This window comes from Chaetodon trifascialis, chromosome 24, assembly GCF_039877785.1.
Source record: "Chaetodon trifascialis isolate fChaTrf1 chromosome 24, fChaTrf1.hap1, whole genome shotgun sequence".
NCBI classification, from domain to species: domain Eukaryota; kingdom Metazoa; phylum Chordata; class Actinopteri; order Chaetodontiformes; family Chaetodontidae; genus Chaetodon; species Chaetodon trifascialis.
This window is the reverse complement of record NC_092079.1, coordinates 11634454-11705814: the sequence shown is the minus strand read 5'-3', so window position 1 is coordinate 11705814 and position 71361 is coordinate 11634454. Positions and strand designations below refer to the sequence as shown.

Genomic DNA, 71361 nt, shown 5'->3' with positions numbered 1-71361 from the left:
CCAGTAAAACTTTGCGTCTGGCTCATTTCTGCCATCGGTTTGCACTGGCACAGATGCTCCAGCCACCCTCAGATATTTCTTTAATTTATACATTCAGGTCTTATACTTTTGGTTCCCAGTGGCATCAGAAACATCCTAAAACATAATCCATCATTGCACTAATGGGGCAAAGGAAGAATGAATCAAAATTACTTAATTTCGCTAACATTGTTACACTAATGCACATTGTTCATGCAGCACTTGCTGCAGAGCATCAATATAAAATGCTGGTGGCTGAGAGCAGGAAAACAAAGATTATAAAATAGAAAAACAGGAACAAGTAATTGCTTGATATCCTTTCTTTTAACAATGATGGATTGAGCTCACAAAGTTATTTCAGAGTGTGATAAATGTCGAAATGCTGGTGGTAACTACACCCGATCAAGGACCTTCATGCAGTGTAATGGTCATGCAAGACGGTAGGCAGTCTTCATGCTGGTTTTTAAGGTGGGAAAAATGGTGTTGCAGAGGTGTAAAGCTACAAATGACTCAGACCATCAAAGGTCTCTATCATTAAAATCAAAAGAAAGCTGGTTCTTGTGTTGCTGGAGTGCACTCAGTGCTGCCACCAGTGGTCAGACAGCGATACTGCACTCCAGGAACAGCTCGAGCAGTGATCTTGTGTCATTTACATCGACTTCAGCGGTAAAGACCTTTCTTAGCCAGAGTACATCATGACCTGCTGCTGTTTGTTCCCACCTTTTCACTCACTAAGAAGACTGTGCACCATCCAGTGAGTTTGTATTTTCAAGATTATCCCTGTCACAGAGTTTAGGAGCTGAAAGGAGACTGAAATGTCAAATTGAGACTAATTGCACAAAAAATATGTGCAGCTACAATTAGCCTACAAGCTATGTAAAGATGACAGAGGCCACATTAACTAGACTTACCCCAACCTGCCGTATCTTGCGAGTACAAACCATGCTAGCTATGAACCAAAAGCAAAAAGTCACTGGTGCTAACCTTAAAAGGAGATTACTCTGTCTGTCAGTAAATGTACAGTTACCTTTACATACATATTATGCAAACAGAGTTTGTCTGCACTGTACAGTTTGTGTCTAATCCATTGTATACACACAGAAAACAATGATATTGAATAAAGGATTTATAGAAAGGAAACATGACTGGACTGATTGATTCACTGTTTTACTGCTCATCCACTTATTTTTATCCTAACTGATCCTTAATAGATGCCTCCCCTGGATTTATTCATGCATTCAGCAGTGTGCCCTGTAGGTGTACAATGCCCACTTACTGGTATCACACACACGCCTGATGGTCCCTTCAATAAAGTCACTTCATCCTTTGTGTTGACCGAAGGGCAGCCTGTATTATCAGCCATTCAGCAGCAGAAAATGTGCTGTAAGTAACTGACTTTGCTTTGCAAACGGACAGCAGACTCTTCAGAGTAACTCTCAAAGTAACCGCCACCGAGTGAGTAGCTTTGTGTTGTTCCCAGAAACGAAGCCGTGTGGTGGGACAGGTGTCCTGCGTCCTGCTGATTTGATTAACTGCGCAACCAAGTGTGAGATGAAACTTTGCACTTTTTAAACTTGTCAGCGGTCTGAATTATTTTATTTCACTGGATTCGTGCATCGTTAGAGGGGTGGAACCGGTCACAACTCACAAAAACACAGATTCCACTTTCTAAGTTTCATGTGAAGGAAAAAAAAAAGGACTGAACTACCTGCTGGATTTAGTGTGAATGACTCATTTTAACCTCATGTTGAAATACCTTCAGCACAAATTCATATTTAATAAAATGACACACAATAAACCACCTGCGACCACATGAAACTGACTTTGCTGGGCTGGTAATCCAGCCTTGAAGATGGACACACACAGAGAAATACCAGTATGATGTGAGCACTATTAAACAGTATCAGGCACGTATGTGTGGAGAGAGCTGAGGAGACACATTCAGACAGTTTGACAGGCAGGAAGAAACATCACACACACACACACACACACACACACACACACACACACACACACACACACGCACACACGTTGCATCGCTTGGCCTCCTTTAAATGACAGATGAACCAGCAAATACTGTAATTAGGTGGATGTAATTAAAATTTGCATATGTAAATGTAATGTAAATTAGGTGTACTTTGAAGAGCAACATGGTGTTTAATTAGCAAGTAAGGGGGTTCTGAAAATCTGTAATTTTAATTCTGTCTGCAATGCTGCACGCTTCATATCTCATTCATACTGATCGCTCTAACGCTACCTACAGTCTCTCTTTTTTCTGCATCGGGCCTCACTTACTGCCCCGTAATACGTCTCTCTCCTGTCATCCTGCCTCACGACTTGTTCTGTCGTCACCGTGACGTTTTGTAGATTCACTGAGATCAGAGGCCTCCCGTTTTCACTCTCATGCCGTTGTAGCGCGCTTGTGTGATTCATCATTCTGCAGGCAAATTCAATTAGACCACTTTAATGTTGAGAATCGCCACAGCCGCTCATTCGTAGTCCTTCCACGTGCACGTATCCGATACAGTTTATACGCAGCGTCGGTCTTCGTGGAGCGACTGCGACTTGCTTTCTCTTTCTGTGTAAACATCCATCATATACTCATACATCATGTGCAGATGGTGTAATTGATCATGGATGAAGCCAATGACAAGGTCTCATCCGTCTGTCAGTTGAGTCTTTTGTCTGCTAACCCTTTAACTCTGAGGTGGCTGTGTGGACGCTGCACCTCAAAACGTGCTTCTGTACAAAGCAGTAAATTACCTTGATGCAAGATAATAATTTGTGTGCACATTCTGAGAGAATTAGGGTTCATTTCTGACCCTGGAAACAAACATATCACACAGTCTGGATGAAGACCATGTGATACGATCAAAAGCTCCACAACGGGCTGGAAAGGGCTGGATTATTAATTGGTCTCACACAATAAGTGTCAATTTTTGGCACTTCTGGGGCTCCGTACTGCAAAATCAGTGGTAAGAATGAACTGAAGAAGAAGCCTCTGGCGCTCTGATGGTCAAATTTGGACTCGTGACCTTGTTATTTTTTTTCCCATCCTGGCTGCAGCCCTGTTTGGCTCCATTAAGCGTGGCTTGACTCAACCAATGAGATCACCAGCTAAACTCAAGCTCCATTATGCACGGAGCAAAATGGCTGAACAGTAATCTTTTATTAAAAAGCAGCCAATTATAGCCGCAAAGCAAAATGACATTTCGTTATCACACGGCGCAAAATGTTTCGATTTCCTGTCTTTTTGATTAATTTCATTAAAACAGCATCGAGTTGGGATTTTTGGTCTCTTATCTGCCACAAACGCACACACGCACACCCACACAGACACACACACACACAGATAATATGCCCATGCCGGAGCAATGTGTTTGAGGTGGCATTGAGAGCTCACTTGAGAGCCTGGTTCTGTCTGCCTCATTATCATCAAAGACAACAGGCGCTCCAGTACATGTACACACACACACACACACACACACACACACACACACACACCCTTGTATGCACATGCACACAAAGGCATGCGTCATAGATGGTTTTCATAGTAATCATGGCCACTTCAAGCCGCAGTGTCCCTCACTGTGGCTGTCATGCAAAAACCTTGTATCTCCAAACTGCCAACAACTGTGAGTCTAAAAAAAACAACAAAAAAAACAAGGCCGTGCAGCGTCGAGCGTGACCCCGATGTTTTTTACAGTTAATCCAACGCGCTTCCTAAACGGTCTCATGAACTAACGGGCGGTAAGAATTTCCTCGGTCGTTAGAGGAGCGCGATCCTTTAATTGAAGCTGAGAGATGGAAATCGGCAACAACATGAGGCTTTTTATACAACAATGGCATTATGTAAGGCCGTCTGCAGTTTCATTATATTCCCATGGCAACAAGACTGCTGTCAATCACCCTGAAAGGTTAAGATCAACCCCCCACTCTTTTGTAATTACTGCAGCTATGTCTCACTATTGTTATTGGATTTATGTAAGAGATGATGATCACAGCAGTGAATAATATAACGTATTGATGAGTATTTGGATGAAATTTTATCCAATGATCACTTCAAAATCAGGATTTGACTGACAGCTTGAATGTCCTCTGACTACACAGTGTGGATGAAGGTCAGAGGTCAGAGTCATCAGGGTGACGCGTCACACTGCCGCTGTCACTCTTTCCCTTTCTCTTCTCCTCTTCCTGTCGCCGTCCGCTCTTCCTCTGCTCCTCCCGTTAATACCTTACCTCCATTCATCACTCCTCCTCCTCCTCCTCCTCCTCTTCATCTCCACAACAACGGGAAAGGGAAGAAAGGGCTGATGAGGAAAGAGAAACATGAAGGCAGGAGGAGGGAGAGGAATGATTTATCTCTCAGGTGATAAGTGACATTTGATGGACGCACACACACACACACACACACACACACACACGCACACACACACATGCACACACACGCAGAGTAGGGCAGAGCAGCACCCAGCCAAGCAAAGATGCGGTCTGAATACTGATTAACCAATCAGAGCCCATTTCTGCCTGGCACCAGAGATACTTGTTGGCTGCCATGGCGACCAAGAAAGCATCATAGCTGAAAGGAGAAGGTGCGTGCGTGCGTGTGTGTGTGCCCGCTGATGTCAAATTGAGAGGAAACAAATCTATCTCCTCTATTGAAGAGAGGAAAATTACAAAACTGACTATATCTCTTAGTTCTGCGCTGGCTGCTGTTTGCTGGTGTTTGGCAGCCATCTTTTGTGCTTTAAATCCTTCGAGTGTGTCGAGCTTAAAGCTGCGCTCATTAATGTTTTCATGCTAACAGCGGATCACATGACTGTGCGTAATGCAAAATCTGTCACTAATAGTAAGAAACCCACAGATAATGATCAGCCACAGCTCTGTGGAGCATTTTACTGTCTTTCAGCTGATGTTTTGGGGTTTACAGCCTGCAGCTTTAATGCTTTAATCTGTTGTACTCTCCCTGCCCAGCTAGTCAGCCAGCTCCTTCAACTTTAGCAATACTGCTGGTGATCTCTTATTTGAACTCGTGTTTTCATCCACCTGATGAATGTCCAGTATTCCCTCTCAGGCCCAAATGCTTTGCAGGGCTGCACAGTTGCAAAACGTAGTAATTTCATGCAGTGCTGCAAGAACAGTCAATTGATGCAACTTTTAATAGCACGGTGCTTTCACGTGACGTTGTTTGGTGACTGCAATCAGGCCTGTCGCTGGTTTTATTCTGGACAGGGCTTCGGCGAGAGTTTTTCTGACACACTTTGATGACTGTGTATTATCTGAGGGGCACTGGAAGAGAGAAAAGAGAACAAAATTAAAGACAGGGAGAGCCTTTGTCTTGCTGCTTTGGCAATATTGTTCTCAACTGTCATGCAAATGAGGAGCAGTGGACTGAGAAATACAGGGAGAGATGGGTAGAACAGGAAGAGATAGTCGAGGAGAATCTCGCCTTATTATTCCATGCCAACAGCAAGAAGCGTGCTTTAAATTCAATCTAAATTAAATCTAAACTTCCTGAATTAAATCGGAAAGATGTATCATGCATCCACATTTCGTCCATTGCAAAACAATATTTGACTTTAAGCCACTGCGGCGAAAGTGATTAAAAATGTGACATTTTCTTTACGTCGAGTCTCCACATTGAGAGTATATTATAGCAGAGAGCTGCTGCGTGTCACCACACAAACAGTTTTGAGTATTTACTCATCCAATCCCCAAGATTTAGGTTTCAGCACGCTCCCCGGCCATGCTGTCGATGCCACGCACACACACACATGCACACCATGAGTCATGGGCCGGTTTTCACTGTAATCACGTCCACTTCAAACTGCTGCGTCACATCTCGTCTCTGTGGAGCGGTGTCGTGTTTAGCTTGACCACCAGCCCGTTCACTTTGTTCTAAAAGTGGCAGAGCGTGGTCATGTGCTGATGGCACACAGTCAGTCTCCCTCTCAAAACAGTCATTTTATTTAAAACCAGCAAGACTGCACATTTGCACGCTTATCTGGCGCCTCTCGTGTTAAATTGTGGTCAAGCTTAGCCAAGTTCGTCACCAGATGACCTTCTGCTTTTAAGCGTGGGCCTCGACTTTTAATCGCATACATGTCAACAGCAGGAAAACTGAGGAAAGGTTCCTTTAAAGCGCTAATCTGTGTGAGTGCGCATCGGCTTTGTGTCTCTGTATTAGTAATATTATTAGACGGAGATGAGGAGAACAGAGGAAAGGAGGAGTTGATTATTACAAGGTTTTGAAGGGCACCTCGGCAGCTTTAATATTGAAGACAGAAGGAAGCCTTCAATATCAGAATTCATAAATATTGCATTTCATATGAATATGACTTCCCTCACTGGCTCTCATCTGACAAACACACACCGATATCCCATTATAATTTGGGGTTTTCCAGTCTTCTATTATTAAGCTGCCTCATCAGCTCTTAAATCACTCATAAGAGGCTTAAACAATTGGAATCAGAGGGTTGGGGTTTGTTTAGTCTGCAGTGCATCTCAGTCACAGTGTGCTTAATTTCCACCTTTATAACAGGAACTTTTTATTTGCATGTATGTTTTGGAGTTTTGGGCTTTAAATGTTCAATTTCAGACTGAAGTTACCACCTTCTGGTCCAGTGAAAGCCTGCTTTCTGGTGAAACATCTGGCCACAGTTCATGTTTTGTATCGGCTGAAAATCGAAGACCACGGGTGTGAATGTAAGGGAGGAAGAATGAGCCAGAGCCGAGTCAAAAGAAGCGGCTTTTTAGGCCTAACAGGTAACACAGCGTGTTGGATCATTCACAAAACAACCCCACTATGCCGGGCAGGAGCCGTATGGTGTGTTTTTTTATCCCCCCATTTTTAGAGAGTGGCTTTGAAGTCACAGCTCGACAGTCTGAGAGAGAAAAGGAGCACTTCCTTTGGAGATTTCTGAGAATAGGCCGCTTTATTTCCGTCTACCTCTTCGCAGGTACGAAAGGGGAAAAATGGACTGGAGCAGAGAGAGAAGAGAGTCAGCCAGACAGAGAGATCAATGCCTGACTGCAGCACAAAGAGCAAGAAAAAATAAAGTGTTTTTCTTTGCTTTTTGGCAGCTGGAGGTGTGCAGGTTTGGTGACCTTGGCAACTGGCAATGGAGCAGAACATTTGATTGGTGTGTGTGTGTGTGTGTGTGTGTGTGTGTGTGTGTGTGTGTGTGTGTGTGTGTGTGAGCGTGTGTGTCGCATGCAGGGGAGGTCACGGTGTTCAAATGGAAAATCAATGCGTTTTCTACTTACAGATCTAGAAAAGGCAGATTTCTTTCACAATAAAAGCATTTTTGTCCTCCTTTTGAGCACAATAAAGCTTTTTTGAGGGAAAGCTTTTTAGCTTGACGAGTCTGAATTTTGTCAGCTGATCATAGCGTGAGACACGTCTGGCCCTCCAGCAATTTCACCTGTGGGTGCTGCCTCCAGTCAGCCAATGCAGTCATTTCGGCATTCGCGGCGGGTAATTGTCCAGGTGTGTACCGGCAGTTGTTATGGCAATTGCTCCAAATTGTAGGCGAAAATAGAAATAAACTTTGTTAACCTGCTCTGGTTGACGTGTTTTTAACCTCTCCGTGAAGCCGTTAGGGCGTGTCAGTCCACTGGCCTGATGGGAGGTCATGAATCAGCAGGGAATGCTTTAACGATTAGTTTTACCTGAAAGAGCATTTTGACATCAGTCAGGTCATACATGGCTGCACCTCGTGGGGAAAGGTAACTGACTTCATAGTTTCTGGGCCTCTTAAGTGTTTCTGCCTTCAGTTTTCCTGGGAATTGAAACCTCTCCATTGGAGGAATATTGATAAACTGGAAAGTTTTCTAGAATAATGGGACACTTTACAGCCTCTGTGCCTTTCTGATTTTCGGTTGTTTTCCCACATTTCCCGCTCTATGATAATTAATGTCTGCTGTGCAAAATAAACATAAGGCTGAACACTTTTCTGAGTAAAAAGAAAAGAAAGAGACAAATCCATACAGTGTGCTTATTCCCAGTGGACCTCGCAGAAAGAGATCATTTTTAAAAATGACAATATGCACAGAACATTTCAAGATCTTTGTTTTTCATAGTGTAATCTACATATAAACAACCTTTGACTGGATAGTAGGAGAACAATGACGGCATTGTGTCTCGTTTTCATTAGCTAAAATCTGCAGTAAACATTAATAACACAAACTAGCATCAACAAACAAACCCACCCTGCTCCCTCCCACGTCCCTCTGTCTGTCGATCTGGCTCTCTCTCTGTTTTTGCTGTCTGTCAATAGAGGAGACGGTGGCATTTCCAGCCTGCAGACAGCTTCTCCCATCAGGCCTCATGACTGACGGCGGAACTCTTGTGCATGCGCATGAATACAAGTGTGCTAATAAACTATTCTCTGGCCGTCCTTTAATGTGTCCATCAATCCATTTGACCATCTAAGCTGAATAAATATCTTTAAAGCAGCCCCAGCTAACTGAAATCACACTGTCTTAGCAGCTGGTGATGGAGATCAGCTGTTCAGCAGCCACTTTACTAGACTGCCATGAAGATTGGTGTGGATACCTACTGTCGAACGGGAGATTTGGTGACCCCTGACCTCTCCTTTTGTGCCAGTCAGGTATTAGAATGTCCATGAAAGTTACTGTGGGTATTCATGGTCCCCAGAGGCTCAACACCTCCCATTTTGGACCCTCCACAACCTTTCTTGATGCACCACCCTCAGGCAGAAGTGTCAGCTTTGCACACATGCTAGCTAAGGATCCTCTCATAATCTAACAGGCCCATTAAAAAGGAATCTGCTGAGCATGGCCAGTTTCAATTCGAGCTGCTGTCGCATGTTCAGTGAATTATCCAGATTTCACTCATCAGAGTTACTCTTGGAACAGCTGCTGGTGCTTGTTTGGTGATTAGGAGACGTTCTGAGGCTGAATTTGCAGAAAAGGAGACCGACACTCTCCCCCCTCCCCCGGCCGTCTTCGTGACCTTTTTGAAGGTATTACACCTGGAGAGTTCAGAAGATGATTTGTCTCATGCACTTTACTTTGGAATATTTAAACAGGGAAACTGCGTCAACTCCCATATGAGCACTTGCACGAGGTTGATGAAGCATGGGCAGGAAAAGGGCAGCTATGGGGGCAACCGCAGGGAAAATGTCACACGATGCTCCTCCTGAAGTCAGGCGGTACGGCTCGAGCAGAGGAGGAGGAGGAGGAGGAGGATTTGGAGGGAATGAAGCACGTGATAATGTGAACACAGATCTTTGACGATGTAGACAGAGTGCATGTTTTCTCAAAGGCTTTTTCAGTGTGAAATTCGTAAATTGAGAACATTTCTACCCATTTAAAAGCGATTACAAATTAGCATTTAATTATGGATTTTGAAAACCCAATAAAAAGATCATTATATTTGCAAATAAGTAACTATATTTCCTGATAAGGCTTCTGTGTTGTGCTTATTGGCGACACCTCTTGTTCATTTAAAGCTGTGTGCGAACACGCAGCAGCAACAGGAGCTCTGATTGGCCAGCTGTTGAGCTCTGACCCCGCCGTCTGCCGTGCAAAGGAACAGGTGGCAGCCAGCGCACATTATGAGTGCTGTTTAACATCCATTCATGATCACAATTCAACACTGAAAAGGCCGACAATCACTCCAGTGGCAACCTTTTGACTCCATAACTCAGATCTTAAAGTGTCATAAAAACACGTGTTGATGCTGCAGTTCATGTGTGCGCAGCGTCACAAAGCACATCTGAAGCCTGACGAAATGGCTTCGGTTTCATCTTCACCGGATTTCACATCATAACAGAGACCAAAGGCAAACAGAACACATTTGAGCTCCTTAACAACTCCAGCTTTAAAAGAGTGCTTACATCAGGGGGATGAGGGGAGGGGAGGCGCGGGGGGCTGTCAAAGCTTTGTAATGCAGAACAAACTGTCTGTTTTTCCACTACTGTGGCTTGTTTTTCACCAGTAACAGAAGAAGAAAAAGAGGAGGGGGCTGCCGGATTTTAAAAACACAGAGTCCACGTTACCCCAAGAAAGTTTCAACTAACCACAACAAAATCAATACAGTTCACAGTGTATTTATGCAACATCCCAACTCCTTGGACATTAAATCCATTGAATTAATTTATTCTTTTGCTTAAAAACATTTTACACATTAGAAAAATTCTAGAATCAACACTAAGAACCTGAACATGTCGTGTTTTTAATCGTAGGACGTGAACTCCTTCTGACACGGTGTGGTCTGATTCTGGCTTTAGAAAACGAGCTGCTGACAGATGAGCTAGCAGATGCATTCGTTACTAAAAAGAGGCCTTTCTGCTCTATTTCCTTATCTTCTGATCATATGGCGTCCAGCCTTGCACATACAGTGCACTGCAGCCGTGAGCTTAACAAGAGACAACCTCCAGCGCTGCCATGTCTCTCTGCAGCATGCTGACGGGCAGCTCTGCTGTCCTCTGGACACTGAGGAGCTGCTGCACCATCCACGACTAAAAAGCATTTGATTAGAGTGATGGCAGCTCAGCCGGAACTGTCGACATGTCTGTCCCTGGTGCTGAATGCTCCCTCCTGTCTGCTGCAGCTGACCGCCTGCAGAGGTGGCCTGATCCGCTCAGAGTGCTGACTTTGACACATAGAGCAGAACTTGAGGAGGCAGACGCCATTAAAAAGGAAACCTTGAAACTGTGAGGAAGAGGATGATGGGTTTGAATAGTTTAAAAGTCAAGCTGGCACCAATTGGTGTCCAGGTTTTCCACCCAAATCTGTTTCTCTAGTGCTAAATTAACACAATGTTCTTTTTTGGTGAATACATCAGGAACGAGACAAGGCTTCATCCAAGTGACAGAGGAGTGGCTGAGACAGCTGAGGCGTCTCAAAGAAGCCGGGAGTGCCAGTGGATGGTACGGGCGTGAGACTCGCTTAAAATTCAAAATAGGGAACTACAGAGCGAAGCTGTCAGGATGTGGATGTGCGGAGGAGTCAGGTAAAGCAGAGGAGAAGAGCAGAGAGGAGCCTGAAAGGGAAGAAGTAACCCTGCTGCAACATCAAGAAATCCAGCTGAGCTGCAGTGAGCTCCACCTGCCCAGGTTTCTGAAGGTGGAGCACAGCTGAGGCGAGAAGGAGTGGAAGAAGACGAAGAGGTGGAGACTTGTTTAAGAGCGGACCCTCTCGTTGTGACTGTGAGCCGTCTCCTTTTTAGCCCATTCTCGTCTGTGCTTTTGTTCCGTCTTGAGTCAACCTTTCATTCTTTCTCTTTGAATCTCACTGGTTCCCATCAAGGAGTTTTTAAGTTAAATATAGTATTTGAAAAGCTTGATGGAAACAGCAAAATTCCCCCAAAAAACTTTCAAAAATGCACTACACGGGAGATGGAAGAAGAAGCTGTCGTGGTCCTCCTGGATATTCCCATAATGGATAAAAACATGGCGGGTAGTACCAACAACAGGTACATGAAAACATGGCCAGTACCAGCTGACATGAAAGACCAATTATAACTTACCCAAATTAAAGAAACTCAAACCACCCAGTACCTCAAACTCTTCTTCATTTTAGGCTTCAACAGTCATCTGAACATGTTGGATGTTTCCTCTGTTCTACTTTAGGAGCAGCAAACCACAAAAACTGAGGAAGAACAGGAAGGCGCTCCCAGAGCCTTCAGAATTCATTGGATGGTCACAATTAGTGAGACTCTAACCTGGGAAACCGCTTCAAAAGGTGAAGGTTTTGGGCCGGATGAGGGACAATTATCCACAGCTGAGAGCTGTTTTTACACCTTGTTCAGCATCCGGGCTAAACAATCAGACTTAACAACGATCTGCTGGCCTAATTAGCCTCATTAAAATCCCACAAATGCAAATGTCCAATTAACGCCGCGCATCTATCCTCAAGACTCTTGTTAAGAGAAACTGTGAACAAAGGAGGTGGAGGTCCTGGACACAATGCGAGATGTCTCCAACTGCAGCCTTCAAAGAGCAGAAATGTGAAGCGCGGCTCTCTTGTCGCCGTGCATGTCGCGCTGTTTCTGTGTTAGCTTTCCTCATTGTGCTCCTCTGCAGCAAATTGTGGGTCCAGCTGGCGCTCGACGGAGAGACAAGAGGGTGACAAGAAGTAACAAGAATTCATCCTTTTGATAAGATTCTCTCGAACACACCGGCTGCCAGAAATGCCATTAAATGTCAGCTGTCTGTTCCTGGCTTGACAACACACACACACTCACACACACACTCACACACACATTTTCTTTGTCCGCCTCACCTTAAAACACTGTTGGAAGGTCGCGCAAAAGAGGATCAGGGCTTGAGTCAGTCGCAAGTAAATGAAGCAGCTTTTCCTTTAATGGCATTCACAGAGAATATAATGGGGAACAGTGAGGGGACAGAACGGCTGGCGGACCATTCTTCAGCTCGCATTCATGCGTCTGCAGCATGGCTAATGCATGATGGGATATGACAGTTGTTGCTTTGTCTCAGCGGGTCAAGCAGAGATGAATGCGGTCTGCTGCCGTGGAAATGAGGCATGTGTCATCCTCATGGCTCTCCACATTGAACCTGCTTTCATTTAACGACCCTTGACTTCTCGGACGTGAAAACGTAGAATATTAGGAAGCAGAAAATTGACATTTTGGGATTTATTTTGTTGCTGAAAGTTAGATGAGAAGATTGATGCTGCTCTCATGTAAGCTTGAGGAGGTTTCTTGTCTTTATGCTAAAGCTAAGCTAACCACCCTCTGGCTGAGATCCATCTTCTCATCTGACCCGTGGTAAGAAAACAGGTGAGCGTATTACCTGGAATGTTAAACTGTGTCTGTAATCAGCATTAAGGGGGCCTTAAGCACTTTAAGAGAATGAATTTCACATCATTGATTTGACAGCAAATGAACAAATAAGTGACAAACAAACAAACAACACATCCTCTTCATGTTTTCTAGATTATTCATGTCCCCATTTCCCCTTTAACTGAATCAAGATCCCATATTTCTATCTAGATATTAACTAAGAAATAAGTAAAACAGACTTAATTTACCAGCATAAAGTCTGACTAATAGACTCTTCAAATTCAAATATACTGGATCTGAAATTAGCCTACACGATGTTTTTTACTGTAGAATGTAAACTCGAAGGCTGCTTACAAACATATGACCTCAGTGCCCTCAGTGTTAGCTTTGGTCAGTGCAGGAAGTCCTCGCCGTCACCTCTGCTGACCACGAGCCCCGAGGCTGGTGGAAGTGCAGATGTGGCTGCTCGGGGCAGCTGGACGTGTTTCTCAGGTATTAATGAAGGTTCACTGCACAAGGCCACAGAGAGCGAGGACAGAGCGCTCACACACACACACACACACACACACACACACACACACACACACACACACACACACACACACACACATCATGAGATGACTTATGTTCATGCAGTCAGCTTGTTTGATAAGAGTCTGATAAGTCCAGCAATGAGAGTAATCACAGTGTTTTTTCATCTTGCTGCTGTGAGAGTCCGCAGGCTGCAGAGAGCAAGTGTTGTTCAACGCTGTCAGACACTCACTGACACATGTGGAATGAACTGATGCCAGATCAGTTTGTCAGGGAGGTGCTGCTCAATATAAAGGTCAGCAGCGTGAAGCTATTTCTGTTGAGAAAAATGACACGAGGGGTTTTGGGAATACTGGGAATAAAATGCCTAGAGTGATCAGAAACCATGTGGGTGTCACAGACCAACGCGCTGACACTTCTGTACGGTCGGATACATCGCATGCACAGTACAGAAAGGAAGGAAGGAAGAGGAAAAGGAAAAAGGAAGAGCCGGTAGTCTGTCTGTTCCAGCTCAGCAATCAGGACTCTCAGCCTCGCGGTACTCCCGCTTTCCAAATTGACAATTTTCTCAAAGTGTTATCCACAAAGGCGAGAGGCTGATATATATATAGGCCTGAGGAGACGGCTCTCTGGACAAATAAACAGGTATTTACACGCACACACAGCGTGCACATTTGCACAAACAGCATAGAACCAAACAACCGGCTGAGCCACTGAAAGAATTGGTTTTTGAGACGTAAATGAGGGCAGACGGAAGAGATTTCTCCAGGAAAAAGAGGCCATGGTGATGCTGTGTGTGTGTGTGGAGGACCTCCACGCTTCGTCCTTCCTGCCTCGTGTGTGAACAAGAGCAACGTCTTTTCACCATCTGAACTACAGAGGCTCCACAGGGTAGTTAAACACCGTTACGTCTTCCTACCAAAGAATCCAAAGCCGGCATGATGTGTGTGAGAGAGAGACGGGAAAACTGAGGGTGGAGAGGAAGGGAGGTAAAAAAGAGATGCTGTTGCTCCCTCTAGTGGTTCAACTCTTGCATAGTTCAGTCTGAAGTGTATACGTGATTGATTACACTGATTCAAATCCCGCTGGGAGGAAAATGTGCATTTATATTAGCTGAAAACTGATCTAACTCTCTTAAATTCAGCACTCTTCCAGGTCACATGATCACAACTGAATGAGCCACATTTGCTGCAGACGTGCACGATGCGTTTGAGAGCACCTCGCTCGTCAAGGATGAACTTAAGATGTAAAAACCATCAGTCATTCTCTCATATTTAAGAAAAACCCAACTATACTCAGTTAATGAAATGATGTAATTTGATCCGTTGGGGTTTAATGACACACTGGTTTTTTAATTTGTCATGTTTTGTGAGAAATATTTATTTTTATTGCTCTTTTATTGCCCTTTCACACAGCAGCGTCAGACTGCTGCTGGCTGTGATGTCTTTTGTAGCTCTGGTGATGTCATCAGGGTCATATTATGTTATATTACCCCTTTAATGACTTTTAAAAGCCTTAATTTTGTAATAAAGTGACGAGAAGCTCGGGAGCAAACCTTTCCAGCTCAGACGAGGTGACAGATCGTGTAAGGCCTGCTCAGATTATGAGATTGCGCAGCAGAAGGACTGTGAAATAATCCAACATTATCTTGGATGTCTCGTCTGTAGGTGGCAGTAAGTTCAACCAAATTCAGCCCAGAGGCAGAGCTGCTCGGCACCACCAGCACTGACGGCAGCAGTAAGTCCATCACACTAGAACACACATTAAGACTACAATTACCACCAGCCAGTTCCAGTTTCCACCATGTCTCCAGACTCGTAATAGACATAATGACTGTCACAGAGGCATAAAAACATTTTATTAAAGAAGACGTAGGATGGTCTGTTTCCCTATACTCTATACAGTACGTGCTATACAATGAGGACATACAGAGACAGACGGTGCAGGAGTGCTGACCCAGGTTCAGTTTGGTATTTCATTTCAATTTTATTTATTTTTTAGCACATATGCATGAAAGTATTCGTTGTAAGAAAGCAGTGAACTGGTCCAGCGACCATACGCAGCACCCATTTGTTTCACAGATGATAAAAACAAAAGAATCAAACCTGGAACATCGCTCCACGCGCTCATGTCCATCGTTACAGGTCCATCACTCACACTTCACATACTTCTGCGTTTTTAGAGTTAAATGTGGGTTCGGGGGAGCCTGACCGATCAGATTAAGACAGTGAAGGTGTTAAAGCGGGTAACTGATGCAGGTTTACTGTGTGATGTTCACATGGAGAGGATCGTACGACTTGATGACTTTTCAATCTCATCAAACGTTTTAGTCGAAAGCTTGTAACTGTACACTACAAAGGGAATCCAGCAAACAGCCACATCCTACCCGGAAATCAAGACTTTGATGATTATCCATTTTTGAGCTGAAGTGAAAGGTTTCCTTCAATGTTCGGGTTTGGGACTGATTGTACGTTTATAATGAAGTAATTCAGGGCTGCCAGCGTGGACTCAGACTGACGTGAGCTCGGCTTGATATTTTCAGCTTCAGGTCAGGTCGACTTCTTTTCAGCCTGCGATCGCAGAGAGCTGCAACATTAGGAAAAACAGTCCCGATGTTTTTATCATCCTCAGCAGACAATCTGAGTGATCTAGCCAATGAATGAATGAATGCCGCTCCACTGAACCACTTCCACCTGGATACTGTCAGCATCCTCCTATGCACATAGAGCAAACCTCACCGAAGAACACGACTTATAATGCTTCAGAAAATAGACGGCCACGTTCAAATAACCATTGAATTCAGCCACTGAGAAGTATTTACATTTTGTAAAGAAACATCTGAACATTTATAGTTGCTATTGTTTATGCAATGACAAGAAGTGAGGTTGTTGTGGTTGTTGAGAGGAGTGTTTCTTGGACGCGTCGCATCTCTGATACAGACAAGAGGGAAAACACACGTAATGCAAACAAAATCCTCAGTAACATTCTTTGCATCAGTCGGCTCTGAATCAAGGTGAAGACAGATGCTCTTTTGTTTCCTGTTTCTCAGCAATTAATGTCAAACAGCAGATAAAAAGGGCGGATATTAAGATGAGGTGTAGACAAAGTGGGCAACAAAGGGACAAAGTTCATCACGCTGCTGGAAGCAGAATCGCCTGCATGATTGTGATTGGACAGCTGACCTGACGCACTAAAAAACCCTGGATTTTAAGGAGAGAGTGGAGAACTAGGGTTAGACCGATACACCGGTGCACCAATACTGAGCAGAAATATTAAATATTTGATACGCTGAAGACCGTCTGTCCACGCACACCTTAACGAGAGCAAGCCTCCAGCAGAAACACTGCCTCGTAAGGAAGAACTGTACTAAAAATGGTCAGATTTGAACTGTTTTAATAAGTGCTACAAATACAAAAATTGAAAAAATAGCAATATCGGACCCATATCGGTTGAACCCTAGTGAGAGGACGCGAAGCCACAGGTGCTGATGTGAAAAGATGCTTCTGTACACACACATACATTCTTGCATAAACTCTATGTACATACATTATGTGGGTTGGGACTAGATTTGGCAACCAAGCTGAGAAAAAAGGTTTTGTTTGTTTCTCCTCATTAATAAGGCATGCCATGTAAGGTGGCCCTGCGTGCCTCCAGTCTGACAGCAGCTTTTATTTATCTCTTCACGCTCGGATGGATTTAGTTTTCCCAAATTGAACTCGTGTTTCGCAGACTTCTTGCTGGATTGTCTGTTTAGGGTGTTTACGCTGCATGTCACGACAAGCTCTGAAGGTTTGACTGACTGGATTTTGTTCCTTCGTGATCCTGCGCGGCTGACTTCACTGGAGCTGCCTGCTGTGATGTCATCACCGGGCGACCGCAGCCGCCGCGACGCCGGAGTGTTCAGGACAGCGCTGGATCGCTCCTCAGAGGCATGACATCATCTCGACATGAAGCGCATCAAGTCTGCTGGCCGGCCCTGTCTCTGTGATGTCACAACTGCCCACCGTGATGTCATACCCCGTGCTCCAATCACCGGAAGCCTCGTCCGACGACGCCCGCGTCATCGTGTCAGATATTCGACAGTCGTCGCCCGCGGGTGGCGCCGAGTGAGGCCCTCAGCCTCGGCTCTCGGGCTCTGTAGGCCAATTGGTGAGAAAACAGTCAATTACACTTCAGGTCTCTTCAGCACACTTGAACCGCGGCTCCTCCGGCAGAGCAGTTCATAACAAAAGCATTTCACAAACGCAATTTCTGGCGCCATCTCTCCAGTTCGCATTCATGATACTCACACTCTGACAGGTCGCTGGATACTGAGCTGTGTCTATAATACTGTCTGGCTGCACAGCTCACAGTATGAACATTATGCTACTCAAAGGGTGCTTCAGAGTGACTGAAAGCGAGCCACAGCAATCCATCACTGCTTTACTGACAAAAAGCCTTCATCTGTAATTAAATCCAGCATAAATCTGATCATCTAAAAGTAAAAAACGTAACATCATGAAACAACTGCAGCCTGGAGATTATTTCTAAAGCAAACCTGTAGTGTTCGTTGAAGTCCAGTCTGAAGCTGAGGAAGCGCAGACTCTCGTCCGAACTGGTCATCAGCAGCACCAGGAACTGCTGGACGATGCTCTGAAAGCAGAGGGAGGCGTGAAAACAGCTGATTGCATTTCAGGATGCGCCAAATGAGCGAGGGCAGCTCCTGGAGGAGGCGCAGGCTGGTACCTGGTAGAAGTGGGTGAGGATGCGGAGCTGGGAGCGCATCTTTGGTATGGTTTCCTGGAACTCCTGAATCCTCTTCTTCTCCTCTGCTTCCTGTTCGGCCGTCACTCCCCACTGACCCTGAATCAGACGTACAGCATTTAGACAGTAGAGTACAGCTACGTTCCCATCGCCCCACTCCTTTTCTCTCTGCACTCAGCTCATCCCTCTTCCTCCCTACCTCCTCCTCCCTCTGCTTCTTCTTCTCCTCATACTGCAGTCGGAGGGCGAGCTCCTCCAGAGCAGAGCGGTACAGGGAGTCCTGGGCGCTCTGGAACTCGATGATCTGGTCAAATATGGCTCTCAGCTGGTTCAAAAGGGACTGGACGGACGAAGAGAAACAGAGCTCAAGGAAGCGTGAGGAAAACAAATGTTTCCTTTGAGATTATCATCGTGTGTGTGTTTGAGAGTGTGTGTTACCCTGCTGTTGTTGTCCAGCAGGCATCTGGAGATGATGGTGTCGAGGAAGACGTCGTGTGCAGCTATGATGTGGTCCAGATCCTGAGCCTGCTGTACTTTGTTCCACAGCTCGTCCCAGGAGCACTCCAGCACCTGCACACGCAGACACACACACTTCATCAAAGGCATGCGGGAATGACATTGTCCTTTTATTGAAAATCAGATATCATGGTGGTGCCTCCCGGTCCACGGTCAATATGTTTTTCTTCTAATTATTTTATTAGATGTCTGAGCAGAGAATCTTTCATTTACTGACTTTACTCAGCAGTAAAACCTGCAGTTAAATCTGCTATCCCATCTAAAACAACTCCATTAGTCTCACTTTCACCGGTTTGGACTTGAACCAGCTCTTCTAAAATGGAGTTAACCTCACGAACATCAAGGCTGCTGTTGATCCTGTAAATCAGAGTCATGCCACGCTGCATTGAAGTGACACAGCACACCTCCTCCAGCTGTAATTACTGCTTTTTTACTGATGTTTTACAGCCTGCGATAGCAGCGGCACTGCTAATGGTCTGACCTCGAAGGTGATGTAGTACTGCATTTGGTGGATGAAGTGGACCATCTCGGAGGCCAGGATGTGACACTGATGCAGCACGCCGGACAGCTCTGGAGGGTGAAAGTACAGCGGCAGGTAAAGTTACAACAGGCAGCAGGTTACGTCCTTCAAAGAGTGGACAAAAAGGACGATTTTGCCCTTTAAAGACACAGAAATGACAACTAAGAGTGCCATGTCTGTCCAGGCTCATAATACATGTATCGAACAATTTGAAGGAATTTAATAAAAGGTTTTAAGTTCTTTTTTTGGGTGAAATGACTTATATACAAAACGTGTGTGTGTGTGTGTGTGTGTGTGTGTGTGTGTGTGTGTTTGTGTACCAGGCATGGTTTTGAGCAGCTTGGCGTTACACATCTGTCCCTTCCAGATATCAGTCAGTGTGTACTCCATCCTCTTGGCTCTCCACAGGAAATTAAACACTCGCAGGTAGTGGCCCATACACTCCCTTGTAAACACCTGAAACACACACACATTCATATATGATAACAGCAGGAAGTCTCTGCAGAGACAGAAGCAGACACGATGTGTTCAGAAGTGTACTGAAAGTGTGTGTGTGATACCGTAGCAATGGGTCCATCCACATGGTAGTCCAGACTGAAAACATCCCAGCCTGTGTCACCAGGAGACACCTGGGGCAAGGAGAAGACACGTCAGAAGGTGAGGACATGCTGACGTTAGACCTGCAACACACACACACACACACACACACACACACACACACACACACACACACACACACACACACACACACACACACACACACACACACACACACACACACACACACACACACACACACACACACACACACACACACACACACACACACACACACACACACACACACACACACGCGCGCGCGCTGTACCTCGAGCAGGCGCACATCCAGCCTCTTGAGGATCTCTGCGCTGTCAAACTGGGCGTTTGTGGCTCTGACTGCCGTCTCTAAGATGCCAGTCAGGTTGTGCTGGTACAGAGTGGTGGCAGGGCGCACTAACTCGGGCCTGGGACAGAATAAACAGGACACCGTGAGATGAAACTTATTGTGCCACACGAGGAGATAAACTCAAAGTGTGCGTCGCTAACTTGAGCAGGTCCATGAGGTGTCTGATGAAGTCGCCCTGGCCCAGCAGCAGGTATCTCCTCATGGCCTGCAGATGCTCCAGCAGCAGGTAGTTGCGGTTGAGAACGTTCAGCAGGTATTTGCTGGTGTCGAAGTAGGCTGCGTCGATCTTCTCCTGAAACGCCCCCTCCAGGTCTGACAGCAGCTCCGCAGCTACGAGAGAGGCCGAGACGAGACGGGCATCTCTTAGATTTGTTGAAATTTGATCCTAACAGCGATCGATTAATCAGATGGTAAAAATGTGACTGGGGTCTGGCTCCACCACGCCAAAAGTCCAAGTCCAAAGAGACCTCTGCTGCTGGACAACAAGGGGGAAGAGAGCGCGATGCCCTTCAGCAGATACCGTAAAGGCCACAGATCAAACTGGTCGGATGAAAAGTGCAGACTCAATCAATAGAATATGGCTAAGTATACCTCTTTCCTCTTCATCGTCAAGGAGAGGAGGACGAGGCCAGTGAGCGGTAAGAGCATCGATCACTGCCAGTCCACTGGGCTACGTCAACATAATATCAATATGCTGCAAACAGGGGGCTTCTTATTGGCCCATGATGTCATTAGTACTGAAAAAACAGCACTGAAAAAGACAAAAACTAAAGTACCAACAAACTTTTACACGATCAGCATATTGTCGTTTTCCGTTGCTGCTTCTCATCATTTGTACTTTGGGCTGATATTTGTCTAAAGATGACCCGTCCCATCCTAATTCTGCCCACAGAAACAGATGGACGGCGCCTACCGTCTTTGGGCGTGTCCGCAGACTTGGAGGCTGCCGTGATTTTGCCCGGCGGAGTTCTGTCATGACACACCTGATGCAGGAAGTTGATGGATTTACCGATCAGCAGCACCTGGAGGGGAGAGACCTGAGGTAAGCAGCAGCAGCCTGGAGGTGATGGTCGGCTATAACCATTCCATAAAAAGTTGTGTGTGTGGATAAAGTGTGTGTGTGTACCTTGCGAGCCTGGTCCATGGTGATGAACGCGGGGATCATTGACTTCCTCAGGGAGTACTTGTCGTGCCACAGACGATCTGTCTTCACGTTGGGATCTGATGCTACAAAGAACTACACACATATACACACAGTTACACACACAATGGGAAGTAAATAAAAAGAATTGATTACACTTTTCGGCTGAATGAATTCCAATGAAACTTTTGACAAGTAGAGCCGAGTCAAACGCTGAATAGAGAGCTCTGTGGAGCCGGCGTGCAGTCCATTAGAGCTTTTCATCCTGTGTCACGTTCACTTAGATGGTGCGTTTACTTCAGAGGCTGCTGCAGTGGCTTTGACTTCTTTCTAATGGACCTGCGCTCTCTCTGTATGCTGACACATTTCTGAACCTCCTCCAGCTGTCACTGTGACACGGTCTCTAACAAGCACTTTCCAACAAGCCAATATCTGAAATAAGAGACTGCAAAGAATTTTCCTCCAGACACCACGAGGCTGAGTCTAAGACGCACATCAGTGTCTTACTCCATAATTACAGGGGGTGTTTATTCTGTGCGTCTGGTAGACATCTCTGGGGTAATTTCCTTCCTGAAAGGCGCAATAACTTTGTCTCTGTGTTCTTAAACACAGCACTTAAGACGGGAGTCCGGTGATGACTAACGGTTAATGCTGGACACATAAATAGCGAGTGTGTGCGAGAGAAACTGAAAGGGAGGAAGGGCAGGGAGAGGCAAAGGAGAAACATCCATCACCGCGCTCTCCATTACACTCCTCTCATCGCTCCTCATTTAAGAAGCTGTCCTGCCTCTCTCCCTCCCTCCTCCTCTCTGTAATGTTCTTTCTCATTGGGGTCAAACGTCAGAGCAGTCGCACAGAACAATGTTCCAGAGACGACCAATAAATTCCTGCTGGACGTCTGGGAAGCAGGACGCGTCTCTCTCGTTATGCTTCAGACACGCGACGCCATCTTTGGGGCTGATTGCAACCACAGATTTTCTCATTGACGAGGAAGCGTGCGTGTACCTCGTGGTAGGTGTCTTCCAGCTCTCCGTCGTAGATCCACCTGTACAGGAAGTTGAGGATGGGGTGTGACACCAGGCTGAGGATGTGATGAACCAGCGCTCTCATCTGAGGATCCCCTGTTTTCCCGTACGAGTGGACGGCCGAGGCAAGCTCGCCTCCTTTCCGACCTGACACACAAGCAGAATGAAAGAACGTCTTGAGCATAGTGTGTTAGCCCACCTGTCCAAACCCAAACACAGCACACACACACACCCGTACCTTGGCAGAAGTCGACAAGGGCGGCCAGCGTTTTGAGTCGGACTTTAGGGTCGTACATCCAGACCAGAAGCCTCCTGAGAGTCAGACTGCTCTCTGTGCACACGTTCACGCCCTGCTCGTCCTCCACCTGCAACTACAACACATATGGAAAGCACGTTATTTCTTTCTTTCTGCACTCTATTGAAACCAGAGGCAGTCTGTCCAGCGCTGCGTACCTGGGAGTGGAGGACGGACAGCAGCCTGTAGTACTCCTTCAGCTCCTGGTGGAGCGAGGCGCAGAAGCTCTGAGTGGTGGAGACAGAGGGGACAGACGGAGAGGGAGAGTGTTTGTGGAGGATTCGATACAGAAACAGCGTGTCCTCAGATGATAACACGTTAAACGCACCTGTCCCACCAGACCGAAGGCTCGGTCCAGGCTCCTGGCGTCCGTGTACTTCCTGACTTTGTTGTGGAGCCAGCCGAGCTCGGCCAGCCTGCTGCTGGTGTCCCTCAGAGACTTGCACAGCACCACCTGGTGAAGCACGGCACTCATTACAACACGTACAAGCACATCAGCTGTGTTTGTTTATTCATTTTCTGATAAACATGGAGTGTATAAATGTAATGACACACACAGGAAATGATGCTGCCTGATGCGAGTACTTTAATATTTGTTATCTGTTCATACAGAGGCCACCGAGCCCGACCTTGGAGGCTTATTATGTCCAAACACAAGGACCTGATAATGGTTTATTAATTAAAAATGTAACTATATTTAAAGCGAGCGTCATCTGTCATTTTGAAAGCTCTGGCAGAGCTGCTTCATGCAGCAACAGATGTGTTTTCCAGCTGGGGAGGAGTTCACATTAACAACGCATTAAATTTTCATCTGTTTAACAAAACCTTTTATCCAGAGAGCTTTTCACAGAGACGTTAAGACCAGTCCAAAATATCTCCATCCCCTACACTCAGTTATCTGTGCTCTCAGCGGCCGCTTCTCCATCAGGACGGTGACAGCAGATTGACCACAAGTCTATGTTTAGCAGCACTGGGAGAACGAGGGACAGGTTTCATCTGAGGCCTTCCTATCGATAATACCAGAGAGGAAGAGGAGGAGGAGGGAGGAGTAAAAGGAATTGACAGGACAGAGAAAAGAGAAAACAGAGGTCGATGTGGCTCGGAGCCAAAGAGCTTCATATTGATTTGTTGAATCTTTCTTTTAAAGTCCAATCAACAACAACAGCCTTGATATCAGATCATCTGCTCTGGATATGCGGTGGCCGTTACTTCAGCTCTGCCTGAAAAGAAAAACTGCAAGTTCTCCCCAAGAGAAGCAAGTTTTAATGTTGGATATGCTCCCCTTTGGAAAAATCATGATGGAATCACCTGTTTTCATTGTATTAACTGTGTTTTTTCTTGATTTATGAAATTTGAAAACTGATAAAAAATGTGGAAAAAGGCACCTGCCAGCACTTCAGTAGAAGTAATGCTGAAAGAAGAGGTGAAGCACACACACAGCTGTGGTAATGTGTGCTGCACTGGCTGGTCTATTAAAAGCTGTGCAGGGTTAGATGCAGTTTCAGGTACCTTGCTGTCTATTTTGTAGCAGTTGTCCTGGGTGCTCATCTTGATGAACTTGCCATCGATTCCCTGGAAGACGTAGAGGATGTCCCGCACCAGCGCCGCCTCGCTCACCTCCCCTGTGTCGACAGGGGACGAGAGGACAGAGAATTTACCGTCCATCAGGGACACACTCAGAAGTGAAAACACTGGAGTCACAGTGGAAGTTCAGGCTGTGATAATGTTTTGCTCTGAATTCCCATTCAGGCAAACCGCAACACATGAATGATGCTCTGCATGCAGGCATGAAGCCATCCTGGGTTCACACGTCACTCACCGTCTCGGCGAGGACGGACCACTCTGGAGGGAGCCGGGGGTCCGAGGGGCGCTCGAGTGGCGGGCAGGGCCAGAGTGGAGGACGGAGAGCAGCTAGCAGGAAGAGTCCAGGCCAGCCGAGAGCCCAGAGGCTGAGCGGCCCCTGCTGCAGACTGAGGGGGTTGACTGAGACACACACACACACACACACACACACACACACACACACACACACACACACACACACACACACACACACACAGATTAACTACTGCTTAACATTCATATTGCTGACCAGTCTGAGCAAAGGATAGTTCACTGTACTTCTGAAATGATTCTGCCAGATGTGATTCGTCATCAAAGACAATGCAGATGTGCTAATGAACAACACAGAAGCATTTAGCCAACATTACTGGCTCCCTGTTGGATGATGCACTCAGGACAACAAACAGACTCAATAAGAAACAAGCCCAGCGCCCTTTGATGACTAAAAGGTGAGCCCAGCAGCTCACTGGTCATTTGTATCTGAAGGACTCCTGCATTATTAATAAGGATAAGTGGAATTAAATGGCCTTCTGATGCCTCATAAAACAGATTTAGAAGAGGTCAGGATGAGAGGCAAGTTCTGGTGCTAATTGATGCTTCCTTTATCTGGCTCTGAGCGTTTTTACAAGACGAGAATCAGATAAATTACCCTCTTCTCCCCAGAGCCTAAAACTGCTTAAACACAGCTGACAGGTGCTTATGAAGATATAAGTGTTGTCTTCACCATTAATGTGTCAACTCATAACTATACAGACTACATTACTAACAGTTTGTGGTGCTACAGTATTGACGTTACACTGTAGGGTGAATATTATATGTTATGTAATATCTGTCTGTGTGGAGTCTCATCTGAAAATGCTCACCCGGCTAGCAGGGACTGCGGCGTTGGCGTGGGGCCGTTCAGCGTGTAGACGCCCAGGCTGGAGATGCCGCTGGTCCCCACGCTGGCTGACAGGCCCGCGCTCCTCTCGCCGTAGCCCAGGGCCAGGCTCTGAGGCCGGGTGCAGTAGAACGGGGTGGAGTGGGCGTCCCTGGGGAGGGCCTGGGCAAAGAGCGCTCCATAGTTTCCAACCTGGGAAGGACAGGGACATGATGAGGAGGAGAGGGGGACCAATCAGTATCACCAACATACTTTATTATTCTTTTTTTTATATGAAAGTACTTAAAGCAACCCTAAAACGCCATAGTGTGTGTGTGTGTGTGTGTGTGTGTGTGTGTGTGTGTGTGTGTGTGTGTTTGAGTGTGTGGTCCTCACCCTGCTGGATGGTTTGCGGGGGTCTTCAGAGAGGCTGAGCAGCAGGTAGAGAACAGACCAGCGATGCTTCAGAACACTCTGTCAAACAGGAAACACAACGTCAGCGAAGAATCATCAGTAAAATCCTAAATTCATACTGCATGTAACATCTAATCAACATAGAAAACATGTGTGTCCACGCCTCAGCCCTGCTTTATGAGATACTGTCGCACATATAAACATGCGGTATCCTGAATTCTGTAATCCTGAAACACCAACCTGCGTCTGAAGCTTTCTGTGCAGCTCTGAGAACAGAGCAGCGTCTGCTTCTCTCCTCTGCTTCAGCACTGCAACAGCACCAAGACAACATCTGTCAGCTGGGATGTTTGAATGTCAAGCACAAATAACTCATCTAACAGACGAACATGCACCAAGGCTGGAAAACTCCCGCGTGCAGGTTACGTTAGTGTAAGTGGTTTACGGCCAATTTAAATAACAAACTAATGAAAGCCTATTTGGGATTTGAACATGGTAAACTGCAGAGTAAAACAAAAGAAAGAAGGAAATGAATTGCTGAGGAACACAAGGTCCACCTGTGCTTAGAAAAGCAGACAGGATGCAGGCTGCACGGTTGGCTTTGTTCTGCAGCACAAAGAAAGCTGCCCTTAGCCTGTGAGTAGAAGAGGATCTCTAGTTCCTGCATTCAGGAGACCTTCATCATTTTGATGTCTTAAATGGTTATATTTTAAAAGCTTTTCAGATGTGAACAACTGCAGGAATCCCTGTCTAGCTCTGCTATGACATGCCACAGTTGGAAAGTGGTATTTCTGTAGCATCAGGAATCAACACAATAAATCCAGTCAACACATGCATGTTTCATGGCAGCAAGTCCATGACCATAAGTCCACCTGAAGCCCGCAGATAAATGCACAAACTGTACAGTAAGTGCTGCACTAATGTTGTTTTATTTTCTCCATCACATCTCCGATCGATGTTTTCCCACTAATGGTGCTACTTTGCTACTATGGGAGCCCACTGGGATTCGCTATTTATGGTGTCATAAAGATTTTGGACTTTTTTGTGGAGTGTCTCCAACATAAAAGGCAAAGTGCACACATGGAGCCGATATACAAAACCACCTGACAGGAACAGGTGGGCAGATTTGGCAGGTGGATTGAGGACAATGCCACAGAGACTAATTAGTAGCGTAAGTTATGGTGGTAGTTGTCCAGAAGCCTATAGTATGAATGTGTTGTTGTTGTTGGGGGATATCTGTCCAAAAGGCACTTACATTCTTTCTTGATCTTCTCTGTCACCAGGAACTCGTCCCGTTCAATGGTGGGGGCGTAGTTGCTGCCAATGACCCGCACTGCATATTGAAACTGGTGGGCGACTTCAGCTAGAAAAGGAAATAACAAGCAAAGACTAAAGATCAGGGTACAGGAGTAAAACTTTGAAGTCATGTAGAAATAACCGACAGCTGTGAACTGAAGTTTTTTTCCAATGCTATTAGCTCACATTTTCCCCATTCACCTCAGAGAGTTGTAAGTGCACAGTATAACCCTGCAAACTTAGATAATGGCTATTGCTTTGAAACAAGGTTGTAAATAATGGAACAACATACTGTGGCTAACACTTTGGCTTTGGATTAAAAATTACAGCTGACATGTTTGTCAGCATCAAAGTGACTGAAAAACACCGGATCATGTTAACATTATCTTCCCTACCTCTGACCAGACATGCTAACCTTCCTCTGAGATGTCTGCATCCAGCAGGGGCCTGCAGCTAGCAAGACACAAGCGCATCCCATAACCATGCAAACACTGTGTTGGCCAATATGTGAGCTAGCTGGCTAGCAAGCTCACGGATAGCTTAAGTGAACGGCTGACCACTTTATCAAACCAAAGCTAACGGTGTATTAACGTTACAGAGACCGCTGGATGTACCATGAAGCTGTTAACCGGGATGTGCAGAATCTAGCCGAGTCCATTGGCTGACATCTATGTTACGCGGACCTAGCCCCGCTATGTGCCGTTAACCAACAGAGCGTAAGTAATACAAAACTCAGTTTTATCTCTACTTTAAATAATTCTACAAATCAAATGCGTGATTGTTTACTTGTCAGGTCGTTACGAAATAAATAATAAGTTATCTTCAATTCGGCATATGTCCAAAAGACCAAGCAGCTTTAATTTCAGTTAAATTTCAAGTTTTCCTGCAACCTTCCATCACAAAAACACACCAGGTTCCGGCGGCGCAAGGATTGTAAAAAGTTTGATTTTCATCAAAATTTGTGCTACCTGGTTTGGAAATGATAAGCCGAATTCACCAATAGACGATAAAGATTCAGACGATGACTTTATGTCGTGTGTAAAATATGTATGATTAGCAATGGAAAGAGCAACGACAAAGTGCCGATTTTTCCAAAGACGTTCCCTTTGACGTTTCCCAAACACTCGAGTATTACTGGTATTTGTACTAGCTCGGAGCATGCTAGCGCTAATTGATGTAGCTACCTTCGCTTTTCCCCGTGATCCTGCAGCAGAGGCTCTGGAGAAGCACATTGGGTGATTTCTGATCCAGGGTCGCCATACTCTCGTGGCTAACGTTGCTTATATTGCCCAATGACTCAATAAATACGACTGTATAACATGAACTAACTCCAGTCTCCCACTACGAAGAACGCCATTTTGACAAGCGGAGTCAAGCTAGCATGACGCAGGAAGAATACGACCGTAACGAGCACTATATTTCCTTCAAAGTAAGAACATATAATTTCTCACTCGTTACGTAAACGCCTGCGTGACTATCAGAAAGGATGTATGAGTGAAGGTAAAACATCAAGATAAAGTGGAAGTACTAGACCAATGTAGAAATAATTAATTGTGTAGGACAAGGTAGATCACTGTCTTTTCACAATGTCTTTTAAAAAGGGATGAAGGTTTTGTGAGCAGAAAAATACACTCCCGTCTTTACATATTTGGTCTGTTTGCTTTGACAGTACCCGTATTGATCAGAATTAAGCTTATGAGTATAAGTCTCCTTGGCAAAGATGAAATTGTAAATAGAAATGTAGTCAGTAATAACAAGTCAAAAATGCTAAAGTAGGACAAACCTAAACTACATACAAATCATTTTTGCTAATGTTACAATGAGACTTTGCCAATTTAAAATACTCTTGATGTTCTAATAAATAACAGCATTTTTTATCAACTCTAAATGACTTTAAGGGGCATGTGGGTTCTTAACAATACCTTTAAAGAAATGTTTAACTTCTCTTGAGTAAGGGCTTTATTATGAAGGTTCTAACCGGATACGATGGTTGTTACTGTATTACGCTTGGCGCTGGTGTTTCAAAAGAACCCGCCGAAAAGCGTCTCCAGGAAACAGCGGATGGATAAATGAATGAAAACATTTCCCTCCGGAAACATAGCACCAAGAATTGTAGTTCTGACCCTTCTGACCTCGCCAGACAGCCAGCATTGACAAACTGAGGGCTTCATGATGCAATTATTATTCTTATTTAATTCTTGCAGCAATAATTTATCAAATATCTTTAGAATGAAGAAGATTATTTTAACAGTACTAATTTGCTTTCACGTGTCAATATGAATTTGATATTATAATTTTCTTTTAGTCATGCGGAGAAAAGAGAGATTTGTGAGTTGTTTTTTTTTTAAATGATTTCAGCACTTTTTGTGTGGACAGCACCATTGGGGTGTCCCAACACACACACACACACACACACACACACACACACACACACACACACACACACACACACACACACACACACACACACACACACCTTGACCCAAGAGGTCTTTGGTAGCCAATGAAAGTAGTCTATGACACATCATATCCATGTAATGCACTGTCCTCTGGTGGGTATCATTAGAGTTACTGGTGACTTTGCCGTCGGTGCACCATCATGCCCCGAACAAACAAATCAATCTCCTAATTAACTGAAACGTCCAATCAATTACGCACCGAAAACACCAGAGTGCGCATGCGCTCACCTCCAGCCACAGCCCCCACCTGGCTCCTCGTGACGTACATGAGAGAAAAGCTCCTTTTGGCACGGCGCAACACAAGGAGATTACCAGCACACGCGCAAAGGGGGAGAAGGAGCGCGAGAGAGCGGCGGAGGGACTCGCTCGTAGTTTCGTGCCTGAGTCTCAGGAGGAGCGCCACACTTGTCTGTGCCTGCATGAACTGTCCTAACTCTGAAGGGAGAGCCGCGCAGACAGACACTCCTCCTGCCGCTCGTCTCCTGTAGGTGAGAGCAGGTTTACTGTTGTCGAGAGCAGTTTTTTTTAGTTCGGGAAGAGAAGAGGAGCGAAAGTCATGGACAAAGGAGGAGAATGTAGAAGAAGTTAGCGCCTCCAGTAGAAAACAAGCTTTGGAAAACCGCCAGAGAAAGAAGAAGTGAGGAAAGAGGAACAGGATGGGGATGGATTTCAGCACTCTGCGGACCCTCATCAGCAGATATGTAAGTTTTTACAGCGCGCACCTCCTCCGTGTGTACTCTCCGCTTGGCTTATCCTCAGCTGACCACAGCCTCTTCACAGTTTCCCGAGATAAACAGAAAACGTGTGAGCGTTTATCACCGCTGGTGTCAAATTCCGCCGAAGCGGCTACTCATCCGGATTAAGTTTCACTCACGAAAGGGAGTGGAAAGAAGCGCATTGGGAACTGACTGACGCTAGAAAAACACTATCAGCTATGACTCCTCTGATAGGAAGTCATGAAATGGGTTTTCCACATAATTTCCACATGAAACAATGACGGCTTGAAGTTAACAAGAGTGTATGAAATCACACAAACCCGTCCAATTCGTTAATTTTTAGTCTTAAAACGCATCCGTATGGGCTGTAAACTTTGTTAAAAAAACACTTTATTATAGATATTTCCGTTCAGTTAACTCGACTTTTGGACTTGACTCGAGAGAAGTTCAGTATTTGCTGATAACCAAGGATGTCTTTAAACGTGGGATTTTTGAATGAGGTTTGGCGCATGTTAAATGATCATTTGGCGACATTGTTTCCCAAATGGCACATTTCGTTGGAGCGCAGCATCCTTGAGTCAGCAGCTCGAACTGAGCTTTAAGAAGTGAAAGGTGGAGTCAGCCATCGTTATCACCGGTTGTAATGCAGTATGCTGGAGGGCAGGCTACATACCCAGTCATGACACAACATGCCAGGAGGCGCACACAGCTCAACCTGCTCACAGGCCATGCGCTCCAAATGAGTGAAATCCTATTCATTTGTAAAAGTGAAATCATCTGACATAGTTTTAACTCGTTTCACATCAGATAAAATAACTTTTATGTAGAATTATTGAACTCCTAATGCTCCTTCTCCCAGTCGGACAAGAGTGCAAGTGGAGCAGTCAGTCACATGAATTATGTAATCCAGTCAGATCGATGGGCAGCAGCGCAGCAGCCGGCCTGTATGGCTGTGAGTTGCATTAGGCTCCACAGTAATGTGTTTGACAATAATCCAGACAGAGCGAGCCCTGCTCACATGAGAGCCAGTGAGGTTTATACCCCGGCTCCATGCTCAGCTGAGGCTTAGACGGGGCCTCCCAAATGGCTGATTAAATAAAATCCCCGCTGCGTGGAGGCTGAAATGGAGCTGTGTAGTAAGAAACATGCAGAGACAAGCTGGTGGCTGGTCGGATGTGGGATGCTGATGAGGTCTGCTGCTGTAAATGATCTGGATAACTGCTTCAGACAAATGGGATAAGTTGAATTGATTGTATTGCTGCTGCAAAAACTCGGATGCAAAAAGGCTGCTTGAATGCTTCAGATTAGGGTTAGGGACATTTATCTGCTTGCCAATAGCTTCATTATGTATTAGTCAATACCGGGAGTCAGCGGGATGATGATGGATTCTCCCTCTGACCACATCTGCAAAGTGAAACTAATTATAAATTCACTCTTTATTTAAAAGCCTAATATATCCATTTGCTGTGCTCTAATGCACCTCATGTGAAATGTCAGTGATTTCTAGCTTCTTCTTTTTAAAAGAGGGGAAGATGAAAGGAAAAAGCATTTAATTTTTCAGCATGTGACAAGAGTTTGTTTCATGAGGCCAATTAAAAAGAGTTTTCATGGAAATTTTCAACGCACCTTTGTTGTTTTAGTCTTTACTTTCCCCCCATTTGTTACCTTTATAACTGTATAATAAGAAAATGTTAAAAGACAGGGAATAAAAGCAAATAAAAGCCATTATTTTGTTTAGTTTAACATGATTTCCGCTTTATAATAGATTTGTAAACCTAAACAGAAGCTTTGAAAAGTCTTTCTAAGGCAGTATCTTCCTCAGGATTTCTCCTTATTCAGACGCTTTGTGTTAGATCATTATTCATTTGTGCTTTTATCCAGAAACCAGTCCACATTATGGGCTGTTAGCCACTATGCTCTGGGTATGGTGAGATTTGATATAACTATAACTTCCTGAACACCTTAAAATATAATGAAACACACATCTGGTTAGAATCAGGCCTAGAAATAATCAAAAGACACATTCTGAGTTTATCCACCTTAAAAATAAATGAACGCTTCTCTGCAAACGCTGATGCATCATATTAATTGGTTATTACCTACAGTCAGTTTGTGGTATGCATGTAGTAGTACAATATGAAACTTAGGCTCACTGTACTGCGTGGGTACCCGCTGTACTACCACAGGTTTACTCGCTCCTCAGAGTCCGTCTCTCCAGTTGCTGCCATCTCTGATGACACGCAAAGGCCGAGGATGTTATGCAAGCCTTTAGCTCTCTTTTCAAGTGTAACATGTAGAGTTGTAATCTCGCTGGCTGTCGCTCCTGTCCGGGCTCAATGAGGACAAAAAGTAATCACAGTGACATGCAGGAGGACGGAGACCCAGTGTACTCGTACTGTATTCACCCTGATGGCTTGCTTCCCGTCCTTTGTTCTCTTCCCGGGGTGCTTTTAGGCTCTGAAGTTTTACAAGTACCGTTTATTGTTCTAAATTATAGACTCTCTGCAGGCCTCAGTGCAATACTGCATTGCCCAAATTAGTGTTGCTCATTTCACGATGTAACGGTCTTCCTTCTTGTTGCACATTCTTCTTCTGCGTCCTGTTTGCTTTACTAAACACAGTTTGACTTCACAGGCCGGTAAAAGTTCATCTGCTGCTGTCTTTTTTTTTGTATTTAGCTCATCGATCAATCAAAAGAAATGCTTTTCTCATCTGTCTTATCTCATTCATTTACCTTTCATGCATATTTAATTTTTGCTATTTGATTATTTCGCTGAAAATGAAATCTCTTTTCCCACTTCATTTTAATATCTCATCCTCTGATTCTCTGGCTTTTCTTAGTGGCACAACGCTGATTTGAAACTTTATTGTAATGTTAAATATTCTTCACCTTAATGTGAATAAATAATGACATGCATAATAAACAGAGTCAGCACTGGCTCGCTGCTGTGCATGACACAGACTGGAGATATCCTGTCTGTGTTGAGGTGTGTTGAAAGCAGCTGGGCAGCATTCCTCTGCTGCTGACTAATCTGGATCGCAGGACAGGAAGTGCCTCACCTCTCTCCCTGTCTGGCTTCCTGCCTTCACATAGTGGATTAAGGGGTTACTGGTGTTCACTATACCTTCTCCCACTTAATCCATTTTACAGCTATACTTTCAAATCTAAGCCCATCACTGATCTCCTACTGCTTGTTCTCCACCTGCTGTAGTCTAATTGGTGCATATGTTTTCCTTCATCCGTACAGGAAGCAGGTTAAATGATCTGTGCATGTGAGGCAAGAATAAGTGTGGGTGAAGAGCGGCTGCTGATCGTGTTGTTGTGTCTGCGGTGTTACGGTTCCTTCATGCAGGCCAGTAAGTGGGGAGGTGGAATTCAGTCGTAGCAGGTGACGCAGAGGGCAGAGGATCGCATGAACTCCTTGGCTCTGTCTAGCTGTCAATAATTTATAAGCAGACTGGCTGACAGTGTGGACTGACGTTTGTGGGGCTTGTCATGAAGTCTTCAACAGCAGGGCAGCTCAGCGTGGGGTCCAGGATGCTTGAGGGGGATCCCACGGGGACCCCAGCGACGTGAGGACAGATAAGTGTCCTCAACATGTGCTTATGTTGAGCTGATCTCCCAAAACAGACAACAAGTGTGTGAACCCCAGGCACTTTGATCCAGAAAGCATCTTTTTTGAATTATTTGTCTCACCTGGCTTTTCAGATCCACCTGCCCTGCAAACATTAACCACAAGACTGCACAACGTCAGCTGTCATACATCATGTTGAAGGTGATTAACGATCTCCCCGTCAGCAGTTCATTATAAGGCAATTATAGTGATATTTAAACATTTTCCTGAGGAATGAAGTCACACACCTCAGGGTATCCCAAGACTGCCGTGACCCTGTTGAGAGGGAAATAGGACAAATCGACCATGACAGACACAAGAACGACCTTCATGAGATTAGAACAACTCTTAGTTGTTTTGATCACTGTTTAAAGGCCCTATTAATTGTTCCTCACATTGATGAAGCACAGCAGGAACACATGCACACACATTACTGAATCAGGATACTTTTGAGGTCGGCTTTTAATTTGAAGGGCAGCCATGTTGTTGTGAAACTGCATAGAGGCTTTGGAGGGGCGCTCATGTGTATGCCAACAGCAGCAGGTTTCCTCTCAGCCTCATGCTAATCATTTAACACCCGCTCGTCCATATTGTCCACAATCCACAAAGTGCACCAGGGTTAACCGCTTTACCTGAAGGATTTACGGGCTCTCGCTAAGCCGTGCTTGACTGGCTGCTGCTTCACTTTTCAGCCACACTGTCGCACATTGTGTGTATAGACTCAACTGGTCGATTAAAACAGAATTAATCAGCAATAATTTTGATGATAGATTAAGTGATGCTTTAAGTGATTTTGAGTTGTTTTCCAAGCAGATGGCCAAACACTGCTTCCAGCTTATCGGCATCTGTTTTTAAGCAGTTGTGAAGTTGTCAGGCTTTTGGGTAAAGAAGGAAGTGACGCTCGTCGTTCTGTGAGGAACTGTGATCTGATTTTATGCTGCACGCGGCATGTGTCGGCAGGTAGCAGGGCACAGTAAAAGTGAAAGGAGTTTGTTACCTCGCTGGGACGTTCGCGGCCCGTCACCTGCAGCTCTTCATCGAGCAGCTCGCTGCGGCTGCTCCGGTGCTCCCTGCAATATTTCAAACAGATCCGCTGTCAAAAAATGGTGAAAATGACCGTTGTTGTGTTTTGTAGATGCATTTTTGATGTGCAAAGGTCACAGACAAAAACACTGCGTTTCCCGTGAGCATATAATAAAAAAACCTCTTGTTTCACCAAATAAACATTATTGGGTATTGGCAGGGATGCAGTGTCTTAAAGTATGTTACGCAGGATGTTCCTGCTTTTTAAAGGTTTGCTTTGCCTTTTTTAATTGTCTTCTCTGCAGATACACAAAAGGCATAAAAGCCCTGTATCATGACTTTTTAAAAAGTTAATCTTCTCCTCACATTGTGCAGACAGTACCTGCTGAGGAGTGCGCGCTCCATTAAGAGCTTGTATCAGCGTCGTCGCAGTAACATTAACAGTGTATTACAGCCCATTGAGCAGGGAGACAGATGATGGATGGCCCGGGGTTAATGGTGCATAGAGGCCTCTATCCAAAGAGAGAGACCGATACGAGAGAGACAAAGAGGGATGTTGTTTGAACTTGGGTCATCATAATAACATTGCTCCAGGGTGCCACTGAAAGTGCTGAGGGGCGCAGGTACACCTTAATGTTCTCCCTATCTGATGGAATGATGGCTGCTCCGCTCGCCGCTGGAACACTCCATTCCCCACGGTCCTCATGTCAGGAAGAGGCGAGAGGAAGAAAAGTGAAGAGAGAGAGCTCACCCCCTCTTCCTCCACGTAAATGCTGACACTGCACTCTGCAGATATTGCCCCCTCTACTCCTTTAGCCCAAACATTTCCTCCTTTTTCCCTTTGCTTTGTCTGTCTGAGACATTAGCAGGACGTCTTATAGAACTATTGATTATTTGAATTAGTGGTTTGTGCTTTAGGAAAGGAAGCCATTTTCTTTCTGTAAACACATCCGAGGAGAAATTCGGAGGCTTTGTCGCTGATGGCTGTTTGCTTCGGTGAAAACTTCTGCTACATGTTGAACAATGTTACCTTCAGCAGAGGCCGTTATGCTCCAGTTGCTGCAGCCTAGAATGAAGCTGTCTCCATCTTGTGATGTTTTCGTCCTTTTCCATGACTTTGCATGCGCCCTCTCTCAGTTTGTGTGTGTTCATCCTGAATCAAGGGAAGTGAAGAGATGACTGTGTACCTGTAAAACCACAGCGTGCTGTGGCCACGTCAGCTCGCATTAATCATAAAGCTTAGAAATATGTTATTCAGGCAGGTGTTTGGGAGCCACTGTTACTCCCTCTGGAGAGTCCAGCTGGATTTCAATTGTCTGAATAATACAGAGATGAACAAAAGGTGAAGTTGAACATTGTTTCCCTGCTTTCTGCAAGGAAGTTCAATCAGGTCCTCATCTCTATAGACTGTGTCAGGCCACATGAACGAGCAGGAGAAAGGCTATGCTTTGATTTTCATGTCCTCTGTTGCACCTTCCATAGTTCACAGGGTCCTCTGCATTCATTTCATCTTTATTCTCTGAGACAAACAGAAAGATGAGTGCTCTCTTTCACAAAAGTCTGATTTATTACAGAACATGGAGTCCCTGTAGTTCCTCCTGAGGCAGAGCTAAAAGCTTTCAGTCGCATCCAAAGGGAGCGCTTGTGAGGCCATTTTTGCAGCTCAAAGCTCTGTAACAAGCTGCAGAGCAACAACTTATGAAGGATCCGCTCTTCCTGAAGGCGCATTTGTTGCCAAGCGACAACAGACAAACCATTATTATTACTGGCTGGACGTGATGCACGACAGCGAGCTGCATGTGAACGTTCAGGATGAAGTTGAAACCGCTCGGCACTCAAGTGATTTCCAAAACTCGTGCACATGAAACAGCATTGATCATTGTGCAGCATTATTGGTGCACTTTGGCAGTAGATGCCCGTGATCCTCTCTGACCCCTCCGACTGTCAGGCTGTCAGTCTGCCAGAGCAGAGCAGCATCAAGTGATATAATACCGAGCGCACACATCGCTGCACTCGGACATGTCTCCGACGGAATCGAGATGGCGTGTTGTCACATTAGAGCCAAAATGGGCTTTATACTTGTATTCATTTTTGGTTTCCACATGACTAGATGATAAGAAGACTACGTTTATTCAATTTGGACTTGGCTGGAAGAGTTTGCCTCAAAAAGTCATTATTATTCTGCAGTGGACATGCAAGGTTGAGCACTAAACTTGAGAATACAGGCTCGTCTTTATTAATCAGCAGTAGATTTGATGGAGAAGGAGAACAACATATATAACGGAGCTATGGTCACATAAATGTTTGTCTGAGTGCAGCATTTATCAGACTGAACCCAAATGACAACACTAAATCCCTTAGAAGTGCTACGTGTACCATTTTAACATTAATAAATAATCACCACATTAATATTTCAGGTTAATTGCCACAAACAAAAGAGGCCAGCACTAAATTTGCAGCCCTGCAGTGCTTTTTACATCATGTGCCACCAGGTCGGATTAGGCTCAGAGCTGCAGGATTCAGGAGGTTTCTGGAGTTTTTACAGTGGAGGAAGGAGCAGAAGTCCAGTGGAGACCATGCTGTCAAAATATTCCATTTAAATGGAAAAAAATGATTAAAAAGCAAAGGGAAAAGGTCGCGCTAGCACTGTGGGCTTATCACTCACTTGACAGTATTGTTTGCTGTAGTAAAGACTGGCTTTGCAAAGCCACAACACTCACTACACAAGGCCATTTGTTGAGTTTGTTTCGTCTGCACATTAGCCTTTAAATTAGCATCTCTGCTAGCTTGGGGCGTTGCAGTGGTGCATCGTGGAGTTTTCCTCTGCAGGTATATTACTGTGTGTTTTCTGTATATTAGGATGAAGAACACTTGTTGCTGTTAAGTACATTTCCTCTGAAGAGTTAAGTGGTCTTAAAGATGCACATGCAGTAAATAAAGTCAGCTGCGACGGCGTTCTGTGAGACAGTTGAGGCGAGCGCTGGTGGGAGGGGTGGACTGGATGCTGGGCTCACTGGACTGGCTTCCTTCCAGGGTTTGTGCATCAAACCAGCGTGATGTTCTGCCAGTGCAGTTGGGGATGTTTTAAGTGCATCCTGCTCAGTGAGTAATTTCACTTTGTTTCGTGATCATTTGTTTTAAGTTGCAGATGCAGCGTGAATCAAGCAGTTTGGTGGTTTAATTCACCGCTTCTGCAGCTGCAACTGGAAAATTAAAGGATCTTACTGAGATCTCACAGCCTCTAGAAATCCATTTCCACCATGGCGACTGGTCCCAGTCAGGTGACTGGTCTCATGAGGGCCACATGATGCCATTAGGTTCCCCTCACCCCTCTGATTTGCCCTGTGATATTTACTCCCTCGCTGAGATGTGATAATCACACTTGTTGCCAAGAAATTTCAGGAATGGAGGATGAAAAAAAGTTGTTTTTTGTCGCAGTCACCCCCTTATTGACCAGAAAACAGCACAGATCTCAACCTGCCGCATATACAGGCGTCATTCAGAGTCGGAGGGAAATGAGAAGGATGAACAGTCAGACAGAAAGAATCACAGGTGATGGACGAGAAACCAAAGAAAGGCGAGGATTTAGACAGTGAGATAACAGTCAGTGAGGGCAGAGGAAGCTAATCTCATGGTTGTCAAGGAGGTAATGAAGAACAAACTGACCATACAGTCATTTTATCCTTTCCTGCACCCTCTCATCCGTGTGTGTGTCTGTGTGTGTGAATCTGTGTGTGTGTGTCTTCCTGGGTGACATGGAAGGGCAGCAGGATTCATGGGGACATGAGACAGTGAAACAGTGAGTCGCACAGAGCAGAACAGGGAGCGCTGAAGCTCAGCTGAACTGAAAGTTGCTTTGAAAGTGCATTTGTCTGTTTTGGTCCTTCAGGAAGAAAGAAGAGTAGAAACAAACGTCCTTTTCATTGTCTCGTGTCACTCATAATTGAGCAGTTTGAAACAAAGAGAAGGAGGCTAAAATTAGGATTTGAATGCAGTTCTGTATCAGTTGATCATCATGTGATCGATTTGGAGTCCTGGGAGCCTGGACCAGCCAGACCAACCGTGAGGGCGGACCAGCTCTCCGAGGAGCCGATTCAGCCGGCAAACGGAGAGAAAAGAAGCAGAGAAAGGTTAAACAGACGGCAGAGCGGGCCCTCATCATAGACCCAATGCCTTTTTAGTACGATGTACAACATGGCTGTGTTTTCTGTCTGAGTTTGAACGGATTGTGAAGGCAAGTGAGAATGAAGAGGCTGATTCAGGTAAAGCTTTGCTTGTGTTTTTTGTTCCATTCAGCCCCCATGTTGATGCATTCTGTATCAGACCTTGCTCCAGTGTGGCACAGGTTTCCTGTGCTCACAGCACCCCAAAGCCATCTGATCACACTCGCCTCACGCTGCTGTGAAGTTTGTCTCACTCTTGCTGCGCTTGTGGCATCAAAACTAGTTTGAACTCTAGTGCCCAGAAATCCTGTAAGGTGATGTCACTGATCTGATCTGACGGTGACTCACCCAGCTGCCATACGGCAAAGCAAGGCTGAAGCTGTCTGAGCTGTCTCTGGATGGACAGCGAGAGCTTGTCAGGAGATGGTTTCATGAAATGATCAATTAGTTTGATTAAAGCAAACAATCTGAGTCTATCAGCTCCAGCTGTGGTGTATTATAACATGATTCACGATTTTATGACATGTTATCAATGACTGATCTTTAGCGTGTGTGTGTGCGTGTGTGTGTCAAGTCTGGGAATGATTACCGGCAACACAAACAGTGGTGATGAACACCATTAAGCAGCAGCGTCCCAACAGGACAAACATTAGGGAAGACTGAGAAGTGCTCCCATTAACGAGCAGGAGGGAGACGGAGAGGATGAAAAGTTGGGAAATGAACACATTGGAAAAATACTAGAAGTATTAAAAGCATTTTGGTAGTTTCCTCTGAGCCCCTTCGAGACACGTAGACAACATTACTTTACAGCAGGCAGTGAGAGCACTAACAGAGTGAGGTAAACATGTACAGCAGGCGGACGGCTAATAGCGCTGTCACCCTGAGGAAAATAAAAAGGCCTGATGAGCAGAGCAGTGAAACCCCGCAGGAGCACAGGTTGTTGCAGATAATAGAGGTGTGCTGCAGCTTTGCCTTAAGAGCTTTGTCAAATTAGATATCAGTAAAAACATAAATATTAGACATCAAAGAAGAATCTGTTTTGACACGGCCACCTGAGTTTCACACTTCTTTTCCATCATGTCCACAGTTCAATGAGAAAATTGATACCGCTCTCATGGCTGTCCATTAAAGCTTAATGGAGTTACGGAAAGAGTCTTGGTGAAATTGTAGGCAGCCAGAGGACGCTCCGGGAAGCTGCAGCTCCAGCCAAGAAATATTGCAGCACGTGAGCCTTCAGAAAACCACAAGTAATCATTTCAGCTCTTGGTTTTCTGAACAGATGAAACCGTATTAATTGGTGAGCCGTGGAGGCGCTCGACGGTAAACCGAATACGCGTCTTTTCCAAGTACAGTGGATGCACAGAGCACTGCTCTCTGATTAATGCTGTCTCTGTCCTCTGTCATACTCTGGGCTTTTACCAGCACTCGTGTTCTGCATCATCTGGACGTACTGTAGCCTGTTATCTGTTAGACACCTAAGGCATGCACGCTATACGAGGCCTCTGTTAATATGTGCGTGCCAGTTTGCTTTGAGGCAGTTGAATTCAATGCTAAACGCCTTGATTGACATGTTTGTGTGGATATGAAATTCATATTCTCTCTCTTCAGCTCCGAATGTAACACCTCTGGTGGTGTTGTGCCCGCAAAAGCCGGGCCCACCGCCTTTCACTGGCAGTGCTGGAGTTATTTAAAGCGAGCCGAGTGTCCACGGATCAATGCAGGCACTTAGTGTGACCCGGGTCCTCACACACACTCAACACCAGCAGACATGTGTAACTGAAGGGTTTGCTCGACACTTCATAATTGGAGTCGTTTGGATTCAGTGAGTTTGTGCTTCTGTGTCCATCCGCCTGAGGTGCCAGACTTCTGCTGGTTTTTAGTTACCCTAATCCCAGACTCAGCCTGACTGAGTCATGCTGGTCATGTTTTCTATGTGATACTTATAAGGAATGTGCATCCATGGTGAGCTGAATATCGATGTACGAACTGCTGACAGTGATGGAAATGACGGTCCACCTCAGCTCGATAACATCTGAACTTCCAAGTAACCGTCAAGCCATTAAAGCACTTATTCCCATGTGACCTGAATGCAGCATTAGGTCAAGTCATGGGGGGTCATGTGACCATCAGCAGCACTCCCAGTAGCAGACACAATGAAGCAAGTATGAGTGTGTGTAAGTTTATTCCCTTGATGTCCAAAGAATGACTGTGCTTATACACAGGAAATGGACAACAATGGTCCTCTATCCAGCTCTGAGGAGAACGGCAGTGGTCGGCCTCTCAGCTGCTGTGCTTCCTCCTCCCGTCTGTCCTGCATCCACCTCAAAGAGTGCAGTAACTGCTCACAGCAGCACAGAGCAAGCAGTGCCATCAGAGCAGCTTCCAGGGGAGAGGCTGCCGCAAGAGCCTCGTCTCTGACACGAATGAAATACCTCGGGAAAACACTCGGTGTTTGTTTTTTGGGGCATTAAAGTGATATCATTTTAATCTACAGCTAAAAGCCATACGTGTGGTAAAGCAGGCGTATTATCCCAGCTCCCTGCTGAGATGTGCTCTGTGAAAACCAGGCTAATGAATTTCTTTGTATAGCTGACAGAAGCACTGAGGTTACACCTCTCCTCTCCTCTCCTCTCCTCTCCTCTCCTCTCCTCTCCTCTCCTCTCCTCTCCTCTCCTCTCCTCTCCTCTCCTCTCCTCTCCTCTCGCCCCATTTCTCAGTTTCAGTAGTTTCAAAGAGGAGAACGGTGATTCAGCAGGAAGAGCTGGTCTTGCTGGCGCGGTGCACTTTGTATACAAACATAAAACTTTCTCTGTGAGGCCGCATAATGATTCATTTCCACATGTTTAAAATTCAGCTGTGTTTATCCTCGTTGTGTCATCGCAGCAGTAATAACAGGCTGCTCTAACCTGCTCTTATGTAATCGTACCCAACAAGTGCTTAAGTGCAAAGCGAATACTCGTTAATAATAAATAATATTATTTACATAATGCCTTTCAATAACCAAATTAAACAGCTCCTCCAATCTCCAAACCACAGAACAAACCGGCGACACACACATGCGCGCACACACACACACACACACACATAGCTGTACAGTGGTCTGCTGACCCACATAGGCAGGAGAAGCAGGTGAGCGTCTGTTTCAGCTCATTTCAGCAGTCGCAGGTCGCTCAGGTTTTATTGGGGTGCATGAACAGATTGTGCTTAGATGAAGTCAGTTAATACAAGCTAATAAAGAACAGTGGTGACAGGAGGAGCAGTAGTAGTAGTAGTTTATTAGTAGTTTGAGGAGCAGGAGGGGTTGTAGTGTTGTAGTAGAGGTAAAAGTATTCCTAATTGTTGCAGCAGTCGCTCTAATCATCATCCTTCCTTTGTGTTCCCTCTTATAACTCTCCCTTTCAGATATGAGGCCTTGTGAGGACGTGCAGGTGCAGAGTTAAGATAAAATCACTTGGTGTTTCACACACACACACACACACACACACACACACACGGGGCCCGCACAAATGCTGAATCGTAAAGTTCACTGACTCTGATTAATACCAGCCGTGCTCTCATGTGATCAGGCTGGCTGTGTGTGTGTGTGTGTGTGTGTGTGTGTGTGTGTGTGTGTGTGTGTGTGTGTGTGTGTGTGTGTGGATGGTTACAAAGCAGTGAGGACTGGAGGGGTCAGATCATTAAATTCCCCGGAGAACAAAGACATACTCACACACACAAACGCACGCACACACACAGTCCCAATACCGATGCCTGGGCTTTGGGTATCGTCTCATACTGAGGGCTGATCTGAGGCCAGTTTTTGGAATATCGATATCTGATATCAGCACCGGTGCATCTCTAGTTTTAACTGATCTGTCCTCTAATCTCTGTCTTTTTCTGGAGCTGAATGAGCTTTTTGATGCTTCTTTTTCTCCTCAGCCTGGCCTGTGTGTGCATGGTTTGCTCTGACAGACGCAGCAGCGTCGCTGTGAAGGTGTAACATCCATGGAGGTTCACGCGTTCGTTGGGACACGTATCTAAGCCAGAGGTATCACTGCAGGGGATTTGTGGTGGCGAGCTGCCCCTCCCTGCTCTGAACCTGTAATCATTTTGTGACCACAGATGTGAACATGCCGTGTCAGGACACCGTTTTCTGGATTTTTCATTTGAGGTCTCAGATGAAAGGACGCAGCTGTCGGGTGAGACTTGGAAAGATGGAACCACCATCAGCTGTTCGTCTGTTTCAGAAAGCAGCAATAATGGTGTTCATCAGCAGAAAGAAGAACTTCAGTGAATGTGTGATCATTTACAAGTTTGGCGGTTTTCTCATGTTTATATACAGAACTTACATCAATTTTGCGCACAGGCTGAATTAAAAATATCAAATGCTTGGAATCAGAGAGCTCTGATTGGCTGCTGATGGCCATGAAAAGCTCCTCCATGGGCGGCGTTGGCAGCTTTGGGAGCGTCCACTTATCCTTTGACTTTTGCTGGACTCTGCTGGCTGCTTCCTTCACAGTGTGAACACGCCGCCGTGATTAAAGGTAGAGGAGTGTGTGGGGCTGGATGATGAAGATTTGTCATTATCCTTTTTTTTGTCTGGGTGAGGCTGACGACATGGTGACAGATGGGGAGCACAGCTGGTATTTAATCTGTGAGTCAGGTAACACACACACTCAGACTGTTGCACACAGATATCAGGACGTTTATCAGGATATCACATATAACAATATACACAGCGCAGGCGGGTTGCCATTCAGTCTTTAATCCTCCACAGTGTTTGCGTCGTGGTTTTTTATCCCTCTGCAGTTTGGATGTACATACTGCAGCAGTTAATCACTTTATTGCCCCCCAGGCCTCCCGGCAGATGTACAGCACAGGATCTCTACGTGCACATAGAGAGTATGCAGCCGCTGCTATTTTCAACCTGCTCCATCAGGAGCAGGCATGAAGAAAGTGGTGACGCTCTCTAGAATAAACAGAAGGCCTGAGCATCTCTACCAGCATCCCTGCACTTATTTATCTCCCTCACCCTTTTAGCCAAATCGTTTTCCACATAATCTCAAGTGCAGTCGTCCACAGGCGGACTCAGCACGCGCTATATGTCTGCGTTTAATGCCCAGTGATTTAGGGAACGGGACAGGATTCCTCTTATCTCCGCAGCTCAGCGGCAGGGCAGAGATAACACACACTCATGCGGTGTGTGCATGTGTGCAATCCTGTTTGCACATGCAACCCTGATATATGACAGAGTTTAGATGCGGAAGCGTGTGACAGGGATGTGTGTGTGTGTGTGTGTGTGTGTGTGTGTGTGTGTGTGTGTGTGTGTGTGTGTGTGTGTGTGTGTCTGTCAGCAGTATCGCAGCCAGCAGGTTGTCGCAGCTTTCGATGACGCTGCCTGTTGCAGCGGGAGATAAAATACTTTGGGATTGGTCATCAGTGGAACAACAGCTCAGCCTTTAAAGCTGCGCACAGAACAAGAGTTATTTGTGTGTTTTGCAGTGATTTCTCTTTCGCGCTCGCAGTGTCCTGTAAATGTTATCTTTGCTTGCCAGGCGTCATACAGCACTGACTGCAGTGTCAATGCAGAGGCTGAATGTGTTTTGATACTTAAGTTGTTTTTTAAAGTATGAAACTCTTACAGTAAGCTTTGAACAGCGTGCTCGTGAATACACCTGAGTACAAACTGAGCCAAATTTAGAAATGCATCTGTTTTTCTCGGCCAAGCAAAGTCAATTTTATTATTACAGCCCCAAAATCATAAGATTGCCTCAAATGGCTTTGCAGCCTGTGCAGCATACCATTGATTATAGTGAAGGGGGTCCAACTGGGTATAGGTTTAGATGACCGTACAGCCAGCAAGCTGCAAAATTCGGCATTGGCTTAGCCCTGCATGTAATGAGTTTGGTGTATTATGGTTGATGGTAGTGATGTTTTCTATTGCTTTTCTCTGTAATGCTTTGCAGTTGACGTGTGTGTAAGTCATGCTGAAGTCATGCGCTGGTGTAATAATGGATTTTTGTGGATGTATCAGGGTTTGCAGAGCTGTGGAAATGAATTTCTTCCTGCAGTACAAACATAGACGTGTGTCTACTCTAATCGAAATAGCAATTTTAGAAGATGCCTGCAAAGTTTTCTGTGCTTATTTGATCCAGAAGGCCTCTCTGATGTTGGTCGTACCGTAAGGAAGAACACTGGTAGATATATGCTGCCACACACACCTCCTGCTCCACATCAGATACTGTCCTCCCCCTCTCTTTCCTCATCACTGAGTCTCTCTCTCCTCTGCGTCCCTGGTGATGGGGTGGGGGGTTGAGGGTGGCCACTTGTTTCAGGAAGTGTGTGTCACCCGTGTGAGTGGGTGGGTCCAGCGCTTCCTGTTTACAATATGGGCTTCTGTTCCTGATCACAGTGGGGCTTTAGTCCGCGGCTCTCTAACGCTGTGTTCACATCCTGTGGGAGTGATGCTCGTAATTTTTAAGGTTGATGCATTTCAGTCAAGATTTAAGTCATTTAGACGTGATGGTTGAATTTTATAGACAGTTTTCATTGGATGCATGTGCAGTTCTTCTTTATTTTCATCTTCCCCACAGCTTTATTAATGCACACCATTTATTTATTTATTTACTTATTATCGAGAGTGAAAAATTAGCTCTGCAGATTTGACTAAGAAGCCCAGCTGTCAATTAAAACAGTATAATGGGTTTTAAAATAACAGTGACAGCGTTGGTTTCACTTCTTTAAATCACACATGACTGCTTGATGCACATCTGTGTCTGTTATTCACCACCGACACGTAACCCTGACTCTGAAATCAGTGAAATGATCCCGATCGTATTCTTCCTCGTCGTTCTGTCCAAGCAAATACATACAGAAAACACACACACACATGCACACACACACACACCACACACTTGATGAAGAACAGGAGAAAGGAGGCTTGTCTGTCGTATAAATGTATCCTGTGGAGCAGTGACTACAGAGCTAACATTGTGTATCATTGTCGGCGTGTGTCTGCTCTCATACATGTTTGATGTTGCAGGGATGTGTTTGCCGGTGTGTGTGTGTGCATATGTGTGTGTGCTCTCTACTAACGTGGCTTTAAGGAAAGTGATGTGGGTGCTGAGTGAGACAGACAGAAACAAAGCCTGCGAGCTCTCTCCATCCCTCTCTCCTGACCACAAATGTTTCCCTTCCAACTATAAATACACCCCTGAAACCTGCCGCGTCCTGTAACATGAAACGCCACAAAAAGTGATTATCGAGGTCCAGAATAGCCCAAAGTCTCCAGTTACATCCAAAGACCAAAGGTCCGGGCTGATACAGGCAGTTTTATTTTATAAGCCCAGCTTTTATTTTGTAAAGATGCCATTTTATTTGATTAAACACAGACAGGCTTTCATGTAGAAAGCTCGAATCCGGATGAAAGCTAAACATAATCGATGGGGGAGAGGTAGTCGGCTTAGAGGCCGTCCAGGTTGTGGTGAGAGATGGAGAGGGAAGAGGTGAGAAAACCAATAAAGTTGCATTAAGGATAAAATGGAAGAGATGACAGTCAGAGAGGAGGCCCACGGATTCTCGGCCGGTGCCATCTGGCTCCATTCACTGGCTCTGATAAACACAGATTCATTTCTAATTACACTTCATTTTACTGCTCTTTATGTGCTACAGTACAGCACAGCTTTAGGATCTACCGTGTGGTTAACAGGCAAATGGCTGCCATGATTCAAGGTAAGGTGCACAAATTTGATGCCGTCACGGTCAACCAATCACAGGAAAAACAGATCAGCTCGATCTATAAGACACTCAAGATACATTACATGTTGGAACCAGCAAATCTCTCGTAAATAGGATGAATTGAGCTCCATATATTGTGTCAGTTTACTGTATATCAGCCTGTGTGTTCCTGTGTATGCATGGCTCATTTCCATAAGCTAACAGGAAGTGTGTAAGAAACATGCTAGGTGAAGCAGACGGAGCAGGCAGGTGGGAGAGAAGAGGAGGAACAGTAACTGCGTGGGTGACACAGTTGGCAAGCTGTCTGTGCTGTCTGGTTTTCATCTCCCCCATCACTGCAAATCAGATATCAGTCAGTTAGCGTGGTCCAGCATCACTTCTGCCCTCCAGAAAGGTGAAGATGAAGACGGGCAGGTTACACCTTGTTTACGTCTTGAAGATATCCATTTTTGTTTGTGTGGTGATTCTGTTCATTTCCCTCCCTTGCTCTCCCATAGAGAGTTAGAGGTCACAAATATAAATAGCCCTCAATCTTCAAAAAAGGTCATCTCAGAGCGGCGAGTTAACCGGTTTCTGCGTGTGAGACAGACAGGGAGGGAGGGTGTAGAAACTGGGCCACGCAGCCTCTTGACACTCACTGGCCACAGATTACTGTCACCTCTTGTTAGCCCGTGTGTGCGCGTGCTTGCAGACACGCTGTTTATCGATGAGTTAAACAACCAACACCGGCTTCATCTGCTGTGATTGACAGCCGCCGTTGCACGTGTATAGAAAATATTTCATGGCAGAGAGAGAGAGAGGTGGTGAGAACACAGAGTGAGGAGTGAGAGGTTGAGAGAGGATTAGGTGTCTTGTCCAGGCCTGCCCCTCACTCTGGTTACCACAGTTCAAAATGACCAGGAGCTTAAAGATGGCTGCAGCCCGCTAGGACATGAACGCTCTCTGGACGGGGGGGCTGAAGCTGTTTAAAGACCATTTTCATGTCATTTCACTAAAACCTGAAACCCTCCTGACCTTCAAATGCAACCAGCCAATGAGTGTTTGCTAATCAGAGATTTTCTATGTTTAGGGTGTGTTTAGAGCTGCAGCAGTGATTTAATAATTGATTAGTTGATGATGATTTGCTGCTTTTCTTTGTCTAATGGCATATTAAACTTAATATCTTTGGGTTACGCACTGTTGGTTGGATAAAACAACCAATTGGAAGACACCATTGCATGTTGTGTGTAACCTCCAGTGGCCTCTCCACTCTACTTGTATTCATTCATTCATCTCTGTTCATCAAAATCACACATTCAGCACTTTTCTGCATGAAAAAAATCTCGTCTTTTCTCTCCTTGCCTTCCACTGGCTTAGATGTAACTCTACACCTTTGCCTTCATATAGCATGCACAGATCTAAGTGGTCTGCGCCTCGACCTCCACCCACTCCTCGGCCGATTGCCTGCAGCTCCGACTCTGCATCTGAACGTCACAGAGTTTAAGCTATCTGGTTTTTATTTTTCAAAATAATGAAAGGAAAAGAAGCAAAAGCCTTCAGGTGTCTTATCAGTTTCTATCTGTGTGCGTGGGAGCGTGTGAACATGTGCGCATGTGTGTGTTTCCTGCATTCCAGCCTGAGTCACATGCAGGTCTATCTGCGGTAACAAAAGCTCTCATTCATCGGGGAGAAATCACTCATTCATTCTAACTCTGTAAACGTCTGCAAATCTGTCTCTGTGTGTCAGCCAGTACCCTGCGTTCAGCTGGTGGTGTGTTGATAGGGTGTGTGTGGATCATCACTCATCTCCTACGTCCAATAGGAGTCCAATAAAAATTACAAATCACGTTCGGTTGTGCAGCTGTTGGATGTTTATTCAGAACATAAATTCCTGTCTTTGCGGCGTCAGTGAACGCTCCTGCACACACTCAAGCTGGTGTTTTTTGTTGTCCTGCAGTGTGTTGGTGAGGAGAACTGGGTGGACAGCAGGACGATTTACATTGGACACAAGGAGCCTCCTGTAGGAACTGAGGCCTTTATACAGCAACGATTCCCCGACAACAGAATAGTCTCCTCCAAGGTCAGTGAAAACACCCACGCACGCACACGAAGATCAAAACACGCTTTAGTAAGATTAAAAGAACACAGTAAAACACAAATATGTTCCAGGAACAGAGCAGTTGTTACTCCAGCATGAGTTGAGCTTGCTTTTATTGTGCCAGCAAGCTATTCTTGGTCATGTTTTGGGAAGGAAGACCGGGGCCTCATGTATAAACGTGCGCACGTACTGAAACGCGCCGGTTTCCACGCTCACACAGGATGTATAAAAATGAACATGTGAACGTGCGACCTGCTGTCCAAGCAGGTCTGGCATACAGTATTAAGCACATTGAAACCCTATTGGAGCAATTTTTCTGCATGCACTTGCATGTCAGACCATTGCCAATGTTGCTGATTCCAGAAGGCAAACCACCAATCAGCACCTTTGTCTCACATTAGGTTTTTTTGTGTGTTTTGCAGCAGGATTGGCCATTTTTATTTGGACAACAGGCGACAGTGTTTATAGTGCGTAATGGATGGATGTGTAAAGGACAGGCGTGCACACAGATTTTTAGTGAGTAAGCATCTTTTAGCAGAAAACTGCACAGTCTTTTATACATGAGACCCCAGAGTTTCGTTCTTGTTCCGGCATGTTTGTGACGTGGACAGCTGCTGATAACCGTGTGGTGGGATTCAAACACTCAGCGTGTTGTTTGACCGAACCGTCTCATGTTTGCAGTACACGTTTTGGAACTTCATCCCAAAGAATATGTTCGAGCAGTTCAGGAGAGTCGCCAACTTCTACTTTCTCATCATATTTCTGGTTCAGGTAAAAGCTTTTTTCTCTATTTATTTTCTTTTTTATCTGTTTCTGCAAAGAATTCTGTAATTAAATGCTTTCAAGTTTCTGATTTTTACAGTTTCAACCTTGGCATTCTGGTCAACATTTTCTAATTTGCTGTGCTGCATTTTTATATTTGTTTGCTTATTTTAGTAGATCCACAATGATCATTAGACACTTAACATATAGACTGTTCCTTTGTTACTCAAATCATAATAAATAATAATAAACCTTTCACAAAATCCAGTGACATTTAGCTTAACTCACTGAGCTGAGCAGCAGCAGCAGGAGTACGATCAAAGCAGTCATTATTTGTTTGGGAGTGTAGGAGGAGATTAAGTCCATCAGTGTTTTTGTACCTATTCGCTTCCTATAGGAGCCTGTAAAGGTCAGATATGACTTTTGCTATCTGCCCTGAATCCATCCCAGTCACTTAATTCTCTCTGTGTCACTTCAGCTGATCATCGACACTCCCACCAGTCCGATCACCAGCGGACTGCCGCTCTTCTTCGTCATCACAGTCACTGCCATTAAACAGGTGAGGCCCACAGGTGTTCACGACCGGTTTAACTTCCCTTCATTTTGCTTTATCGGCGTTGATACTAAGCGCTGCGCCGCTAACGAAGCTAACGCACGGCGTCACATCTCTGTCTCTGTTTCTCTCTGTCAGGGTTATGAGGACTGGCTGAGGCACAAAGCAGACAACTCTGTCAACCACTGTCCTGTCCACGTGGTGCAGCACGGGAAAGTGGTCCGCAAGCAAAGTCGCAAGCTCAGGGTGTGTGTGTGTGTGTGTGCGTGCGTGTGTGCGTGCATGCACCACCAGATAAACCACTCTCACCCCATATAACATGAACAGACCTTTGGTGCATTTGTTTTATTGGCTCATGCCAAGGGATTTTCCTGCTGCTAAGCTGTGTGTGTGTGTGTGTGTGTGTGTGTGTGTGTGTGTGTGTGTGTGTGTGTGTGTGTGTGTGTGTGTGTGTGTGTGTGTGTGTGTGTGTGAGTGTGTGTGTATTTAGGCCTTCATTTGAGTGCAGTTTTTAGCTGTAATATTAATGTATGTTATGTAATATGTTCAGAACATGAAATTGCAGCTGAAACATCAGAAGCTGAGGATCTGTTACAGGATGAAAAGTCCTGTGTGAGAGCGAGTGTGTGTGACTGTTGGCTCATCTTCACAGGTGTACAGGTGGTAGAGCAGAAGGTTAGCTTGTTAGGCAAACTGCATTAGCAGAAAGTGCATTAGCAGTGCGACAGGGTAAATGCAAGGTGCAAGTTAAAAGGTTCGTTTATTCATCGTTCCGCAGCGCAGGGCTGTATGACTGAACGCTAGCTGCAGTCCCTTTATGCTCCTCACAGAGCAAAATTTATATGTCACCTGCTCCACCTCAGCTCCTCTAATGAAGAAATGAGTGTGTCTTTGCCTCTTTTTATATAAAATCAATCCTCTCTGTGCACCACTCTGCAAGATTGTTGATTGCCTCTCAATATGAATTTTCACCTGCGTTTGAAATCCTGCCGCTGATGGTGGTGTCGTCCACAAACTTCACGGCAGAGTCTTTCTAACAAGTAGCCTGTTGGCACGTGTTTTTGTCATGAGGCCCAGCAGCTTTACTCATATTCACTCTCAGCAGGATCCTTCTCACACACTGATGGTGGCAGGTTCTCTGGAGGTGGAGCTGAAGAGCTCAAAGCCAACAGGAAATGTGTTAAGATCATCTGGTAACGTGGCCTCACACATGATGGGGCGCTCCTGCTCTGGTAGCCTGTGATGGTCCGGATTGCTTGCCCCTGCTGGCGTTGAGGTCCTCGCCTCTCCATTCACTCAGGCTTCACGCTCGGACAATGATGTCACTGTCTTTGCGCTGTAAACATGGTTCAACGTGGACATGCTGTCGAATCTTAAATCATCCGGTTGTTTTCTCACGTGGCTGCTGCTCAGGTTGGAGATGTCGTCCTGGTGAAAGAAGATGAGACTTTTCCCTGTGACCTCATCCTTCTGTCCACGTCTCGAGATGATGGGACCTGCTATGTTACTACAGCCAGCCTGGACGGAGAGAGCAGCCACAAGGTGTGTGCATTGATGACGAGAGCAGTCCTGACAGCTTTGTGTTGTGTAGTGAAGTTAAGGCTGACAGTTCTCATGTAATTAAAATAAATGTAAACTCTGTCTGTCCCCCCACTTGTCTTCCCCCGTCCTCTGCTAGACATACTATGCAGTTCAGGACACCAAAGCCTACAACACAGAGAAGGAGGTTGACTCCATCCACGCTACTATAGAATGTGAACAACCACAGCCGGACCTGTACAAGTCAGTGCAACACACCTACCTGCACACACCTGAGGCCAAATGAGTGTCTGAAACATGCCTGTTCTCACTTCTGTCCTGTTACCCACGCAGATTTGTGGGCCGTATCAACATCTACATGGACAATGAGCCGGTGGCCAGGTAACCCAAAGCCCATAGCATGACCAGCTTTTCCCAGTAAAGATCAGGGAAATGTATCAGTCAGTTAAATTAAGTTTTCCAAATACTTCCGTGAACTCAGTACACCACTTGGTTTCCTCTCACCCAAATGTCTGGAAGGTTATTCTTTCCTGTTTCTGTAAAATTGGAATTTAATTCAAGGTCTTTGCTATTGCGTGGTGTGTGTGTTTGTGTGTGTGTGTGTGCTAGGATGACAGAACACAGCAATAACACGTCCCCAATAAGAGTGATGTAACAGTGAGAAACGAGCTGTTGTGTGTTTGCAGGCCCTTAGGATCGGAGAACCTGCTGCTCCGAGGAGCCACCCTCAAGAACACAGAGCACATATACGGTAACGTCACCTCAAATACACCAGCATGCTAATGAATAAACAAAGTATTCATCTCTGAATACCTCGCACTGAGATGTGATTGAAAGGTCTGGAAAAAGCCAGTTAATGGATGAGGAGTGAAGATTTTGATTTGTCAAACTACGGGTCAAAGAGTTAACGTCCAGCGTTCGCCTCTGCCTCCCTTTAGCGGTTGCCATCTACACCGGCATGGAAACCAAGATGGCTCTCAACTACCAGACCAAGTGTCAGAAACGCTCTGCAGTAGAGAAGTAAGTTCTCGTCTCGTCCATCACGTACATGTTATGTGTTACATGTTGCTGTCTTTTTCTCAGTTGATGCAGGCTTCATTTGTATTTTTCACCCATCCGTCCCTCCATGTCTGCATCTCTTCATCATTCACTGACTGTGTCCTTGTGTCTCTGGCTCGCTGCTCTGACAATTTCTTTCCATCTGGCACTGACGTGCATCTTGTATCCAGATGGCGTGTAGATATGACTGACTGGAGGTGGATTACATTTACACTGGATAACTGGGTGTCTGATTAACTCATTGGAATTGTATTTGCCTGCTTTTTGCCAACATGAACTTGGCTCGGAGTAAATGCCTCGTCTCATCTGTTCCCATTATGCAATCCACTCCGACAAGTTCGGTGTGCGAGTACAAACCGCCTCGTACCTGTGGGACCGATCTGCACCGGCTCTCTGAATCCGTGCAGTTTTGTTTGCCTCGATTCTGCCTGTGGATCAGACTTAATTGTGCCTTTGCTGCCTCCATGGTTACTTTGGATGATTGCGCCGTCCTTGCATCATGGGTTCATGTTGTACTCATGTTGGTGCAGACTGACCTTGCACAAACTGTACAACTCCATCATTAGGAAAGATTTATTCATTCAGTTTTTGCCTGCATTGGTAAGAATTTGTGCTTTTTTTATGGGAAACAGCAGGGGTCTAGATACATGTCCAGATGTCTCTGTGCAGATGTGTAAGAACATGCAGAAGCACCTCAAATGTTAGGTAATTTGTCCACATTGACACTGCGATATAAAACATCTCTCGTCCCTCCTGCAGGTCTATGAATGCCTACCTGGTGGTCTACCTGTGTATCCTCATCAGCAAGGCTTTCATTAACACGGTGCTGAAGTACGTGTGGCAGGCCGACCCCAACCGAGACGAGCCCTGGTACAACCAGAGGACAGAGACAGAGAGACAGAGACACATCGTGAGTCTGTTCATCACATCCCCTCAATCTGTGGGACAAAAAAACCTTCTCTTTACCTTCTCACACTCCTCCTCCTCTTCCTCAGGTGATCAGGGCATTCACAGACTTCTTGGCCTTCATGGTTCTTTTCAACTACATCATTCCCGTGTCCATGTACGTCACCGTGGAGATGCAGAAGTTCCTGGGTTCCTATTTCATCATGTGGGACGATGAGATGTTCGACGAGGAGCTCGGGGAGAGAGCCGTGGTCAACACGTCAGACCTGAACGAGGAGCTGGGACAGGTAGCTAACGCGACTGTCCCGCACAGAAGGAGATAAAAGAGTAGCTGTTGAATGAACGTGGACGACGAACACACAAATGAACCTTCAGTGAGGCGTATCCTGCTCTCTTTGCAGGTGGAGTATGTGTTTACAGACAAGACGGGGACTCTGACGGAGAACAACATGGAGTTCATCGAGTGCTGTGTGGACGGACACGTTTATGTACCTCATGCCATCTGTAACGGACAGGTAAGCTCTGCTTTTATCTGAATATTCTTACTCGGTTCAGGTTAACGTTGTTTTTTAACTGCACTTTATTTTAAAACTGTCTGTCCTCGTTGTTCGTAGGTGATGCCTGGTGCAGCCGGTATGGACATGATTGACACGTCACCCGGTCCCGGGGCCAGGGTGAGCCTCAGTTTGCGTGAGTGTGTGTGTTGGTGTGTGTGTGTTCATTAGAGTAACAGTGTGTTTGCCCTCCACCAGGAGCACGAGGAGCTGTTTTTCCGGGCGCTGTGTTTGTGCCACACGGTGCAGGTGAAGGAGGAGGAGACGGTGGACGGGATCAAACATGGCATCCACCAGGGCAAGTCCACTTCCTTCTACATCTCCTCATCTCCAGACGAGGTGGCGCTGGTGGAGGGCATGAAGAGGTAAAGCGTACACACACACACACACACACGCTTACACACAGTGCAAGCCATCGTTTTCACGATGGTTCAGTTCATTCGCTCCATTTCCAGTAACGGTGCTTTGCTCTGCGCCGCAGGCTCGGCTTCACCTACCTGAGACTCAAGGATAGTCACATGGAGATCTTGAACAGGGAGGATGAGATTGAGAGGTGAGCGTGTCCCTTTAAAACTGCAGCAATCCTCCGTCAGCTTTTCATTTAGTTTAGAGTTATTTATACTACATGTACTCATTATTTTTAGGCCTTTTTTGTATGAATTCAGAGCAGTGATTAGCTGATCTGAACTCCATGTGCATTCCTGTAATATGAGGTCAGTGCTGCAACAAGTGGGAGTAACCTAGTAACTGCTGAAACCAGCAGCCTTCTGGCTCTGAGTGTAAATATAGAGCAGTGATGAACAGAGACGATTGTTGTAGGCGTTTTCAGCTTTCAAACTGAAGATCGTCTGTGTTTGAGTTTGTGGAAAAAAAGACTTTATATAACATGTTGATTAGAGATCCTACTGCGTTTCGTTTGTGTGTGTGTGTTTTTTATCAGGTTTGAGCTGCTGGAGGTTTTGACGTTCGACTCCGTCAGACGGAGGATGAGCGTCATTGTCAGGTCCAGCACTGGTAATACACTTCAAACTGTTAATATGCATGTATGCGTGTGGTTATGTTTCTGTATATGGTGTCTCTCTTACACTTCTTACACTTCTTTTTTGTCTGCGTGTGTGTGTGCGTGAGCAGGGGAGTACTACCTGTTCTGTAAAGGTGCAGACTCCTCCATCTTCCCCAGGGTTGTATCAGGCAAGGTGGATCAAGTCAAAGCTCGGGTGGAGCACAACGCAGTGGTGAGAGCACGCGCACAAGCAAGTTTTAAAGGTCATGTGACTTGGACACGGCGCATGTTTGCATGGCTGCCACAGGAAGTCGATCAGTGGAGCATGACCCACTTCCATCAAACAGTTGTCCTGATTTCCTCCATAAAGGCTCCGCTGTGGCTTCTCAGCTTTTCCCTTCGGCTCCTAGTCCACCTGAAAAGACTTTGGTTAATCAGCACCATGGGACTTTTGATTTGATTGACAAAATGTAGAAAACAACCAACTGAGGCAGGCTGAGGGGAAATCCGCTGCAACGGCACAACCTAATCACAAAATAATGCAGAAGTGAATGCCACAGGCTGACTGTAAGTTTCTTGCTCAGTTTACCCGTAAAGATGAACTCAATAAAGTGAACTGAACCTGCCGCAGTGGAAAACTAGGTCAGTAAGACCTCACTCGGTTGCAGCTGTAGAAGACTCGTAGCTTTCAGTGCGAACAGGAACATCCGTGGTGGGTGTGAGGTTCAAATAGAAAGAACAGTCGCTGCCCACACAGCACACTCTCACATTCAAGGCCCAGAGTCGAACAAATATCTTTATTTTTGCTGTTTGTTTAGAAACAAAAACTGTTGATCACCTCTCTATCGTTTGTATGCGAGGCTAACCCTGTTTGACTCTCACCTCTCCTCCAGGAGGGTCTGAGGACACTTTGTGTTGCGTATCGGCCTCTGAGTCCCGAGCAGTACCAGGAGGTTTGCCACCTGCTGAGCGGGGCCAAGTTGGCACTGCAGGACCGAGACAAACGCCTGACCGAGGCCTATGACCTCATCGAGAAAGACCTGATTCTGCTGGGAGCCACGGCCGTGGAGGACAGGTGAAGGCTCTTTGAAAGGAGAATTTACTGCTGATGATAAAAAAATCCAGTCTGTCGGTCGATTAGAACCATTTGGTGTTGAAGCCCTTGTTGGATCTAAATGTCAAACACCCTCAAGCGCTAACTCATGACTCTGTGCATGCTGCCCCACTTCTGAGCACAGAGTGAGGGCAAGAGGCAGTGCAACCCTCCAATTTTACACTCGCCGCTGGAGCAATTATAGTGCAGTCCTTTTTCTTTGTCTGTGTTTTCATACTTTCCACCACGACAGGCTCCAGGAAAAAGCAGCAGATACCATCGAGTCGCTCCACAAGGCAGGTATGAAGGTGTGGGTACTGACCGGGGATAAGATGGAGACGGCGGCTGCAACCTGCTACGCCAGCAAGCTGTTTCGCCGCAACACCCAGATCCTGGAGCTGACCACCAAACGCACCGAGGAGCAGAGCCTCCACGATGTCCTGTTTGACCTGAGCAGGACGGTCCTGAGGCAACATGGAGGCATGACCAGGGACACCTTCTCTGGGTGCGTGCTTTGTGAGAGGCAGTGTTAGATGAGCAGCTTGCCAACCTTGTTTTGTTTCACCATCAAGCAGTCGCTGCACAGACTTGTATTTGACGGGTCCTCTCTCTGTCCAGTTTATCAGGTGACTGCACCGACTATGGTCTGATCATCGATGGAGCCACGCTCTCTGCGGTGATGAGGCCCGCCCAGGAGGACTCCAACTCAGGGAACTACAAAGAGATCTTCCTAGAAATCTGCCGCAACTGCAGCGCTGTGCTCTGCTGTCGAATGGCACCGCTCCAGAAAGCACAGGTACGGCCCCTGTATTCTCTTTAGATGTTCAGTGCCTGGCATGAAGCAGAACGAGCAGCGGTCGACAACTTGCTTTTTTGTATTTCTAGATTGTGAAGCTGATCAAAGCCTCCAAGGAGCACCCGATCACGCTGGCCGTAGGAGACGGGGCTAATGATGTTAGCATGATCCTAGAGGCCCATGTTGGCATTGGTTAGTATGCTTGTCCACGTTCTTGTCACTCAGCCATGCGGTCGGCGTGTGTCTGATGACAAGCCTTTATCTGTCTGTCTCCAGGTATCATGGGTAAGGAGGGTCGTCAGGCCGTGAGGAACAGTGACTACGCCATCCCAAAGTTCAAACACCTCAAGAAGATGCTGCTTGTACATGGACACTATTACTACATACGCATCTCTGAACTCGTGCAATACTTCTTCTATAAGGTAGTCTTCTATATAATTGTTACATATTAATATTAATTATATTCTATTTAATACTTCTTCTGCAAGTTTGTTTTTGCTTTATTTCAATTTTAATTGCGCATTTCTTCTTCTTCTCTCATTTCTTTTCTTTCTTTTCCCAGAATGTCTGTTTCATCTTCCCCCAGTTCCTCTACCAGTTCTTCTGTGGCTTCTCACAGCAGGTAGACACACACACACACACACACACACACACACACACACACACTCACACACAACACAAACCAACAGTCGTGAGGCATTAAACAAAGAACTGAAACTCGTCCGTCTCCCCAGCCGCTGTATGATACAGCCTACCTGACTCTGTACAACATCAGCTTCACCTCGCTGCCCATCCTGCTCTACAGTCTCATCGAGCAGCACATCAACATGGACATCCTGAAGAAGGACCCGTCTCTCTACAGGTTAGTGTGGATATCCTGCAATGGACAGATCCAAAATCAGTCTGTTCATGTGTGATGCACAGATGCTCTTTTCTGCAAAGTGCTGTGTTATTTCAGCCATTCTCAGCCATGAGAGTACACTAAAGCACTTGACTCTAATAAACTGCAGCATAAATGTTTTCTATTGATTTTACATCCATGCAAAGGAGACATTTGGTCAATACGTTCATATCAGGCCCCGGAAAGCACAAACCTCCCACTTTAACTTGGTTTGATTGAGTTGAGTTCGGTCAGAGCTCAGCTATTTCCAAATTGAAAACCCGTGGTTTCGCATCACCAGACGAAGCGTTTTCCTCCGCAGTCTGGATTCTTCCTTTGCCGTCGTGTGACCCTCAGAAAAAGTCTTTTGTCTCAAACAGCAGAAAATGGTCTGTGGTCATTGAGTATTTCAGTGTTTGCAAGGCGCCCGTGTCAGTGGTATATTCATGAATTATTCCATATGAATGTTATGCTGAATCAAATTAAAATATCTCATTACAGTCATTTCTGGTTAAGGTCCTCCCGAAGTCTAATGGAGTATTGATCAATAAATGTGAAATCACTCATACTGTACGAGAGGTGGTCAGCATGAGTCATTCAAGCTGTCAACCACGACGTTGTGTTTGTCTTCACAGAGACATTGCTAAGAACTCTCTGCTGCGGTGGCCTATCTTCATATATTGGACTGTCCTGGGTGTGTATGACGCCATCGTGATGTTCTTTGGCGCTTACTTCCTGTTTGACAACACCACCTTCACCAGCAACGGACAGGTAACATCCACGTGTCCATGACATCCCCCTTCACTCAGTCCAGGACACTTTTTCGAATCACTAACAACACTGATATATCAATGAGTGAGTGTGTGTGGCTCACTGAGAGCACAGCTGATAGGTAGGACCCGCAGCATCTCTCCTCCACACACCAGCTGAGGTCAGACATGTTCTCCATCAGGGATGATAGCTTAGCCGTCACCCTCCTTCCTCCCACCGCCTCCACTGAGGACAGAGCTGGCCTTCTTAACCAGTCTGCTGAGTCTCTTCCTGTCAGCATTGAGATGCTGCTGCCTCAGCAGACCGCTTCACAGAAGATGAGTGGTGCCACCACAGGGTTAAAAAGGGTCCTCAGGAGTGCCTGTAGGACTTCCTGTAGGAGGAGAGTGCTCATGCCTGTTATGATGCAGCTCTCATTTGTCTTTTTCAGCCTTTGTGGGAAGTTCATGAATGATCATCAAGGAAGGATATTTTTCCTTGTGGCTTAAATTTCACTGAACTTGTGTGAGGAAGTAGAAAGGAAAGGAAGGGAGCTGTATTGCTTTGATAGTCGATTTCTTATATGAAGCATCAGAGACAAGCTTTTAGCTTTTTGTTGCATCCGAAAATAGATTCAGGCCAAGATTTGCTGATACTGACTATTAGCTCCTGCGTCAGACACCACATGATTCACTGTATAGTTGAAAATGATTCAGCAGCACCTTTCTCCTGAATGAATAATGCTAGTCGTGATCTCATTGTAGCGTCGGGTAACATTAAAGGTGCGCAGTATTTAGGAAATGTTGCAGCTTTCCTCATAATGCACTTGCTGATTACCTGATATTTGTTGCTCGTCATTCACTCCTGCTGCATATTTAAGCAGTATGTGCCGTGTCAGGTAGATGAAATGTCCTCAGCTGACCTCCTGGTGCGTCTCCTGTCCCAGGCTGAAAAGGTCTCAAGGCTGCTCTTGTTTTGTCCCTCGTGCCCTTTGAGTGGACTGACGTGTAACAGCTGGTAGACGTTGTCCCATTCACATCCAAGCCACAACAGCATGGCGGGTTTTCCACCATCTTCCTTCGTGTCTCTCTTTTTGTTTCCTTTCATTCTCGAGCGGCGTTACTCTCCCAGAAACCTCTCGGACTCCTTTGGGTTGCTCGATTTCACTTTTTTTATGCATTGAGTGTTTTATTATTTTCCAGCCACAAAACTGTTGTTTATTTTCTTATGAGTTTCTTCTTCTGGCCTTCTCCTCTTCTTCTTCTTCCTCTCCTCTTACCTTTGTGTTGCTTTTTCTTTTTGCTTCTCTTTCCTCCTCCCAGCTAATGACAACCAACACACAGATGGTAAGCCTGTCCCTGTCTCTCTGTCATCTCTCCCTAGTTTCAGTTTCCAATTTCCTGTTTGGTCCCGTCACACAGCCTGATGCCAAACCACCCGTCATCCATTCACCGCTCATCCCATGTCCAGCCCTTAGTGCTTGCTGTAGACACATCGGCTGTAGACTTCTGTGTAGTGACCTGCCTTTTAGCATAACCATGCTCATATAGTGATCAGGCTCCTGAACTATACATTCTGTGTGCATTGTGTGTGTGTGGCAGACACCAGTATGTTGCAGCTGCAGCTAAAAGCAGGGGACAAATGAATCTAGAAAATTAGTTGCACTCCTTCCTGTATTATATGCCATTCGAGACATTTAGCCATCTCTCTAATCCAATTCCTCCTCAGCTGATGGGCTCCTTTTAGAGCAGAAAAACATTGTCACATTTGCGGTCACTCTCTGAGCCATCAGCACTATTTATAGGCTTATTTGTGCAGAAATAACAGCTGGAGTACAAATGGGATGCCAGTCGGTCGTGATGTTTGCATCCAACGGGAAGCAAATCTGAAGCTTCAGATACGTTTACAGAAAGTAGACTGTGACACTTTGATTATCAGTTTCTCTGATTTGCTACAAGACCGCAGTCTGGCCTTATTATACCTCATGACTGTCATCATTTCATTTGTCACGATCAAGCCGACATTGCAAGCACCACACGTACAGGTGGCCTTTGAAAAGCGTAATATTCACCTTTTCATGCTTGTCTTATATTCTTTTTTTACTGCATTTATTCATAAATTATGTCTCTAACTGTTTCTCCTGGATTCAGCACATTTGTGAAAATAAAAATGTTACTTACTGTCATACTTCTTACATGTTAGTAGCTAAAGTCAGAGTCAAAATATCAAAATAATCTTCATAACTGTCAAGAAAGAGTACATTTAAGTGTTAAAGCAACATTAAGGGCCAACCTTTGATCATTATATCAGGATTATTATGGGAAAACATTTCCTCTGTAGTCCTCTCCAGTATGTAGCACCAATACATCTAATGTGTTGGAAACATTAAATTTTCTGCATGTAGCTATTAATGTGACACCATGTTATAATTACAGTAAAGATGGCTTCCTACAATAGTAGCATTGTGAAGTAATGTTGTCAGTAATTAAGACCACGTTTCCCATAAACCCTTGTGCAGCTGTCCAGAAATGAACAAAGCTCTCAGCGTGGGTTGAGTTGCACTAACAGCTCTGTCATCCTCACAAATCCGGCCTAATGGAAATAAAACACGCAGCAGAGGGGCCGCCCTGCTTCTTTAAGTACACTACTGATTGTTATTTGTTCTTTTAGAAATGGTTCATGTAGGACATTTAAACTGTTTTCCGATCGGGCTGACGTGCACATCACTTCTTATGGTAATTTAAACACACCTCATCGCACCTGTTCCCCATCCATCAGCCATATGACAAGCTATTCTTCACCTGAATGTTGCTGTCTGAGCACCCTGCCATCTGTTGGATTGATTGACTCCTCACTGAATACGTGCACTTAGGTTTATCTCTGTGGATCGTATTAACACCAGGCCCGCAGAATGCACTCAAATGCACCTGGTTGTACGTCACCTGTGATGCATGATAACACCAGGTGTGTAGATGAAGCCTTTAATAACCCTGACAGATAAAATTCAGTTAGAGCCATCTGGTTTTGACACGAGCTGCAAGAAGCATACTGTATGTACTCACTGTTGTGCCAGTATGAATGGCATTCAGTGTGGATATTATTGAATTAAAGGTGACACACGTGTGCATGTGTTCGGCACCCACCTGTTCACACGCGGGTGGGTGACGAACAGAAATCTTTTTCATTTGAAACGTGTCGCTGACATCACCTGCTGTCCCCTTGCCTCTGCAGATGTTTGGAAACTGGACATTTGGGACGCTGGTCTTCACTGTGCTCGTCTTCACTGTTACATTCAAGGTACCCACGCAGACACGCACCAGTCTGACCAGTCTGTACTCACAGAAGGCAGATTTAAGCCTCATTAAAGAGAAATTTGACAGGTTTCTCTCCTCTCTTGCAGCTGGCTCTCGATACTCATTACTGGACTTGGATCAACCATTTCGTCATCTGGGGCTCGCTCATCTTCTTTGTGCTCTTCTCTCTGCTGTGGGGAGGAATCATCTGGTGAACAAAAACGTCTTTGCTCAAACTCGTAGAATAATGCGTTAAAGCGACGCGATGATTAATCAAATAAACACATTGTCTCCTCTCCTCCAGGCCCTTCCTCAACTACCAGAGGATGTACTATGTGTTCATGCAGATGTTGTCCAGTGGTCCCGCCTGGCTCAGCATCATCCTCCTGATAACAGCCAGCCTGCTGCCAGATGTGGTGAAGAAGGTGATCTGGAGGGCGCTGTGGCCCACCACGACTGAACGCATACAGGTGTGTTTCACTGTTACTGATAAGCTGATCGTGATCATCCAGTTTATTAGCTGTGATAATGGGTTTCAAATGCTAAAGTATCACTGTGGGTCAGCAGATGTACGCTGGCTTTGGTTACGTCCCTGCTCTGCTGGATGTGAGTCAGTCAGCTCCTCTCTGTGTGCAGTGCTCTTTTATTTCTACATTTAAAAATAAGGGCACAATAGAGATGTTGAATGTATTTTTAGCAGCTAACACTCAAAATGTTTTATTAATGGAGAGTTAGAAATGCAGCCATCACAGTTGTTATGTCACTCCTCTGCAGAGGCTGAGAGTGGCTGCTCTGCTCTGAAAAACATGTTTTGTTGGTAATAATTAAATTATTTTGTTCGCATTTAGTCGGAATTTTAAAAACAAGTTTAAAAAAAGCTAAAAGGAAGTGAGAGGCTAAAACACTCATCAAAGAAACCAAATGTTCATTTAAAATGATTGTATTAAAGGCTTGAACACCTCAGGAGGGACTGCATGAGGCTTCATTTGATCTGCAATCAGCAAATCTTGATTAGAGGTCGAAACAGCGAAGTCAGAAGGCGCTCATTGGCCAGTTAACATCCTGTAGGATTCAGCGTTCAAACCAAACCTAAATAATGAATAAATGATGAAACCTTTGTGCATAAAATCCTAAAAATGAGAACGCTTACTGTCCTGGGCTCTGGGATCCAAACACAGCTGCTGCCAACGTTATTACGCTGTGTCTGCTGTAGAGAAGTAGATGTGCAGCCTGTTAAACGTGTTGGTTTTCAAACTGTGTGCAGTGAGGTTTGACCTTTAACCTCCTCGTGACCTGAACGACCTTCTAAGTGTCCTCCTGCGTGTCCTAAACTGCTCCTTTTCCTGATAACCAGCCTCCTGACCCTCTGATACAGACCTCACATGTCTTTCCATTTCAGTCGCATTAATCATGTGACATTTTGACTTTAACTCTTGCCTCCCCCTGTTCACTCCGCCCTCTGACCCTCCTGCTTCCTCCCTTCCTCCTCTTCTCTCCTCCGTGGCAGACAAAGCGTCGGTGCCTTGCCTCAGAGCCCTCCACCATCTTTATGCTGTCTCAGACTTCCAGCAGAATCAGTTTCTAATCCAGCCCTCTTAGAGGTGACCCTCTGCCTTTCCTCCTGTCTCTAGCTTCTATAGAATCCCTCTTTCTCTGTATTTTTCCTTTCTGTCCACTGTTTTGCATGAAGTGGCTCTTTTGTTGAACAGTCTAGTTGCATGATAGTGCATAAAACATCATCATTCAAACTGAGTTCCTCTGCCAGCCGTGTAAATGCAGCGTGATGTGTGGCCTTCATGACTGTTTTCTTCTGTTACGCTGAGATTAGACTGTGTCTTCATGTGTATGTGGTAGATCCTTAATGTGTTTGCCTCTGACTGTATGTGTGTGTGTGTGCGTGTGTGTCCACAGCGTGTGAGGGATAGTAGCGGGTTTGAGAGAGCCGTGGCCTACCACAGTTCTGACTCCTTACTAGATGGATTAGCTGTCACAGAAGCCTAGAGGGCTTCAGCACGGTAAAACACACACCCTGCCACCGTGTGTGTGTGTGTGTGTGTGTGTGTGTGTGTGTGTGTGTGTGTGTGTGTGTGTGTGTGTGCGCGTGCTTCATGGTTGGACTGGGAAATGGTGGGTGATATTAACATCCTGCTGTGATGGGGTTTACTTTACGGTGGTGTGTGGTTTCACAGATTCGGCTTTTGATAGTTGGACCTGACTAACATGTGGGTTTTAGTGTGTGTGTGTGTGTGTGTGTGTGTGTGTGTGTGTGTGTGTGTGTGTGTGTGTGTGTGTGTGTGTGTGTGTGTGTGTGTGTGAGGGACCTTAAAGTTGGATGACCAAACAATCTGCAGGTATTGTATAAACAACTTTTATCCTGTTGGGTTGCTCTTCACATGGAGCTCTGGCACCCTCTAGTGGCATGATTCAGCATCGCTGCAGAGCCACCGAGCTGCCGGCAGCGGGACTGAACGCTCATGCATGTTTATGAGTCATGCTTCCATTTGCATGGTTTGGTTATTTTGATGCTGTTGTGTGGTGTTACAGTATTATATATTTATATATTGTGTTTGTTGCATCTGGGGTTGCATCAGTCGTGTCTGAACGGAGTGGACGGGACGTTATCATCACTGCTGGTGAATTCGATTAAAGGCAATTTGATATATAATTAGATATTAGAAACAATTGAATTGTCTGGTAATGCAGACTTGTGTCCAGGTTCAGGTTAGTGACAGAGGACAGTGTCTTGTCTTTTGCATTAGCTCGTTTGACATCTGTCGAGGGCTGGGAACCAAACTTCAGTACTTTCAAGTGCCCTTGTCATTCAGTGGCAGTTTCAGTACCTAAGAGTGGAAGCTACGTGAAGACGCAGATGTTGAAATGATCCACCTTTCCTCAGACCTCCAACCTTCAGTGGGTTTTTTACTAAAGCATCAGCTGCTGACAGTCAGAGTCCTGTCCAGCCGGGATGATAACGTCCCTCCAACGTCCTCCTCCTGCTCTCAGAGCTCTCTACAGTACTGCACACGTAACCTGTTTTCTCAGTTTTCACTTTGTCTCTCCCTCTTTCACCCTGTTTTTCTCAATCTTTCCCACCCTGTCTCCTTCTCCTCACCACTCCTGCAGAATGCTGATAAACTGTACAAGGGCCAGCTGTCTGAGTTCACCCCCCTGGCGTCTCTCCACGCCCCGTCCAAGGCTGGCAGCCACCGGCGAGGTTCAGCCAACCAAAGGAATGCTCCGAACCCTCGAAGGTCTGAACCCTTTAGCAAGAAAATCATGTTCACGCGCTGGCAAAGAACACCAGACTACTGCACCTTCACCCCCCTCCTCCGATTCGCCGATGGTGCCCGTCACTCGAAGCAGGGACACGCCTACAGCGGGGCGGGGCCAGAGACCTCAGTCTAATTTATTTCTGCCTGGCGTTCTAATCTTATGTGTAATATCAGACGCAGCGGTGGAACTGAACGGAGTAGCAATGTTAATAAATTGTTCCAGGCGCTGACAGGCACTAGCAGAGCTGCAAAGTTACCCAAAAGTAACTGAACCTCATGACTGCATCGCGAACAACAGACACCTGTAATCCATCTTTAAGGGATTACAGTGAAAGTGACCTTCACACAACTGTTCCCAGGTCAGCAGCCACGTATGGCACAAAGCACCATGGGACGGCTCTGGAAGGGACTCCATCCACCCGCGGGGCCCCGCTCGCCGTCGCATCGTGCAAAGGGCTCAGCGTATTGATGTCACAACGCGCGAACAAACCGACTCCAGAGCTTTGATTTCTTAGTGTGTCACGCCGTGCGCTCGCCCTTTACGTCTGCCTGCCTTCGACAGCCGGTAGCTGAAGTGTACTTCACTCCCAGTATTTAGGATTTCTATGACTTTAAACAAACAGTAATCATGATGTGTTTGTGCTGCTGTTGCTGCTGCTGATGATGATGATGATGAAGACAGTAACAGTGCTTAAGCCAGCTCGAGCTCTCTCTGACCAAACGTGTTCTTCTCTTCATTCCCACCATCCCCCTCTTTCTTCTCTCTTCGTCCGCCTCTTCTGCCTCTTTTAGGACTAACTGGTGTTGCCTGTGTGCAAACCTTTTATCTCGAAACTCTCCCTAGGACTGTGGGGATCAGATCCTACGCCACTGTAAGGAGGGCTGCAGTAGAGCTGTGAAGCATAAGTGTTGGAGACGTGGATCTGAGTTTTAATAGTCATTGTATTTAAGAAAAATGCATCCAACACTTACGCTTTCTGACATGTAGGTAGTCTAGAGTGTTTGGTGGGTTAGCTGTGTGTGTGTCTGTGTGCTGATAGCTAGCAGTGTGTGCGGGATCTCCTTCTGTCTTATTGTCTTTAAAGCACTTTAACCGCAGACCCTCTTACTGTATGTCTTAGATTGATCTATAATGCTATGTGAGAGACAAATCTACGTCTTTTAAGGCTTCTAGTGGTAGAGTCCAGTAGAAATGGCAATGTGACGACTGCCCAGCTGTTTCTTAATGCCTTAATGTCACCTTGTAAATACCGCATTACCCTCCACACCATTGGACCATTTACCAAAGAAACAAGACTATGGTGTTCTTTAGACAGCAGCTGACAGAGTAGTGGACATGTGTAGGAAAATCAAACAGGACAGCAGAAAAATTAGAGAAAAAACTGCTTTATTTTACTTGAGTTCACTTTCTCAACATTAACATACAAAATGATTCTATCAAGTGCCCCAAACTGCTTGATGCCTTAAATAAACACAGCGTTTATGAGATGTCGTCATTTCATGTACAGCCATTTATTAACGAGAGCTCAGACACGTGTCCACCCAAGTCTCTGCACTTTATCAAACTCTGAAGGTTTTGGTTTCATTCTGTCATAAACAAACAAGAAAACCAAAACCGCAGACACAAATTTGATCCAACGTTGGCCCTAAACATGCCGAAACAAAAGACAGAAAACATGCTGAGCTAAAAGAGCTTCTTCGCCATCTTGCTGAGAGTTAAATGTCTGCTCAGTAAATATGAAGCTGGAGCCCTCACCTGGTCATCAGGTAACACAATCCACCTCCCAGCTCCTCTAAAGCTCTCTGAGGTCGGGGTGTGAGGGGGCTGGAAGGCACATTTTGTTACCTTCGGACAGAGTCAAGCTAGCTGTTTCCCTCTGTTTTCAGTCATTGTGCTCAGCTAAGCTAACTGCCAGCTGGACGCAGCTTCATATTGACTGAACAGCTGCAGGAGTGACATCATTAGAGCAAATGAGCATGTTTCTCAACTATCACCTGACCAGTAATTTCAGGAAGAGAATCTGCCAAAACCCTGTTCCAAGGTGGTTTTCATATGATCTGCACACTGCACAGAGAAATTAGGACGTGTCATTGAACCCTACTGCCCTGGACGGAGTTTATCAATTAGCAGAAATCTTGAAAAGATTGATTATACGGCTGTCCTTCGCCACAAGACTGATCCATTTCTGTCTTATTAGGCTGTAGTTGAAGAGCTATAGGCTGATAAAATAGATGAAATGGAAACAGAGCTGGGGAGCAGACTTTCATTCATGCCACAGATGCTTTTCTCTAAATGGCGTCAACATAAAGGAAGGTGTTAGTGAGGCATTTCAGTCTGCAGGTCGGCATCTTATAGCTATGTGCTAATGTTCTGAGAGGCCTCAGGAGGGCGTTCAAAGAGCCTAATGAGATTCTCCACCTTGAAAAAGGCCTTCGCAGTGCGGTCTTTGAATTCTGTCCTCGGCTTTGCTGCTTCAACACGTCGTCTCTGTCTGTCTTTCTAGCCGCCTCTCTTTTTCTCTTTCTCTCATCCTCCCTCTGGTGAAGCCATGCTGACGTGGAAGCCTTTCCTACCTCTGTGAGAGCCGCCTCCGCCCGTCTGACGATCACCATCGTCCCCCGTCCCCCTCTGCATCTTCTCGGCCATCCATCCAATCATCTGTCGTTGTGAGACAGAGTAGAAAAATGTTTTGTACTCTACTTTCTATGAACCAAAGCCTTGTTGCTGCTCCACACACTTGTAGCTGCTGTACATTAGGTGCCTTGTGGTAGTTTCTCTGTCTCTGCTGAGCTGTCTTTGCTTGCTCTGTGGTAACTTTAGAACTAATAATAGGCATTTGGGCTGTCCAGAAGCACTGCAGGTGATGGATGTACGGATGCATGACTGAGGAGTGACTGAGTGAAAGGGTGAATGTAAAAATGAGTTTTCGCAGGTTGTCCAAGAAGAGTTATCGGGAACAAACGCAGCACTGAAATATGACACTGACCTGCAACCGGCGAACAAATAATTTATTTCTTGCACCGAAACATTCAAGGACTTCTGTTTAATATGTGTTTTTTTATTGTTTTTATTCTGAGGGTTTTGTATACGTCAAGGAGGGCATCTGTCTCTGAAATGTTGTTTTTACAGTTTTCTAATGTGTAAAATTCCCTTTTACTGCATGAAGAGTGAAGGTCAGAGCACACTGGAAGAAGATATCAATCTGATGTGATGTTGTCTTTAATCTTTACTTCAAGGGTGCAGAAAACTGTTAAAAAAAATCTGTATATTTTCTTTTATTTAAACGCCACATTTGAACATGATTTGCGGTTTTCGACTTCAATATTTACAAGCAGGGGGTCCAGCTGATGCTGCTGGATTCTGTGGCCGAATCCACAGAAGTTGTCTCTGAACTGCATTCTCTGATTTGCATGTTCAAGTGTCATTTCGCCCAAATTACAAAAGAAGAAAAACTGATTTTCTCACTCGCTTCTGCCGGACGTGCAGATTGAAAGTACCTGATTATCCAGAGTCATGTCAACGATTCGAGTAGCACAAATGAAATTCGCATCGTAAGTGTAACTGTAAGTATCTGCATGGCTGGATCCGTCTAAGAGGAGAGGAAACGCTCTATGTTATTCTGTCGTTTTGGTGAATCGATCCTGAACTCTGACTGTCTGTACAATCGAAGCCTCTTCCTCCTGCTTAATGTGTGAGTTCAACTTTCTGACAGACTCTCAGCCACAGCCGTGTGCCAGTATTCAGCAGCTTCAATCTGACCATGTTTCCTCTCATGTGAATCCATCAGGACTGAAGCAAACGAGTGAGTGTTTGTGGGCTAAAATGCTCGCAGATTTAAAAAAACAGCAACAGTGTGATCAGACTCAAGTTGAAATACTGCCTTGCATGAAAATGACCCGCTGCAGCAGATGTGGCCTCAGTCAATCCATCAGATACTTTATTGTGGAGTTATTGGACCATTTCTTTCTGATTTGAGTAACTTGATGGACTGGATGTGGGAAATTAAACTGATAAGGACGAAGACACGAGCGAACCTGACTGACTTTTGGAGCTAAAAGACATCTGGAAGTCCATTTCTGTCCTAATATCCTAATCATTGCCATAACGCTTCTGTGTGCGAGGTGATCTGTCCAGGTTCCTCCAGTCTGCTGGAGACGGGATGTTACGGTCGTGCTTTTTCTATGTGTGTTAGAGGTCTCTGCTCTCTGGAGAAATTATTTGATGCGTGTCTTATTTATGTAAGAGTATTCGAACAAAACAACCGGACGTGTGCGTATGTGTGCATAGCTTTAAAGAGTCAAAAGAGATGTTTCTGTGGCGTTAGCCCTGCACTGAATCATCCCGTCTGATTATCGACACGTTGCTGTAGAAACTTTCAAAGCCATTAATGGTGGGTTTAAGGTCTTACTGTACCGATCGCTCTTGTCCTAATTGACCTGATCTTTCGAGACCACCTGAACTGACAGCCTTGGAACAGAATGTTATCTTTCTCTTTTACAGTGGATTGTTGAATAGTGTTCAATGATTCTCATAACCAACAGTATCTATACATCCCAGTACACTCAGATGCAGTATACATATACAGTATATAAATGTAGTTGTATTAATTGATGTACAGTTTGGGGTCTTTTTATATACAGTTTTTAACAGAGTCATATCGAGATTTACTTGTGGATTTTTGCCAACATTTCTGTAGCTATTGACGGCAAACATCTGTACATTTGCTTGAAAATAAAATCCAGAAGTGGAAAACATAAAAACTTCATGTGATTTATTTTCTTACAGGTCCTCTCATCAGTCCTGATTTGCAGCTGCACTTCATGCGTCAGCCACAAGGTTGCAGTAGAGTATCAGACATGTCAGACCTCTCTGAGGCCCTGAAAGATCTGAGCTGATAAATCAAACGCACCTGAGGAGTTTCTAAATATCTGAAGCTGCTGAAAAACAATCAAACATGAGTATAGTTTTCAGAGGGCGCATCTGTGCTCACGTTGTGCGTCGTCTCAAACTGCACTAGTGTTCAACAGACACTTGGGAAACGGTTAAAAAAAAGGGAGAATTTTTAGATTTAATGTGTTCCCCCAAGTTGCTTCAGGGCTGCCGTCTGTGCCATCCGAGGACGTCAACAAGATTAGGATGAAGGTTTTGGATCGATTGGATTCTCTTCATCCTTTTCACTTCTCATCTGCGCTGATCTCCACGTCCTCTCCTCCACAGCTGGCAGCCGATGAGACCTGCTAGTGTGTCTGACAAGGATGGAGAAATATCTAGGGCAAGACTGTCAGAGGTGAAATCTGGGGAAGAGGAAGAAAATATGAAAAGTAGACGGTGAAAAGTGGTTTTGCTGTGGTTGTACAGACCTCTTCTCGGCTGGCTTTTTTTCCAGTTGCTCGTTCAATCATTTTTAAACGCGGAGCAGAACGACCAAAGTCTTGATGTTTCACCACCTATTCCCCCAACTCCAACACCACCACAAACTTAAACTGTGAATAGGTGTGTGTCGACCTTAAATTTCATTTTATGGTGAATTATTTAGCATGGATTCTGAAATATATAGACAGGTGGGAGGTGTAATTTAAGGTGTAACCAAGTCCTTTACAACCACCAATTTAGGCTCCCTCCATGTTGAACTGCTTTAGGTTGGAAGCACAATAGGAAGACATGATAACACACTTTTTGGAGGTAGATGTTCCCGTGCATTCGTGAGGGCTGCAACGAACAATGTCAGGTTACGATGGATTCACACCCCCAGCCGTGTGTAAATACTCCACATATTTAGTGCATGTAATGAAACAGTGGAGGCAGAAATGGGACTGGCAGAGAAACGTAACTCACAAGCAAAGGCTTTGAGTAGATATCAGTTCATTTCCCATCATGTGAAGAGTCAGACTTATCTGTCTGAAGCCGAAATAAGCAACAGGTGACTTAGAATTGAAGTAATCCTGTAAAGTACGCACCGAAACCTGTGCGTATGCGCATGTTTGCCAAACTGTTCCTTAAAGGTAGAGGAGAGCTTTGCCATCGTTGGGGAGTGTAGTTTCCTGTGGATGCAGAGTTCAGACGCCTCAGGCTCTGCACACACTCTTTCCTCCTACCTGACTGCTTGCTCATACATCTGACCCATGCTGCCGGGGATCACACACCACTTCTCTGCACTAGCCAACTGGGTCTGGGATGCAAATTAATCTGGAAAAAACAAATAGACACAATTAAAAAC

The 71361-nt window shown here is 45.4% G+C and overlaps 2 protein-coding genes across 5 annotated transcripts; one reads left to right on the top strand and one right to left on the bottom strand.

Annotated features, from left to right (window-relative positions):
• Positions 1-15284: 15284 nt before the first annotated feature.
• Positions 15285-28314, bottom strand: tubgcp3 (tubulin gamma complex component 3). Its single transcript, XM_070957918.1, has 23 exons — positions 28100-28314; positions 26875-26982; positions 25863-25930; positions 25605-25682; positions 25213-25421; positions 24327-24490; positions 24017-24129; positions 22836-22961; positions 22666-22734; positions 22451-22583; positions 22193-22359; positions 21173-21283; positions 20960-21068; positions 20187-20376; positions 19969-20104; positions 19661-19729; positions 19421-19556; positions 19062-19150; positions 18503-18634; positions 18264-18404; positions 18047-18163; positions 17859-17953; positions 15285-17456 (listed from the first exon to the last, which is right to left on the bottom strand). The coding sequence occupies exons 1-23, from the start codon at positions 28173-28175 to the stop codon at positions 17390-17392; spliced, it is 2703 nt and encodes a 900-aa protein (XP_070814019.1). The 5' UTR covers positions 28176-28314; the 3' UTR covers positions 15285-17389.
• Positions 28315-29700: 1386 nt separating this feature from the next.
• atp11a (ATPase phospholipid transporting 11A) lies at positions 29701-66066 on the top strand. Of its 4 annotated transcripts, none has more exons than XM_070994213.1 (32): positions 29701-30075; positions 48543-48665; positions 49365-49454; positions 49924-50004; positions 50137-50244; positions 51412-51540; positions 51677-51780; positions 51871-51918; positions 52224-52288; positions 52476-52557; positions 53356-53506; positions 53592-53789; positions 53904-54017; positions 54117-54176; positions 54255-54421; positions 54538-54609; positions 54997-55070; positions 55188-55291; positions 55953-56134; positions 56406-56657; positions 56771-56948; positions 57038-57140; positions 57225-57370; positions 57511-57570; positions 57683-57810; positions 58464-58599; positions 59901-59924; positions 61810-61875; positions 61979-62082; positions 62176-62341; positions 64995-65122; positions 65936-66066. In XM_070994213.1, the coding sequence occupies exons 1-32, from the start codon at positions 30031-30033 to the stop codon at positions 65985-65987; spliced, it is 3540 nt and encodes a 1179-aa protein (XP_070850314.1). In that variant the 5' UTR covers positions 29701-30030; the 3' UTR covers positions 65988-66066. The 4 variants fall into 4 exon arrangements, with proteins under 4 accessions (XP_070850314.1, XP_070850315.1, XP_070850312.1 ...); XM_070994214.1 differs by lacking the exon at positions 65936-66066 and adding an exon at positions 63379-63472; XM_070994211.1 differs by lacking the exon at positions 65936-66066 and having other exon boundaries at positions 64995-65387.
• Positions 66067-71361: the final 5295 nt, after the last annotated feature.

Bases quoted from the DNA above. Each gene is read 5' to 3' on its own strand.
- atp11a (XM_070994211.1), top strand. From the start codon at position 30,031: ATGGGGATGGATTTCAGCACTCTGCGGACCCTCATCAGCAGATAT. The intron at 54,177-54,254 runs GTGAGCCTCAGT...GCCCTCCACCAG, and splicing joins CACCCGGTCCCGGGGCCAGG to GAGCACGAGGAGCTGTTTTT. The intron at 56,658-56,770 runs GTGCGTGCTTTG...CTCTCTGTCCAG, and splicing joins ACCAGGGACACCTTCTCTGG to TTTATCAGGTGACTGCACCG.
- tubgcp3 (XM_070957918.1), bottom strand. From the start codon at position 28,175: ATGGCGACCCTGGATCAGAAATCACCCAATGTGCTTCTCCAGAGCCTC. The intron at 21,284-22,192 runs GTACACGCACGC...ATATGTGTGTAG, and splicing joins TGGAAGACACCTACCACGAG to TTCTTTGTAGCATCAGATCC. The intron at 21,069-21,172 runs GTACACACACAC...TCTCCCCTCCAG, and splicing joins CCATGGACCAGGCTCGCAAG to GTGCTGCTGATCGGTAAATC.